The sequence below is a fragment of the Cricetulus griseus genome, chromosome 5, assembly GCF_003668045.3.
Source record: "Cricetulus griseus strain 17A/GY chromosome 5, alternate assembly CriGri-PICRH-1.0, whole genome shotgun sequence".
NCBI lineage: Eukaryota > Metazoa > Chordata > Mammalia > Rodentia > Cricetidae > Cricetulus > Cricetulus griseus.
Window position 1 is genome coordinate 123,038,884 of NC_048598.1, and position 71,676 is coordinate 123,110,559.

The 71,676-nt window shown below is 47.8% G+C and overlaps 1 protein-coding gene across 1 annotated transcript; it reads right to left on the reverse strand.

The window, feature by feature from the left end:
* Nucleotides 1-1,422: 1,422 nt before the first annotated feature.
* Nucleotides 1,423-37,832, reverse strand: Galnt16 (polypeptide N-acetylgalactosaminyltransferase 16). Its single transcript, XM_035445869.1, has 15 exons — nucleotides 37,791-37,832; nucleotides 28,464-28,621; nucleotides 25,527-25,625; nucleotides 24,846-24,913; nucleotides 23,798-23,863; nucleotides 21,621-21,742; nucleotides 18,942-19,029; nucleotides 16,738-16,822; nucleotides 16,389-16,492; nucleotides 10,319-10,445; nucleotides 8,290-8,382; nucleotides 7,660-7,743; nucleotides 2,541-2,682; nucleotides 1,822-1,947; nucleotides 1,423-1,464 (listed from the first exon to the last, which is right to left on the reverse strand). Exons 1-15 carry the CDS (start codon nucleotides 37,830-37,832, stop codon nucleotides 1,423-1,425), a joined length of 1,446 nt encoding a protein of 481 aa, XP_035301760.1.
* Nucleotides 37,833-71,676: the final 33,844 nt, after the last annotated feature.

Genomic DNA, 71,676 nt, shown 5'->3' on the forward strand with positions numbered 1-71,676 from the left:
GCAGAATTCTTCCTGCACATGGAGAACTACTAGGCAGCCTTCCTCACCGATTCTCCCAGCCACTTCATCTGGGGCCTGTGCAGACACAGCACAGGTTCAGGCACCCACCCTCCTGCCCCTATTTGCAGATTCCTCTGGCAGTGCAGCAAGCCCATTATTGCAACCTGGGGGATGGCTGAACTGGAACCTGCTGACTCCACTGTGCCTCGTCTAAAAGCTCAGGAGCCTCAAGGACGTGTGAAGCCAGCCCAACTGGCCTTGGTTGGAATCAAGGCCAATTTGGGCCCTGGAAGGAAAGCCCAGAATCCAGAATGTGCTGACAGTGGGAGAGCTGTTCATTTGTCCTCCGTGGCGGTAAGAGGCAAGACACCCAGAGCGCTGGAGGGGTGGTGGTGGTGGTGGTGGTGGTGGTGGTGGTGGTGGTGGTGAGGGGGTGGCTAGCAAAGCTTGTAGGAACACAATGAATGTAGCTTGTGGACATACAGGTCCTGAGGATCAAACACAGGCTGTCGGGATTGGCAGCAAGCACCTCTACAACCCACAAAGAGCTTTCATAGAGAAGTTTTTGAGTGGGGGCTACCAGGGCAGGCACCAAGAAACTCTGACCTTAATATAGAGAAGGCGTTCATGGGTTCAGGGTGGGGTGGAGGCTCCAGCTGAAGGGCAGACTACACCAGCCCCACGGCAGGAGAGGGCAGAGCTTGAGCTGCATCTTGTAGGCTGAAAGCCAGCTGAAGAGGCCAGACAGTCCAGGAAGCAGGCTATAGCGTCGTGCTTCCCTGCCTCTCCCACCCTACCTCTCATACACACAAAGGCTGGAACCTGGACTGCTTTTTCAGAGCAGAATAGCAAACTTCCACTCATCCCTAAAGAGAGAATTGACCCAGGCATACAGAAGAGGCGTGGGAGGAGAGCCTGAAGGCTCGGTCTGAGAGCCAGCCCCCCACTCCCACCCCAGTGCCCCACCTTTGTACAACCTTCAGCAAGCTGTGTTACCTGCAGGGTGGACAAGGGAAGGGCTGTAGTGGCCCGGGTCTTTGAGCCCATGCTTTAGGGAGCAGGGAGCCCTTTTAACCTGGAAGATTGCAGCAGCGAAGGGAGGGACTGACTCGAGAAATTTAGTGTTTAGTGCTCTGTCACTAGCTGCTATTTGCCTCAGGCAAGTGACAACATTTTTCTGAGCATCACTTTTTGCTTCCACAAGTAAGCCTGAGCTGCTTTCCTAGGACACACCTGAGGCTACTTACGTGAGCTTGCAATCTGGATCTCAGATGCCCGATGAGGCAGCAGTCAAGAAATTCTTACTAATTTCTGGCTTACATCTGTGATCTTAGGAGTCACACTGACCTGGGTTTAAATCCTAGCTAGTTGCACGCTTTCCCAGGGTTGGGAACTGATGGCCTGTGTCTAGGGAGCTTTGGCTCACTCACTGTACAACACAGTTAGTGGAGAGTTATCAGGCGGCTAGAGGAGGGTATGCAATGACTGTCAATGTGAAACACCCAGCACAGTCTGGGAGTCAGAGCGAGCTTATTTGAGCTTTGGAGTTGTTGTCAAAGGCTGGGCAAGCAGCATTAACAAGACAAACTGCTCCTGCCCTCAGACTGGCAGGACTAATGTTAAACACTTAGCTTCAGTGTCCGCTCATGAGTGAAATGATATGCTGGACCTAGATGATGCCAGAGGCTCCTGGGACCCTCATTCTAGAGGGCTTATTTGAGAGTACATGCCTCAAGTTGGGACTCCTCAGCCAGTGCCTGCCATCCCCACTCGGTGTCCCATAGGGCAGTTGGCCATCTGTGCCTAGCGGTGGTGACTTACCTGCTTGCCTTCTTTAGGGTTGCAAACTTGCAGTATTACTGGGGACCCAGGGGAGGACATTAAGGTGGAGGTGGCAGCCAGGCATTTCCCTTGCTGCTGGATGAGGTGGTCACTGAACAGCCATGCCTACAAGACAGGAAAAGGATAGCTCTGAATGGACAGATTTAGGTAGACAAGTGATTAGGCAAAGAAACTGGGGACTTTTTCAGACTTATAATGAATAGCTGTAAAAGCTAAAGGAGAGTATTCATCTTACAGTTTCAATTTTTTTTTTTTTGCTTCATGTTTGAAAATGTTCATAATGAAATAAGATGAGGAACCTCAGCTGGAACCAGACAGAGTGCAGTCAAAGAGGCTCTAAGGGATGCTGGAGAGAAGAAAGAATGTAAGGACATAGGACCTGGCTAGGTCCATGATGGGGTCCCCACAACCTGATGGGGACCCTCAAGCATTCGCTACATGCACAGCATCCTGGAGACCCACAGCCCATCACACACATCCAGGCTGCTGTACTCCAGCATAGAACTGGGAAGCATTTCTTCCTTTAGAAGAAGAAGTGAGGGGCCCAGGGCTGGAAAGGGATGGGCATGCACCAGAGCAAAGTGTGAGGAGCCCTGGGAAGGAGGAGGTTTATGGAGGTCACACACAGAATAACAACGAACAGAGAGAAGTCCTAACCCCAGTCCTGCCAATGTTCTTGGCTCCTGTCCTGTTCTTACCTGGGCTGGGGGAGGGCTCTTAGCAGACCCCCGGCAGATCCCCATTCCCAGAAGGAGGTCACCAGCTGTGTTCTGGCCCTGGGATTCTAAGCAGTTGACTCCTTGCTTAATGACACCAGGGAGCACTTCCTTCGCTGGGACACTGAGGAGAAAGGCAGTGTCAGGCTGCTTCTCTGCCCACGCTAGCTTAGCCACCCCTTCCTCCAGAAGGCAGCACACAGTCACTGAGGTCTCTGTGACTAGCAGGCCTGGCTGCAGGGGAAGGGGTGGGTGTCAGAGGGATGAGGGATGGGAAGTTTGAAGGGGGTTGGGAGGGGGGAAATAGGATTGTAAGAAGGAGGAGGAACAGCCTTGACTCTAGTAGGTTCTTATGGGAATGCCAGGGACTCCCTTAGAGGCCAGGCCTGAGACACAGGGGACCCTGAGAGAACACTCAGGCCTGACTCACAGGACTCCTCAGCCCAGAAGCTGATACCTGGGAATCTAAAGGTGACAACAACACCCAATCCCAAAATAACAGGGAAAGAATGATTTTGGAGTGGCTAACTGAAAATGTCCAAACATGCAAATGTGTTCAGTCTCAGTATAACTAAAGAATGCGTGTTAGAGAGCAATCACTATGTGTTCCTCATATATTTGTGTGTGAGTATGTGTATGTATGTTTTAAACAATGCCCAGTGTTGTTGTCACCCATGAGGCTGGATCTTGTCCTACTCTTATATTGAGAGTATAAATTAGCTAAAACCTTGAGAGAGCAGTGTGGGATTAAGCGTCAAAATCCTTAAAATGTGCATGTCTTTGACCTAAGTTTAAGAAATTTATCCTGGTGGTGGGGGCTGGAGAGATGGCTCAGTGGTTAAGAGCACTGGCTACTCTTTCAAAGGACATGGGTTCAATTCCCAGCACCTACATGGAAGCTCACAACGGTCTGTAACTCCAGTTCCATGGGATCTGGCATCCTTACATAGACATACATTCAGGCAAACCACCAATGCACATAAAATAAAAATAAATTATTAAAAATAAGAACCTCTTCTTAAAAACAGAAAGAAAGAAAGGAAGGAAGAAAGAAAGGAAGAAAGAAAAGAAATTTATCTCATGGAAATAAACTTGGTGTGTTCAAAGATCTTCGTATGAGAATGACCGATAGTGAAATCATCGGATGTTCTGGTTATCCAACAGCTGGGATGGGCTAGAAACATCCATAGGATAGAAACTCTGCACCATTACAAATGACTGTGGAAAAACCTGGAAATGCTCACCCTGCTGCTGAGGCAGGCTTCAAGCTATCACATTGAGATATATATGCATTGGTGTGAAGGTGTCAGATCCCCTGGAACTGGAGTTACAGACAGTTGTGAGCTGCCATGTGGTTGATTCAAATTGAACCCAGGTCCTCTGGAAGAGCAGACAGTGCTCTTAACCACTGAGTCATCTCTCCAGCCCCAAGCTACCCCATTAGTAAAACATCTCATTGCCAGGAGAATGCTTAAATACATGTACACATGTGGACACACACTGATAACCCCTGGGTATCAAACCTAGGGAGGCTGCCATCTCCAGCTGGCATCCATCACAAAGCATCAGGAAAGCAGGAGGGCTCAGAAACTGACCCCAGGACTCATGCTCCCTGCTCCCTACTACCTCTGTCCAGAGAGAGCCTGGACCCTGGGAGGGGACATATCTGCCACTCCTTGATATGGAAACCCTTGAAGGATCTCAGCCAAAGCAGGTCTTCCCCAGGCTGTTCAAGAACCCATGGGACCCCAGAACTTATTGTTCTCAGGGAGCCTTGGAAAGCTCCCTTCGCTCCGCCTTACACCCTGGACTCCCCCTCAGAACCAGAGTTTCTGTACAGGTCCAGAGCAGAGGTTGCAACTGCAGGTCCTGGGCTGAATGTGACCATCAGACACATTTCATCTGATCCACACAGAGGGGTTACTGCTGCTTTTAATCAGGCAGCAATTAAAAAAATCAGGGGACTGGCAGGATTGCTCAGTAGGTAAAGGCACTTGCTGCTAAGCCTGACTACCTGAGTTCAGTCCTAGGGACCTGCATGGTAGAAGGAAAGAACTGACTCCTGCAACTTGTCCATATGCGCATCCAAGTCCCCACCCAAATTAATTAAAATATTTTTAAAGGCTTAAGGTGGCTCTAGTGCAGGGAGTGGGCAGAGACAGGCAGTTCTCAGGATGCCAGCCAGCCAGTCTAGTCAACTGGTGAACCCCAAGGTCAGTGAGAGAGCCTGTCTCAAAAGATAAGGTGGAGCACAACAGTGGAAGACATCCAGCTGTGGCATGTCACTCCCACCCATGTCTGCATGCACTTCTGCAAACACACACACACACACACAAACATGCGTGTGTGCGTGCGCACAGAGAGTCAGAGAGAGAATTAAATTAAAACCTTCAGGGTCATAGAGCAAAAACTGAATCCAGAATCTCTTGAAACAAATGGGAAGACCAGGCCCCCTGTGCTGGCACACCCCAGCAACACTCATCCCGTCTGGAGGGGCAACCTCACTCCCTGCTGTTCACCCCATCGTTTGACTTGCTTTCGCTGCCTATCTGATTGCTGGAAGGAGCCAAGCTTGCAACTCCTACCAGGAAAAGTTTCACCCTTCCTGCAGAGTTTCCCTCTCTGCACAGACACAAGCGGCCTTCCACGGCCTTTGAAGATTGAGAGTTGTGCTCCAGGGGAATGCATCAAGGGGTGCAGGGTTGTCCTGATCCCCTGTGCTCTTCTGCCCACTCCCCATTGCTTAGGGACATGTGCCAGCTGACCAGCTGTCAGAAGTGGCAGGCACTGGCCCTGTGAGGCTGCCCAGTGAAGCTTGGGCAGGAAGTTGTGTTGGGCAGCAGTGTCAAGAGCAGACGCAGTTCCTGATGTACACCGGCGGTTCTAGTTGGCCAAGATGGCAGTCGTCCTCATCTTCCTCAGCTGCCCGGCATAGCAAGCCAACCTGTCCTATCTACAGGTGGTCTCCTGTGCCTCCCTCAGTGACGCGCCTCTAAGCAGGGCTGCCATTAGATCTTACAATGCCTTCTTAGAAATAGCAGTAGCAGCCACTGCTCAAACTGCCTTACTCCGCCTCCTAGGAAGTTGTTACAGCATACTATTTTGGTTGGAATGCTTCCTGCCATCTGCTTGAAGTTATTGTAATGAGTCTACCGTGGCCACTATGTGACTAGCACCCGTATAAAGGTGTGATTCAGTCTGTACTGCTGTTTGGGACAGTTCTAATAAAGGTGGTGAATTAGCAGCTACCGAGGCCAGCTGAAGCTAGGCCTGAACACAGAGCAGAGCTGTGGCAGGATTGCAGGCAGGCCTGGCAAAGGATCTAAGGATCCTTGGTGTGGAGGGACAATGACATCAATCTGACCCACCCCTGGCCCCTCAACCTTAGACCTGGAGCTGAGCCAGCTAGATAGGAAGGAACCATGGAATCAATGGGGGGAGGCGTATTTTGTCCTGATTTAACATTACACACTATTTTAATACCCTGCCCTGCCTTGGGATAGACCCAGGTTTGGGGTTGAGAACTTCTTCCTCTGGGGTGGAGGGCTGAGGTGTGGAGAGGAAGGACCGATTTCCATCTCCCCAGTGTCCCTCCCCACAGGCTCCCTCCCCTCATGCTGACCTAGTGTCCAAAATGCCATCCAAACGTAGGAACTTGACAGTGTGTAAAACACTGCTGCTTGCTTCCTCTGTGTCTCAGAAGGGCCACATGGATAAGCACGTGCTCCTCATTCTCAGGATGTTCACTTGCACTCTTGGGAATCAATGTTCCACACTCCTCAGCTAGGGGCCAGAGGGCTGGCTGCTTGCTGACTTGCTTCCAAAGATATATAGCTGGTATAGCTTGGACTGTTGTTCAAAATTTCTTAGAAATTTCCAAGAGTCAGCCTGGGCTTACTGGGCAGGCTGTATTTGGAATGTTGAGTTGTACTATCTGGGTTCAGGATCTAGCTATTTTCCAGGACTTGGCTGTGACCTAACACTGGGAACTTTCCAGGCAGTAGACATGCCCTCGGAGAACAGAGGTCCCCCTCTTTGTAGAACTTGTAGGCAGGGAGGGGTGGAGTGTCCCAGGGAGCCATGACAATATCATGAGAGAAAGAAGCAACAGGGGAATGAACAGGCTCCCCAGGAGACTGTTCTAGAGGAAGGGGCCAACTCCAGACACTCCCAAGTATTGCTCACTAGAATTTATTCTCTCAAAAATGTTTCTTTTAAAAGACGTTTACCCAGTGTCTATTTTGTGATAGACACTATTCTAGGGGCTGGAGGAGAGCTACAGACAAACCAGTGATGGCTTCTGCCTTGGGCAGCTTCTAGGCAAGTGCAGGAGGTGACATCAAATTAACGAGCTAGGGGTGTATGGGAGATGCTGATATAGGCCCCAGAGGAATGCCAGAGAAGGGTGCTGCTATCAGTTTAGTGTTCAGACAAAGTGTCCCCAAGGAGGGGACAAACAGTCAAAGTCTGAAGAGGGCAAGGAAATGAACTGTGTAACCAAGACGCCAAAAAGGATTTAGAATCGGGAAGAAGGCCCACCTTGTCACAGTCATGGCCCTTTCCTACCTCAGCTCCCTTCAGAGCACACACAGCCACAAGCCCATTTGCATTTCACTCCCTCTTTGCTAGAGCAAACATTTCCCTGTGCTTGTCTCTGTGATTATATACTAATGGATGCATAATATTTGTTTAAATGGCTGTATCAGTGAGCCAGTGAGCCAGCCTAAGAGTTAGCTGCATCTCATTTTCCCCCAGCAGACTGGCTGGCAGGGTCTGCGGTCAACAGCTCTGTGCCCTGATGACTTTATCTCCTTGGGATGAGCTTCCAGCAGAGGGAGAACAGGGTCAGAGGTGAGGAAAGCTGGAGGCCTCAGCTGCATAATGCAGTGTTGTTCTCCTAGGGAGACAGCATCCATTTCTAGTCCGGGAGCCGGTCTGGTAAAAATGCAGCCCTCCCACGCCTGACTGATAACTCATGGTAAAGCCTCCTCTGTTCCCTCAGAGCCTTTGAGGGAAGACGGATGCTTGGCAGCTGAAGGATGCAGCCTCAGGGCATCACAGGTCACTGGTCCCCAGCCCTGGAAAGGGGCCTGAAACTCACGTGAGCTCGGGGTAGACATTCTCCAGGTACCAGCGGAAGGACTTGCAGTCCATCTTCTTCCTCTGCTCGATCCGTGTTGCCACACTGAAGGGAGAGACAAAGCCGGGAGAGGGCTGAGATGTGGGGAGGAAGGCCTGAGGGAACACAGAGAGACTAGCCCCTATTTCTCACATATCTCAGGGAGTTAACACTAACATCTGACATGAACACTCAGTTCCCCTGTCTCCCCCTCCCCTGCTACCCTGTGTCCTCTTTTTAATCCCTGTCTGGATTGCAGGAGCCATACTTTGCCCTCAGCCTCTGGCTCCTATGGACTCCTGTTAGCATGTACAAACTGTACTCTATTTATTTATTTATTTATTTATTTATTTATTTATTTATTTATTTATTTTGTAGAGGGCAGAGGATTTCACCAACTTCTGCTTTAGGATACAGGGTCTAATGTGAACATCTTTCAGGATTTGGCAAGTCACAACTTTCTGAGGTGCAGCTGGGACAGGCTCTTCAATTTCCTCACCTTCCTCAGCTACACCAACCACAAAGGCCACCGAGGACCCAGGCAGCCATCTCTCCAAGTAACTAGGACTCCACTGAGTGGAGGGAGGCAATGGGGGATTTGGAAGAACCCACCTGCCAAAGGCCTTCCCGATGGCAGAGGGCCGGGCCTCATAGTAGTATTGCTTGTATTCATCCATCCATACCTCTGCAGTACGCTTTGTATTCCTAAAAGCAGGGAAAGCAAAACCAAGTTAGCAGAGAGGGGAAGAGCGGAGGTAAGTTCTTACAGCTTCTAAATGTGGCGGCGGGGGGGAGGGGGGGCTGAATCCATGATGTCCGCTAGGCAGGCACTCCACCCCTGCTGTAACCGCAGCCTCTTTTACTTTTATGGAGATATGGTTGCAGTTAGCTACCTGGGCTGGTCTTGAACTCAATCTGTACCCCTTGCAGGCTTTGAAGCAGCTGGGATTACAGACCTGACTATTCATCGATTAACAACATACACTTAAAAAGGAGATGAGCTCCATGCAGCAGAGAGCAACAAGAATCCTGGCAGTACAGGAAAAACAACAGTGGCTTGGGTGAAATGAATCACTACAGTCTTTCTGGAGGGTGATCTGTCAGGACCCATGACAGGCTCTCCACTCAAAGGGATCTGTCCTATTGAAAGACCTGTCATGTGAGCCAAGGGGACACACACAAGAATAGCTGCTTAACAAAAACATTGGCAGCAAAATAAATGCCCTTCAGTGGGAAAATATTTATATATAATGGAGGGTGAGGCAGCCTTGAAAACAATGCCATGGCTAGTGATGCTGAGGAAGAAGGATGGCTGTGGTACTGTGCCAGAGAGTCGGGCTGCTAGAGGAGTGCATGGCAGCAACCTACTAACACAACCTATGGAGGGTGGGGGGTCTCTACATACAAGCTACATAAAGATCTGACATGATCAAGCAGGTAGTTCTATTTAGAGGCTTTCATGCTAGGTATACCAGCAGCTGCTTTTGAAAAGATGAATGGGCAAATAGAGAGAGAATGAGTGGAGATGACTTTCACTTTCTTCTTCAATACTACAGAGAGTCATTATCACAGACATGATACGTAGATAGCATCTGCATATAGAAGTTGGTGTTGTTCCTGCAGTAAATTTACATGACTTTTGCTATAAAAATGGAATGTAAGGGGGCTAGACAGATGGCTTGTTGCTCTTACAGAGGACTTGGGTTCAGTTCTGAGCACTCACATGGTGGCTCATAACTATCTGTAACACTATTTCCAGGGGATCTGGTACCTTCTGGCCTCCTTAAGCACCAGGAATGAGCATGGTACCCACACATACATTGGGCAAAACACTAATATACAGCTAAAAATAAGTACATAAATATATATCTTTTAAAAAATGGGGTGGGATGCCAAGTGGTGGTGGCACACACCTTTAATTCCAGCACTCAGGAGGCAGAAGCAGGCGGATCTCTGTGAGTTCAAGGCCAGCCTGGTCTACAGAGTGAGTTCCAGGACAGCCTAAGTCTATACAGAGAAACCCTGTCTGAGAAACCAAAACCAAACTAAACAAACAAACAAAAAAAAATGGGGTGGGAGAAGTCAAAGAAAACATTAGATCATTCATTAATCAAAAGTGGAAAGCATTGCTTCAACCCACGCAAACCAGCATGAGGGGAAAACATGTTCTTAGGACCGGATGTGTACTCAGGACAGTCCCTCCCCCCACAAATCCTCCATCGGAACCATGGGTCATGGGATAGTCTTCCAGGACACGGTTCTCTCTCCTGCGAGACCAAGTGTACTCTGTGGCTGGGAACATGGTCAGGTAGCAGGTCAAGTCTATGTGGGAGCATTAGAAACCATGGCCAACAACCATGCTCAGTGAGGACAGCAATATATTGGTCATTTGACCGTTTGTCCAAGACTTGTGGACAAAGGGAATCAAGACAAGACAGACATAAGAGAGAGCAATGCTCCAATTTCATCCTTTACCCTCAGAAACACCCAAAATGTCAGACCTAGGGCAGCAAATGGAGAAACTGAGGCCTGAGATATAGGTTGGCAGTCCAAAGGCACGAAAATGGTGAGTAACTGGCTGGGGTTGTCTAGAGTGAGGGAATCCCATGCTTCCTCCAGGGTGTTTCCCATTGGGACCTACCTGATATAGGTGAGGGCATTGCCCTCAGGGAAGTTGTAGGGGTGCCGCTTCCTGAAGACATGGCCCACCCTGCTGCAGGGTACAATCTCCAAGCTGCCACCGCACATCCATACCCTGAAGGAGAGCTCTGCAGGAGATGACAGTGTCAGAAGAAGGGGAAGGACCCCACAGGTGATGGCGGGAAGGTGGGAAGGGGATGGGCTTCTTTCTCTTTGGTGTCTCCCTGGAGGCGTATGCTGGGATGTGAGCTCTTGTGCAAGATAAAATGGGGTGCTTGCACTCCTTGGACAAGCTCACATCATGCGCGCATACATGCATGTGCATACACATGACACACACACTCTAAATAAAATAAAATAATTTTAAAAAGAGAGAGAAGGTGAAGCCAGGCGTGGTGGTGCACACTTTTAATCCCAGCACTTGGAAGGCAGAGGCAGGCGGATCTCTTTGAGTTCGAGGCCAGCCTGGTCTACAGAGTGAGTTTCAGGACAGACAGGGCTGCACAGAGAAACCCTGTCTGGAAAAAAACCAAAAGAGGATGAAAGCTAAGATCCAGTGTGAAGCTCTACAGCTTCAGAATGGCTGCTCTACCACCACAGAAGTTCACTGAGAGGTACACGAGCTGGGTCTGGCTAATGATGTGTGATGTTTATGTGCAAGTCCTTTACAATAAAGTTTTAATGACGGGTTACCTTGTGGTCCCTGGACTGGCCTGGAGCTCTCACTGGCACAGTAGCTTGGGCCCCTCCCAAGGACTAATATCAGCCATGGTAATGGATTTCCTTAGTTCTTCCCATAAACTGCCAGGCACCCATCCCCTTTCCCAGCCAGAGATCTGCAGCTGGCCTTGGTGGTTGAGGTTTAGAATTGGGGACAGATGGCTAACTTCGTTATGTTAGTGAGGACACCTCATCTCACTCAGCCCATATTGCCCATACTTGCTATAAATTATTATTATTATCTACAATGGCAATGACAGTACCAGTAACCATCATCCATTTACTGAGCACCTACTATATACCATGATGTAAACGTATGATTCTCACAGTAACCCAGAAGTTAGACTATTACCTATCTTTCCTGCATCCTCCCCTTCCTCTCCTTTCTCTCCCTCCCTCCATGCTTCCTTTCTTCCTTTGTTTGTTTGTTTGTTTGTTTTGAGATAAGATCTTGCTGTATATCCTGGACTGATCTGGAACTCTCCATGTAGCCTGTGGTCCAGGCTGGCTTTACACTCTCAGCAATCCTCCTGCTTCAGCACAAATGGTTAGATTACCACATTTTCTTATTTTATTTGAGATGGGGGGGATCTATGTTGCTCAAGCTGATCTTGAACTCCTGAACTCAAGTAGTCCTTCTGCCTCACCCTCACCAGTGCTGAGAGAGAAGTAAACACCATTGATCCCAGCTCTGTTTTTTTGTTTTTTTTTAAACCTCTCCAAGGTCACTAGACTAATAAATGGCAACATTGCAATATAAAGTTCACACTCTGTCAAGCAAGCCACACATTATTTTCGTTCTCTCTCTGACTTTATGTGTGTGTGGCATGCATATGGGCACAGTGGTATAGGTGCCTGTGTGTGTGCATGTGTGTGCACGTGTGCATGGGGGAGGCAGAGGCTGATGTCAGCAATCTTCCTGCATTGCTCTCTAACTTATGCACTGAGGCACGGGTTCTCCCTGATACAGCTACTGGAGGCTAGCCAGCCTGCTCCAGGGATCCCACCTCTATCTCTAACTTATACACTAAGGCAGGGGTTCTCCCTGATACAGCTACTGGGGCTAGCCAGCCTGCTCCAGGGACCCCACCTCTACCTTTCAAGAACTGAAATTACATGTGGGCCACTCCACCCACTTGGCATTTATGTGGGCTTTCGGGATTTGAACTCTGGTCCTCACAGATGCATGGTAAGCACTTTGAGCACTCCCTAGCCCAAGCCACACTCGAGTGAAGTTCTTTAATTCATTTGGCAAATGTTAACTGAAGCATCTTTTATGTGTTGTGCACTATGCTAGATTTTCTTACATGTATGCATGTATACACTCACATGTTTATGTGTGGGGGGGGGCGTGTGTGCGCGACCGCATGTGTATTGGGGGCAAAATTCATGAAAGTGGGAAACAAAAACTACAAGTAAACAAGAACATATGGTGAACATGTAGCATATGGGAGTGTGATAAGTGCAAGGGAGAAAACTGCAGCCAGGTCAGGGGACAGCGGGGTGGGGGTGGACACACTACACTTTTAATTAGGGTTACTCAAGAATTTCCCTTTTCTTATTTTATTTTGTATGTGTGTGGGTGTTGTGTTGGCATGAATGTCTGTGTACCAGATGCATGCCTGATGCTTGAAGGGGCCCAAAGATAGCGTTAGAACCCCTGGGACTGGAGTTACAGACAGGTGTGAGCTGCCATGTGGGGGCTGGGAATTGAACCTGGGTCCTCTGAAAGAATGATCAATGCTCTTTTGTTTTGTTTTCTTTTTTGTTTTTTGTGTGGCTTTGGAGCCTGTCCTGGAACTCACTCTAAGACCATACTGGCCTCCAACTCACAGAGATCCACCTGCCTCTGCCTCCCAAGGGCTGGGATTAAAGGTGTGTCTCCCGCCCCTCTCCCAGCAATAGTCATTGTTCTTTTTAATTTTTTACATTCCAATCCCAGTTGCCCCTCCCTCCTCTCCTCCCACTCCCGCCCGCCCCCCGTTCCTCTCCCCACCCCACCTCCCATCCACTCCTCAGAGAGGATAAGGCCTCCCCTAGGAAGTCCACTAAGTCTGTCCCATCATTTCATTGAGGCAGGACCAAGGCAGCTCTCCACTCCCACACCCCTGTGTCTAGGCTGGGCAAGGTATCTCTCCATATAGAATGGGCTCCACTATGTCAGTTTGTGCATTAGAGTTAGATATTGTCCCAGCCATACCAATATCATCTATGTTAAGGGACTCTAGTTCGGTCTTATGCAGGTTCCCCATCAGAACTGAGTCAGTGATCTCTCACTAGCCCCGGTCAGCTGATTCTATGAGTTTCCCCATCATGGTCTTGACTCCTTTGTTTATATTATCGATCCTCCCTCACTTCAATTGTACTCTAGGAGCTTGGCCCATTGGTCAGTTGTGGATTTCTGCTTCTGCTTCCATTTGGAGGCATACTCACACCACAAGGACATTTGCTCAACTATGTTCATAGCAACATTATTTCAATAGCCAGATCTTGGAAACAACCTAGATGCCCCTCAACTGAAGAATGGATAAGGTAAATGTGGTAAGCCGGGCAGTGGTGGCGCACGCCTTTAGTCCCAGCACTCGGGAGCAGAGGCAGGCAGATCTCTGTGAGTTCGAGGCCAGCCTGGTCTGCAAAGCTACACAGAGAAACCCTGTCTCGAAGAACAAACAAAACAAAACAAAACAAAAAAAAGTGGTACATTTACACAATGGAGTACTACTCAGTGGTAAGAAACAATGACATCCTAAAATTTGCAGGCAAATGGACAGAACTAGGGAAAAAAAACATCCTAAGTGAGGTAACCCAGAACCAGAAAGACAAATATAGTATGCACTCACTCATAAGTGGATACCAGACATAAAGCAAAAGATACCCAGCCTGCAATGCACAACCCCAGAGAAGCTAGAACCCTCTTCCAGTCAGTCTATTAATGACCGAGCTTTCTTTCCAGGCCCTGATTTGAGAAATTTCCAACTGAAAGGGGGCACTAGAGTGGAGATCTGAAACAGGCCAAGATCTGAAGGAGGTTTTGCAATTCTCGGGGGAAGAATTTTCCAGCAGGGCATAAACCCAGAGGAACAGGCCTGCCTGTGAGTTCCGGGCGGGCGACAAAGGCCTGTTGAGTGAGGCAGGGCCTGAGAAGAGGGAGATGGGGTGGAGTTCATGCATGGGTTTTCAGGAAGAACCCAGGAGCCAGCAGGAGGCCTCTGGGTGTCCTGTAAAGGACATGGGAGTCCATACAGCTTGAGCAGAGGAAGAAACCCTAAGGTGACTTCCAAGGTTTCTGGCTCTGCTGGCCTCTCTCAGAGGACACAGGGACATGGCTCAGTTTGGGTGGCTCCTGTCTTTCCACAAAGAAATAAAATAAAAAGTCAAAGCCATCAGAGATAGGAGTCTCAGGGCTCAAAACTGGCCTAGCAGCTGACCCTCTGAGGGCCACAGTCAGCCTAGACACTTCTTTGATTTTTTTCTGACTAACGGAACCCTGGCCAGAACCTCTCCTAGCTCTGCTTTTCAAGTTTCCCAGCCCAGGAGCCCTCACCTTAGGCAGAGTTTGAAGTGAGCTATTTGATCATTCAAGGGTTTCTCTGTCAGTTCCCAGCCAGAAAAATAACAGAGAAAGAAATGTCTGCATGCAGCAAGGCTGGGCCTTTTCCAGCCTGCTGGGCTTGCCATGGCTTCACAGCACACCCGCTTTGCCAAAGCTGCCTTCAAGCAGGGACCAGGATACAAAGCAGGTCACTAGGACTCCAAACACATGAGGATGCAAGGGTCACTGTGCCCCAGCTCACAGAATTTACTCCTGTGAGTGATGCCTGTCCACTTTGAGAGTCATCTGAGAGGAGAAAAGCCTGTGCCTGTTTCCACTTGGTTAGTTAGCCCCTCTGTTCACCTGTTCTTCTGGTAAGGTGGGGGTGTGTGGGGGTGTGGGAGAGGACAAGGCCCACCTCCCAATATCACACACAGGCCTTGAGAGTACCTCCTAACCCTCAGGGGCTCTTCTGCAAACACCAGTCACATGTGTCACTTTCTGACTGAACTTAGGAAGGCAGCACCATTACCCATGTCCTAGTGTCACTGGGCTGGGAGAGCACCAGCCCCACCCACCATCCAGAACTCTGGTCAGGTGGAAAAGAAGATTATAAGAGGAGCTTCCATCACAGGACCAGGGAACTACCCTTGCTCCCGAGAACCCTGGGATAGCTCTCTGCCCTGCCTGGTTTCTTTGTTTAGGAGGCTCTAGTGCCCAAATGCTTCCTGCCCCAGGCACCAGGTTCAGCCAGCAGGAGGCAGCAGGAGATAGAGATTGGTGAGGGGTGATACCCCTACCACCACCACCAACAACAACCTCTCTACCCCCTCCATGAGCTCCATCACCCCATGAGTAATTGCCAGGGATGCTTCCTTCCCCATTTTTCAGGCCAGGACTGTGCTGGCCAGGCTTTGTGTCTGGCCCACACCGCATGAGTCCTTAGTGAACACACATGCAGCGCCCCCCCCCACACACATTTGCCCCCTGCTGGGGCCTGGCCTGATATACCCAGTCCCATGCCTATTTTACCAGCACCCCGGGAAGGAGGGTTTTTTCCCCTAAGTGAATAAACTCAGGTTCCCAAAGTTGACTGCTTCTTCCAGTGACCCAGACCACCTATGCTGGAGCCTGGGCTCCAGCCACACATGGTGACCTCTCTATGGTGCTCTGGGACAGCAGGGCAAACTACTCCCTCTCTTGTTCTGTTCCATCTCCCTCTTGCTATTCCAGGCAGCCCAGCAGTTCCCGTCCTCGGGACTCTGATATCTCACACAAAGTAATCACGGCCACAGCTTCAATCACACTACTTGGAGCAAGCTCTGGAGGAAAAAAGGTACTGGGTACCAAAGAGGTTTAATTTGCCCAGAATCAAACAGATAGAAGAAGCCAAGCCAGGGCCTGCATGCAGGCATTTCCTGATTACACGTGACTGTCATGCCCAGGCCTCTGACTCCCTGCTTACATGTGACCATCGTGCCCTGCTGTACACCTCCCTATCCCTTCTGATAGAGAAACAGTCACATAGTTAAGCCATATTTGGTTGTGTGTTCCTACACACACATGTCTAGCCATTTGGCTACATGCTGGCTGGACCCCTAAACTCTTATGTCTATCTGAGTGGATCTGGACAAATAGCTCTCTGTGCCTGTTTTTTAATCAGTAAAAATGAAGACAATTACTTCAGAGGGCCCTTATGGTGATTAAATAACTCAACAAGTGCCACATCCTTAAGACCAGGCCCTCATGTGCGGTCTGTGCTCCGTCTGAACTATTAGCATTGCTCTTGTGTTTTTACTGCTATTATTTATTGACTCACCAAAGTTCTCTCCTCCCCAGATGTCCATCTGGGCATCATACTTTCCCAAATGATTGAACCAGGACTTGTCAATCACGAAGATCCCTCCAGCTATAACAGGTGTCCTGCAGGGACAGAGAGTGAAGGTGCAACCATGAAATTTGGAAACCAAGAGCCTCTGTCCTGGCCCCAACTCCCTACCTGCAGAGTTGCTGGGGCAGGAGGCCTGGCTAGCTCTCAGGGTCCTCACAACTGCTCCCATGATCTCAGCCTAGGAACCCTTGGGAGCCCTGGTGATGACACACCCTCTCAAGAGCCTCCCAGGCCCTTGATCCAGGAAGGAGGGAGCTCCCCGGAGGTCAAGCCTGACCTGATGGGCTTGGTGGGATCTGTCCGGGTCATCTTCTGCTCCAGTGGGATCTGTTCCCATTTGAAATGCAGACTCCAGTCGAATCCTACAGGCAAAGCAGCATGAGGGTGGGCTCAGGGAGGAGCCCACCGAGGGCTTTGAACCTTTTCTTCCACCCTTCAGTCTCTTCTGATCACAGCAGGGTGGTAGAAGCCACTGTTCTGTCATTCACATAGAGACCTGTGCCTACCTCATATGTGTCAATCTACTGACAAGACAGATACTACAAAGTGTATGATGTGCCCATAGAGATCTGCAGTGCTAAAAACAAAAAAACAAGATGAGGTGTCCATATTATATTAAGGTTGGTTGGCAAGGCTCACCCACAGGGATCTGAACGAAGGATGCAATCCATACAGACATCTGAGGAAAGAGAATTCCAAACAGGAGTGAACTAGAATGGCATCAATGGGCTTACATATCTGAATGCCTGGTCCCAGGCTGGAACTGTTTGGTAAGGATCAGGAGGTGTGGACTTGCTGGAGGAAGTGTATCATTGGAGGCAGGCTTTGAGGTTTTAAAAGTCCATGCCAGGCCCAGTTGGTCACCCCTGCCTCCTGCTTATGGAGCAGCTGTAAGCTCTCAGCTACTGCTCTGGCACCATGCCTACCCGCCCTGCTGCCATGCTTCTCACAATGATGGTTAAGGACTTGTCCTCTGGAGCCATGAGTCCCTAATTAAATGCTTTCTTTTATATGGTGCTTTGGTCACAGTGTTTTCTCATAGTAATAGGAAAGTGACTGAGACAAAGTACAAAGGGCCTGAAGTGACTTCTCAGAGGGGAAGTCTCCAAGGTCTAACTCCTGGTTGGGTCACCTTAGTGGGTAACCAGGCACTAAAGAAGAACTATGCCCCATGCCCACTGGTTCCCAGTAACAGGCTATCTAGAGCAGTGGCATCCATCAGAACTTTCTGTAATGACAGACATGATTTATATCTATACGCCTCAGTGGGGTCACCAAGACCTTGTGTGGTTGCCAAAGCCTCATGGGGGTTAAGCACTTGATATATGGCCAGGACACTTAAGGAATTTAATTGTAAATCTTATTTCATTTCAATTAATTTAAAGACCCACACATGGCTAGTGTCATCTGGATTGGGCAGTCTAATGACAGGGTCCATAATTGTCCCAAAGAATAGTAAAGCAAGTCACCAACTCAAGACACATACACCAAATAAAATTGTCCAGAGGGGGTTAGAGCAGTGGTTCTCAACCTTCCTGACGCTGTGACTCTTTAATAGGCTTCCTCATGTTGTGGTGACCCCCAGTCATAGCATTATTTTCATTGCTACTTCATAACTGTAACTTTGCCACTATTACAAATCATGATATAAATATCTGATATGCAACCCCAGAGGGGTTGCAACCCACAGGCTGAGAACCAACCCCTGTGCTAGAGCGATGGCTCAGCATTTAGGGGCAGTTGAGATTCTTCAAGAGGAGTCAGGCTCCACTTCCAGCATGCATGCGGTGTTTCACAACCACTTATAACTCCAGTTTCCAGGGATCCAATGCCCTCCTCTGGCCTCTGTGGACATTGTATGAACATGGTACACATACATACACATAAAGTATAAATTAATTAATTAAAAAAAACGGTCCAGGAGTTACATGAAAAAAAAAAAAACCATGAGGCTAATTTTAATAAAATAGTCTTAAGACAGTCCGTTGAAAACATTTCAACATGCAATCGACGGAAAACACCAATGAGATAGTTTACATTTGTCCACACTTCAATCCTAACCGCTGCTGAGGGTTTTTATATACTTAAAAGCCGAAGCAAATCTGGCCGGCTGCTTCAAGGCTCACTGACGAATGTGGTGAGTGGCTGCTGTGACCGCCTGTGGGATGCGTGTTAAGAATTCAGGCAAGGCCACAGGCTCCTGCTCTTCCTGTCCAGACAGCATCTGCTCTCCAGAAGACTCCCCTGGGCCTCTGGCCCCGCCTCTCTGTGCTAGCAGCATTGGAGGGATGTGCCCATGATGAGAGGAGGGGATGATGCCTGACTGGCTGGCCCCGCCTCTGCCTGTGAAGCACTCGCAATCACAGGCTCTCCTTGTCCCTCCTCATTTTTCTCTTTTGGGAGAAGGAGTGGCAGTGTGAACCTGGGCTTTCACCTGCCTCTTTCCAAGCCTAGATGCCCTCTCTGAGGAGCGGGACCCACCTCCTCGAAGATCTGCAGATGCCGCTAGGTAGGCGAAATTGTCCAGGCTGATGACATCGATGATAGGGCTCACCACACGGGTGTGGTCCTAGAAGAGGAGGATGAGGAGGTGTGAGACGAGGGACTTCTGCACAGCTGTCTGCTCTGAAGAGGGACCTCTGGAACATCGGGTGCCCCAGGATCCCCAGGCTACTGGAAGACCCCAGGGGCTGGACTAGATCACCACACACACCCAGCTCCAGGCACAGTGCCACTTTTCCAGCCTCTTCTCTTGCATCGTTTTGGGCCCTTCTGGGATGTCTCCGGCTCCGAGATGCCCTCCCTGCCTGCCTGCAGGATGTCTTCCTCTTACCATCCTGGTCTAGATGGGACGCAACTCAGCTGCTGCACATGCTGGCTCTTGTGCTGCAGTTTGGGCTGTTCTGTTCACTGTTACTCAACTCTCTAGCTTCTGGAGTTGGGTCTCCCCAAACAGGCATAGGGCCGGGGACTTTATGGTTTCACTTTAAAGTCAGTCACCTCCCAGAACACAAATCCAATTTCAAAACCTCCGTGTATAATACAAAACTCTCTGATTTCTTGAGTGGGGGTAAATCATGTTGTATGCCCCAGGGAAAACCTAATCCCACTTGGTAGGGCCTTTCAACACTCCACTGAGGAGCACAGATTAGAGTTCCCCCGCTTTCAACTCTAATTCCCTCTTATCCAAACCAGATGTGATAATACACAGTCATTTACTCCAGCACTCAGAAGGCTGTGGCGGAAGAATGGTGTGTTCAAAGCCAGCCTAGGCTACCCAGGGAGACAACAATATCAAAACCACTTTAAAAAAATTCTCTTCCAGAGGCTGGAGAGGTGGTTCAGCGGTTAAGAGCACTGACTGCTCTTCCAGAGGACCTGGGTTCAATTCCCAGCACCCACATGGCAGCTCACAGCTGTCTAACTTCAGTTCTATAGGATCAGACACCCTCACACAGACATATTGGTAGGCAAAACACCAACCAATTCTCATAAAAAATAAATAAACTTAAAATTTTCTCTTTATATATATTTTATCTACCTACCTACCTATTTCTGAGCACATGGCAGCATGCCACAGCATGCATGTGGAGACCAAAAACTTGCTGGAGTCCGTTCTCTCAGGAATCGAACCCAGGTCCTCAGGCTTGAGGGCAAGCCCCTTCACTCACTGGCTCCCAAGCCCCTATGTACATAACCGTAAGTCCCTCAATTTGCACGTGGCTCGGGTAGTCAAAGCCAGGATGGTGGCTGACCAGGGAGGTGTCTCCCTGTTCACAGACTTTTTTATTGAGATAGAATTAATACACTACAAAATTGATATTTCATATTTAGAAGTATAATTCAGAGGACTTCTATGTTCACATAGTAGACTATTACCATCTAATTCTAGAACACCTTATCATACATACACACACCCAAATAAACTAACCTACTTCCTATTTCTATGAATTTTCTAACTCTTGGACCTGTCCTACAGATGGGATCATATAATATATGGCCTTCTTAACTACCTTTCTTTTATCTCCCAGGTTTTCAAAGAATACACACATTGTAGCACATATCATTACTTTATTTATTTTCCTGGCTGGATAATATTCTACTATATGGATAAACCAGAGCCTTTTGGCTATTTTAGCAATGAACATGTGTATAGTCTTTGTGTGGCCATAATTCTTTTGTCTCTCTCTCTCTCTCTCTCTCTCTCTCTCTCTCTCTCTCTCAAATTACTCTAATTTGAACAGAGTAACTTCTGGGGCCACATGGGTTCTACTTAAGTTGTACTTAAACTTTTAGGAACTTGCCATCCAGGCTGTCCTCTAAACTTCCTGCATTATTTTACACTGCCACCAGCACTGTGTGAGGGTCCCTCCCTATGTGTGCACCTTGTTCCTGTCTTCTTGACTATGGCCATTCGTTCTTGTAGGTATGACATACTATCACAGTGGGGCTTAGGGTTGCACTTCCTGAATGATGAATTCATGAGTTACTTTTTTAATGGGTGTGAGGTATAAATCTTCTTTAAACAAATGCTCATTCGAATCCTTTGTTTGTGTTAAAAATCGAGCTGTTTTTCTTCTCGTTCTTTGTCTCCCTTTCTCCTCGTTTCCTTCTCCCTCTTCTTCACTTCTTCATCTTCCAGGTTGGTCTGGACTCATGATCCTCCTGCCTCAGCTTCCCAAGTGTTGGGGTTATAGGCACACCCACCACACCCAGCTGGGGCTATCAGCCTCCTATGATTGGGTTATGACCTCCTCGTTCTTTTCAGCCATTCCATCTTGACAAAAAGCAGACACATGGCAGGAGCCTCCAGCCCCTCTTCCTTCTTGAACTCCAGTCCAACTGGCTTCCAACTGGCTTTCCAGCCTGACCACAAACTCCCCCAGGCCAGGACCCTGTCTTTCTAGGGAGATGAGGGGCACCTATCACATTGTGAGCTTCTTGGCTCACCAAATTTCCATGCAATGTGATTCTCACACTCTTGGGGGCACAAACAGGAAAATTATCACCATTTTCGGGTGGGACAGATGGGTGGGTAGGCTCTATCAGGAAAAGCAGACTCGGAGGCCTCCCTCCTACAATGCCAGACTAGCTCCTCAGATAGTGAGGGCTGGGAGAATGGGGGGGGGGAGGTCCAACTCCCACAGACAGGCGGCTCACCTCCATCACCCGCTGAAGCATGGGCTGCAGCCACTCAATGTTCACCTCACAGTGACTGTCTAGAAAAGTGAGAACCGTGGCTCCTGCCACATCTGCCCCACGAACCCGGGAGCGGATCAGTCCTGCAAAAGGAAAGGAAAGGGCTAAGCCAACCAAAGTCCCAGGGTCCTTACTGCTTCGGGGGCTGAGGTTCTGAGCTTTTGCAGCTGGCCTCTTCGCTGTACCTCCTTTGCTTTCCTCCCTCGTCTCCCCCACCTTCACGGTCACCCAGGGTCACTCATTCCTCAAGTGCCCTCGACGATCTAGATACAGATGGGCAGTCAAGCTGAGTGAGCAGGGCTGTAGTTTGGTACTGACAGACCAGATGACAAAACCTATCCCCTTGAGGACCTTTGTGGTTCCCTCCAGCTGCACAACCAGATGTGACAGGAAGAGAATCTTCACTGATCAGGGCTCCAGTTTGTATGCAAGCCCTTCACTCACTTTGAGAATGTTAAACTCTCTGAGCCTCTCTCTCTCTTTCCCTCTCAGATTCCTCCCTTCCTTACCCCTTCTTTCTCTCTTTTCTTTCTTCGGTCCTGGGGATCAAACACAGGCTCTTGTACATGCTAGACAAACACTCTTCCACTGAGCTATACACCCACCCCTAAGCCTCAACTTCTTAGTTTCGAGATTAAAAACCACCATAATGCAGCCTGTCATATCAAACAGCAGAACAAGGAGAGTGCCTGGCACCAGGAAACCCGGTGCATTAGGTTTTATCTCTCCTATCTCCATCCCCTGAGGGTTTCACTAACTGCTTACTAACTGGCTTTGCTATTGGCCCTTCTGCTGAGGGCTTGTGGGGAGGGGAGTAGGAGGGCGGGAGTCTGTCAGGATAGTAGAAGCCCAGCTAGTCCTGCTCTGGTCAGAGCGACCACCCATGTCCTGGGAGCTATGGAAAGTGAAGGGCCTCATGCTGAAACTTCTAGATATGGGTCACTTTCTGGATGACTTCCCTGGCCAAACCTTTGCTCATCACTCTGCCTCTAACTAACTGTCCAGCAGTTCAAAGGGCCTATGTCCCACCTTTCTACTTAAAGGTATGGGGGAAACATTAGCCCATAAATTTTCATTCACTGTTGGCAAAACCCCAGGACAACAAATTCCCCAGCCTGATAATCCCTATTTTACAGTGGCTGGAGAGACATTTCTCTTGGGCCTCTTCTATGAAAGTTTGAAGATTTCACTAACCAATATGGCTCCTCGGCTTAAATGGCCTTTCTTCTATAATATCTAGCATGTATTTCTCTTACTCTAAAACCTTCTGTGGCTCCCTGCTATCTGCCTTCTCAAGTCTAAGAGTGTTCTTCTGGCTTTTCAAGGTCTGCTTTCTTCTTAACCCACTGTCTATGGCCCCTGCTGACTAGGCCTGGGTTCTCACAGGAAGGAAGAATGCACAGAGGGACTAAAAGACTGGCCCCTTGAGTATGTCTCCCAGGCTGGAGTCCTGGCTCCTCTATTCACTACCTTTGGCAAATTATGCTATCTCAGTTCTCTGGGGACAGAATGGGAGCAATGACTGTCATGACTAAGTTTGAGAATGTCAGCCAAGCCAAAGCCTGCCACGACCCTCCAGGGAAGAGGGGCTGCCGGCGCCAACTGTACCTGTCAGCTCCTGCCCTTGACTGCAGAGTGCTCAGCCTGCCTCCTATGTTCTCCATCACCTGTCTCATGAGTAGTCTGCCACTCCTCCCCACACTGAGCTCCACTCCTCCACAGAAGTCCTTCCTGCTCAACCTGCTCCCTCTCCTCCACATAGACACGATTGATACAAGCATAACCTGCCTGTGGCGAGGGTCACTGTGATCCCCTGGACACACAGTAAACATTCCTAGACAGGAACTGTGCCTGGGACTTCTCTCATGTCCCCCAGATGGCTGGATACTACACTGTGCTATCACGGATGCTCCAAAACACCCTTTGATTGGTCATGCCTTTCTCCTTCCCTTTGGTTCTCTCAGGGCCTACAAGTTCATCCTTATAGCAACCTTGTAAGGCCGAAGAGTGCTAGTACTGTCCCATTTCTCAGAAGAGACAACCAAGGCAGTCAGGCAGGATTTAGTATAACAGGAGTGGGCAGGTGAGAAGGTCACCATGACACAGACCCAGGGTAGGAAGCCGGGTCGAGCACTCACCTTCCCGCTTGTCATTGCGAAGGCACTTGACCTTGGGGATCCTAGTCAGAAGCAAACAGTCTTCAGCTGAGGGCAAAGGGAGTAAGGCAAGCTCATTTAGATGTGGGCATCAGATCATACTGGCTGTCATGGCTGAAGGATCGCCCTGTTCCCACTCCTCGGCCAGGTGAGGAACACCAGTGCCTATGAGCCACTTCTAGCCCAGTGGGCACCAGAGATCACCTGCCATATTTAAGGGATTCTTCTCCCTATGGAAGGTGTAACTATGAAGGATGCTGTGGATATTGTTTCAGGTGTGTGTGTGGGGGGGGATTGTCTGTCTGTGTATATATACACATGTGTCTGTGTCTGTCTATGTATGTGTATGTCTGCGTGTGTGTATGTTTGTGTGTGTGTGTGTCTGGTGCCTTTCTGTGTGTGTCTGTGTGTCTCTGTGTGTGTCTGTGTGTGTATCTGTCTGTCTGTGTGTATTTCCATGTGTATGTGTGTGTCTGTGTCTATGTGTGTCTCTGTATGTGTGTCTGTGTGTAGGCATGGAGGCCAGAGGTCAACCTCAGATTTCTTCTTCTTCTTGACCTCTTGACCTTATTTTCTGAGACAGGCTCTCTCACTGAACTTGGAGCTCACAGTTTTGTAGACTGCCCAGCTAGTGAGGCACCCGCCAATCCTCCCATCTCACTCCCTCAAGCACTGGGTAACAGATGCACACGGTGGTGCATGGCTTTTTACATGGGTGCTGCATATCTAAACTCAGGTTCTCATGATTGTGTAGCAAGCCCTTTATCTACTGAGGTATCTCCCCAGCCCCCTTGTTTCAGTTTTTTGGTTTTTGTTTTAATGTCCTATCATGAGTGTATCATTTAAACAATCCACTCTTTCCCTTTGTTGGGTGCCAGGATGGGGAGGCGTCCTAGAAAAGACCAAAGATTCCCTTCTTGACAGAGTTCAGTGTGTGAGGACCAGGATGGCCACAGAGTCCATCTCAGCCTTTTGGGGAACAGGTAGGGTGGGGTGTGAAGGGGCACACCAAAGAAAGATGAATACTTACGATCTGAACTGAAGTCATCCACTAAAATGATCTCCTGGATCAAGTTGGCAGGAGTTCGGTTCAGAACACTGGAGCGACAGTGGGAACAGAACAGGGGAGTCAGCCTCTCTTACACACCCCTAAAAACGCCCCTCCCACCATGGAGGTTGCTGCTGGCCCCCTGTGGTTGGGAGGTGCTCCTGTCTTTCTCTGGGAAAGGATATCCAAGCCTCAACTCTCCAAGAAATGCCATTGGGCTCTCCTTTCCGAGTCCCATTTTCATCTAAGTGTATTGTGGAGCTGAATGCAGGTCAAACTTGCCCACTCGCTCAAGCTTAGACTGAGGTCAGAAGGGGCATGTCTGTCTGATTCTGTAACAGGCACTGGATGTGTTGATGCCCACCTTTCTAAGGCCACATGTCCATTGCTGCCTCCCTCTACCCAAGAGACTGCTGCATGCCTACCCTTGTTTGACTTTGGGTTTGCCTGCTGTTGACTTCTGAGGTCTCCCACAACACTCCCAAGGCCTAGCGTCTCAGAAGGATGAGACTTACCCTCCCCATGCTCACTGGTTTCCCTGAAGTCTGCACACCATCCCTAGCAACAAGGTACTGTATAGTCAGAAACTCCACGGGCCACCTGAGACCTCATGGGACAGAGCCATGGAGATGACTCAGAAGCCCATGGGGGTAAGGGACTTACCTCTTTACTGTACGCAGGAGTGTGGAGCGAGCCTCATTGTGGAAGGTGATGATGACACTGGTGGCTGGCAGGTCCAAGGAATAGGACAAGGATGGGCAACTGAGAAGAGGGCAGGGAGTCAGAGGCGAGCCGTGGTGGCATACTTTGGCAGCTCAGTGCTTTTCTACATCCACTTTGCTGTGTGCTGGGACAGCTCCATAAGGTGGAGAAGGATACAGCCCACCTCCCACACAACATGATGCTCCATCCCATCCAGGTCCAGCACCCACATGCTGCCTGGCCCAGGGGTCCAGGGAGGAAGCAGCAGATTGAGGGATCATCCCAAGTCTGGGGTTCCTTTGCCAAAGACCTGAAGTACCAGAGCATACATGCCCTGGTATTGCCTTTGGGAAGGGATCAGGTCTATGTATAGGCCCTAGGATACAGCCAGGAGACAGACCTCAATGCTGCTGATGGGGCAGGCTAGTGGGACAAGGCAGGGAGGGTGGGCAGAAAACCACCTTCCTTTTGCCTTCTCACACCCTGATGCTTTTTCCTTCCTGCCTTCCAGCTCCGGTAGGATCTGGCCAGAAATTCCTCCCATTCTGCTTGCAGGGTGGGAGTAGAGGGACTTCCCTCCTCTCTCCATAGCACAAACAACTCTGCAAGAGCCATTAGGCAGGGGTGAGCCTGCAGGATAGTGGCTTCCCAGAGGACACCAAGGACAGTTCCTGCCACTCTGCTCCCTCCTCAGGAGCCCTGGGCTCCCCCACCTACAGTACCCTATCTTTGGTCCCCTGTCTCCTATTCCTCAGTGAGGAGAATTTAAAATCTTCATTCCTGTCAGCTATGGCTTCTGTGAATGTATTCATTCCAGGTTCCAGACCGCTGGAAGGCAGCCGCCTCCACTGGTTTTCCTAAGTGATGTTCTTTATTACAATCGTTCCAGACAACCCCAGCAATGACTATTTTTTCATTACAGCGTTCACTCCGCTGACAGTTGCTCACAGTCTGAATTCCCAGGCTCACATCCTGCCCTGCAGAGAGGCCGGGTCAGACAGGCAGGGAGTCTCACTGGTGTGAGACCTCAGGGAACAATCCTGAGGAGCTTTAAAATATCTCTCTTCGAGGCTGTAGGGGAGGGGGCTCTCTCTGCCCCTAGAAGCCAGGCTGTGCCCGAGTGCCTGCTCCGAAAGGGGCAGGGATCTGGGAACTGGCCTGAGCTTGATTAGCTGAAAAGCAGCCTCTTCCTGGTGCCTAGCCTTGGAACACAGACCTGGGTCACAGTTCTGCCCTTGTCCCCAGCTATCTTATGTCTAAAGGAGAGAAACTAGATAGCAACATCTTTCTTTCCTTGAAGGAGACAACCCCCTATACTTCTGAGGGCTGACTTGAACTTCCCACACACTCACATTCTTTTTGGAATTCAGATGGTGGATAGAGCTACCCAATTCCCAGGAGCCAGGAGTTGTCCAAGAGGCTGTCCCATGTCTATGTTTGCAGAGGCTTTCTCATGGTCCTAACAAGTCAGTCTTCTGTAGTTTCCCACCCTTTGTTTCCCTTGACAATAGCATCCTAGACAGCGGCCAGGACCAGGAACTGGCCTGCAGCACAGAGCCCAGCAGAAGCCGTGGCCTGGGAAGGCAGGGCTTGCACCAGCACACTGCCTCCACCAGGCCAGCGCCTCCTTAGCTCCCTCTCCACCAGTGTGCATGTCCACATTCATCCTCCACCTCAGCCCTCTGAGGGGCCTAGCAGCAGCTCAGGGCACCTCATCAACCCACCACTGCCCTGGATGTGAATTCTGCCTTTCAGCTTCTCGGTGAACAGTGACCGAGGAGGTCAAGGTGGGGGTGAAGTGGGAAGGTGGGCAGAGATGGTCCAGACCAAGCCCTCAGTTTACATGGATTCCCCAAAGACCCGAGGACTAGGTTAGCCATGTCCAGGGTTGTCCACCACAGGCCTTGAAGAGCAGCAAGCACACAAACCTATCATTGGGGGAAGTTGCCCCCAGGCTGTCTGACAAAGGAGTTTCAAACAGGAAAGAAGTCAAATTGCTCAGCACTTGAGAGCTGAGGCAGGGAGAGAGGTGTGAGTTCAGGGCTAGCCTGGGGTATATACAGTGAGTTCCAGGCTAGCCTGTGCTACAGTGTAAAACACTGTCTTACACCCCATCATTCCCCCTACCCCCGGCTCCCCACACACACTAAGGAAAGGACACAGGAGCATTACATGCTAACTGATGGGTAAATGAGGCCAGGCATGAGAGACAGGGTTTCTGCAGAAGGTGATGGCAGGGAATGGGCAGAGATGGCAACACATACTCTAGATAGGATGACACCGGATTGAACCCAGGACGAAGGTGGCTGCCTTGCGGGGGTCTAATCACACTGAGCTGGGGACTGGGGGGAAGCCTCATTGACCCCGGTCTAGGACCTTGTCCACCTCCCTCCCCAAGAAGAATAAGTAACAAGACCATGCTGTATTTGCAGGAGCTGCTGGGGGTGAGGGGAGGCAGGAAAGATGGGGCAGCCACAGCCTTTCACCCTTCAAAGGGGGCAGAGCTTGAGACCCCGCTTCAGCTGTGCAGCCCACCTCCTTGGACTCTCTTGAAGTTCCCTGGCAGGCTATTCTTTCTGGGATGCCTGACTGAGGGATCAAGGGGCCCTTCTGGAGGGGTTTTCTTGACCTTCCCATTGAAACACAGAGGGCGGGAGAGCGCTGAGGATGAGGTTTATTGAATGTCTAAGTCACTAGACAGAGAGTGAGAATGTCTTCCTTATTTGTAACATACAAGTGATTTGCATATGTGTATGCTCATACACAAGAGACACATGAATAAAATAAATGTTTAAAGAAACAACAAGAAAATAAATACACACAACAAATAAAACCCAAGACAAACAACACTGGTCTTTTCTCAGCTCTCCCTTCCTGTCCACACAATGGATGCCATACCTGTAATGGCGGGTGTCCCGGATGGGTCGGTCTGGGCTCAGTTTGTCACTCTCCAGCTGGTTGAAGGCATGCTGTCTGTACGGGTCCTCTCCAGGCTTCAGCTGCTTGGCTGACAGGTATGCCTTCTCATCAAAGCCTTTGGAGGGTGTTCCTGTCACCTGAGACAAAGGTCAGCATCAGAGAGGACCCAGGCAGGGGGGTTCCACTGGTAGTGAATGGGGAAAGATAACGGTGAGTATATGCCGGGAGTGTTCATTTCCACCCTGCCCCCTCTTAGAGAACTAGTACATTATAAATCTGGATTCAAACTAGCTGTTATTTTATTTTGGAGGGGGTGCACTTGGTACTGTGCATGTGTACACACTCGTGGAGACCAGAAGATGATGCTGGGTGGTTTTTGAGACACGTAATCTGCAACTCACCAATTTGGCTACACTGGTTGCTCAGTGAGCTTCAGCCTGTCTCTGCCACCCCTATGATGGGGTTACAGGCATGCACTACTACACCAGCTTCTTTTTTCTTTTCTTTTCTCTCTCTTTTTCTTTTTCTTTTTAAACTTAGGTTCTGGGGATCAAGCTTTGTGTGGCGGGCATGTTATCAGCTGAACTATTTCCTTAGCACCAAACCAGCCTAATTCTAAAGCCAATGCTCTCTGCTGGATGTGGAGAGGGTATTTCCCAGAGAAAAATCAGTTCCTTTAAGGAGACTAGGAACTAGAGAAGGCACTCTGACAATGGACTGTCTCCTAAGAATGCACTTGAGCCTGGCTGCGGGGGAGGGGGGGAGCACACACAGGCTGCCTGTGGATAAGAGCCAGGGCTTGGACAAGCTGCTGCAGAGGGTTTCCACTCACATCCAGCAAGCCATCACATACTAATGCCCCAAGCCAGCAGGACCAAATGTATTAACACAGTGCTGGAGCTTCTTTGGGACTTCTGCTTGCTGCTTCGGTGGCCCCATGTCTCATGATGCACTGGGCCACTGGTCTAAGTGATAGAGAGAGGGATAACTGATGAACCAGCCTCATGCTCCTTAGCCATACCCTACCCTGAGTCCCAGAGTCCCTAGATACAGGGAAGACACATCAGAGATGAACGGATGGATACATGCTTAGTGACATCTCATTATTTGAACCAAACTGCAGGCCACATGTTTCCAGGAGGGTTAAGTAAGACACACTATCAACTGTGACTGCATCCCAACTCCAAATCTACCCAACCAACAACAGCCCTGGGCTGATGGAGGGAGCATAAAAGAAGGCAAGAACTGTCCACTAACAGATCCAAAGAATGAGGATTCTATCGCATGCCTCTTTCTATTTTGTAAACATAATTCTTTATTAATCCTTTGGGAATTTTATATCTGTATCCCAAGTCCCTCCATATCCCGGTCCCTCCATATCCACCCCTCACCCCTGCAGCAAGCCCCCCCAATTAATTAAAAACAAACAAAACCACCTCACTCTTCCATCTTTTTGTTGTTGTTGTTGTTGTTGTTTTTCAAGACAGGGTTTCTCTGTGTAGCTTTGGAGCCTATCCTGGCACTTGCTATGGAAACCAGGCTGGCCTCTAATTCACAGAGATCTGCCTGTCTCTGCCTCCCGAGTGCTGGGATTAAAGGCGTGCGCCACCAACGCCCAGCACTCTTCCATCTTTTTTAACACCTCCTCATTCATCCTGGTGACATCAGGAGCTGCGGTGTGTCACACAGTATACCCTTTTGGTCCAGTCAGCACCATCTACAAAATGTTCATTGCAATTAGTCATTGGTCTGGTAACAAGGCCTCTGGCTAGGCATCATCATTGGACCCTCACCAAAACTCCTCTCAGACATCTGACTGTTGCCCTGAGTCATGGAGAGCCTGCAGTTATTATAACACAGGACCAGTTCCTTCGTGTTCTCCATAGATGCATCCCAGTTCCAACTGTGGCTAGGTCATGATGGGATAGATGTTAGGGTAGGCCACCCGAGGCCTAGGATGTGGTTCTGGGTGGTAGCTGAGCTGGTCAGTCTGGGACACTGGGACTGAGCCCTCAGTTGAGGGGCAGAGCCAGCGTTCCTAGGCCTGTGCCATTGGGGCCAGCTCTTCCATGCCTGTGGTGAGGGGTGGGGCCATCTCTCCCAACTTGCCTCAATTTAAAAGGGTGTTCTCAGGACAGCAGTGGGACCTGCAGAAAGGGGGACTGTTCTGAGAGTGACACTGGGGTGCTTCACCAACAGATAAAGTATCTATGCCCCCAACCTCCCTTGAAAGAGTGCTAAAAGATCTGGAAGCCCCTAGCTCCCAAGTGCTGACACTCTGCTGCTACTGCCGTGCTCTCCAATGGCCTCTTGTGTCGCCTGGGGAGCCTAGGGTTCTGGGCAGATCCAGAGAGGGAAATCTTGTTTCCTCCAGGCCTTGTCCAGAGCTGGGTTCAGCTGCTTAGGGTGTATGCTCAGAGGTGACACAGCTGCGGCCATCACATGCTAATATTCTGAGTCAGCGCTGTGCCAGGGGATGAACAGAAGTGGCAGTGCCCCCTTGGGCTCAAAATCCATTTCAGTCAAGAAAAGAGGTAAAGAGGAGGGAGAGAGGGAGAAAGGGACAGGAGTGTTCCAGCTTGAGCCCCGAGTTGTTAGAAAAATCCAACCCACTCACCCCCAGCTCTGAGTGAGAATGGAAAGGCAGTGGGTTTTCTCTGTCCTACCTGGGACAATGATGATGCTAATACTGGCCCCTCCCTTCCCCCAGCTCTGTGTTAGGGGAATGGAAAGAAGCCGCTAGCTCATGGCCAAGGAGCTAAAATTAAATAAAAACCGCAGAGAGAAGAGCTTTTCAAAATCCCAAAGGGAATGTATATCACCTCATTATCCTGAAAGTTGGCTGGGGGAAACAAACACACTTATTTATTCACAACTTTTGGCTACTCTGTGGGCTTAGGAAACCTCTGCACCTGACCCTGAGTTCATCCACTGCTCATTCAACACTGACTGGGAACCACACACCTGCCCGCACCCCTCCTAAGGATGCAAGGCCTCAGGACCTCCTGGGCTTATGTTTATGAATGTTTGAACCTACCCATTCACTCACTCATTCCCCAGAACGCCGCCATGTGCCCAGAAGTGGGAAGGACACTTCTGAGATTGATCCTTGTCAGCTGTCTTCCCATGTCTCACCCAAAGCCTCCTTCAGGCCCCAGAGAATATTCTGGAAGAATGTCCAGGTAGGCTAAAGCCCTTTAGAGAGGACTCTTCCCAAACCCTTAAAACCAAGTTAGTCTCAGTGTGTTCTTGAGACAAGTCTCTTTACACAACCCAGAGGTACTGTGTGGCCCAGTCAGTCCAGTTCCGTATGAACCAGGGTCTGGGGAGAGACCCTCTTCCTGAGGGACAGTCTGCAAAGAAGGAAGCCACAGAACACAGAGCCACTCTCTCCCTGAGGTCTCTGCTCTCCTTTCACACTGGCCCAGCAGTCCCTCGGGATGCAGCTGAAGAAACATCAGTTGTCACTGAACCAACCAAGTAAAGGGAGACTGAGGAAGTTGGGATGCGCCTATGGTAAAGTCATGCTTTTTGTAGGGCTTTGCTTTCTTTTTCCACAGACCACCCCTAGCTGCCAACTAGAGACTGCCCCAGCCCTTCAACCTCTGATGTCTAGCTCCTACCTAGTTCAGTGGCCCAGACCATAATTCATTTCCTTGTGGTTCTCTGACTCCTGCTTTTACCTTTGATCTTGAGACATCTGAGCCTTTTCATGTTCTATGCCTCTAAAATTGCGTCTCCGTGAGTCCCCACTCTGTCCATACTCCACACACTTCTCTGTGTTCCCTGTAGAGTGACAGGCACTTCCATCTCTGTCTGCCAGGCTACAGATTCAGGGTCACCTCGGTACCACTCCCATGCTCTGTAGTCTAATTTGGACCTCTGCCTTGCATTTCTGAGTTGGTGCCCTACTACTGTGCCACTAGCACTGATACAGCAAGTACTGTGAGAGGCTGGGAATCTAGAAAGAGAAAGAGCTGCGAGGATGGCCCAGTTGGTGAAGAGCTTGCTTTGCAAGCACAAGGACCCGAATTCGATCCATAGCCCTTATGTAAAGAGCTGGGGGTGGCTGTGTGCCCTTGTAACCCTAGTGCTAAGGAAGTGGAGACAGGAGGATGCTTAGGGCTCACGGAACGGATAGTCTAGTCCAATTGGAGAGCTCCAGGCCAAGGAGAGACACTGTCTCAAAGGGAACTGCTCTCCAGCACCCACACATATACGTACATACATTTGCACATGCGACTTGCCCACGAGTACCCAAATATACATGAATAATAATAATTTTAAAAAGCTTTTGGCCAGTAAGTTAGCTGAGAGGGAAAAGAACTTGTCACCAAGTCTGACAATCTGGGTTCGATCCCTGGAACAGGGAGAGACGGAAGTAAAGAACAAACACCACAAAGTTGTTCTCTAACGTCTACGTGTGTGCTGTGGTATGCATGCACATACCCCATAGTAATTAATACAAAAAAAAATGAACAAAAGGAAAGAAACACAGAGCAGGGAGCCCCCAGAAGAGGCACCCAGTAGCCATCTGGTTCTTTTCTTGTTCACCTCATGACAGGCATGGCTAAGGAGGGTCATGAAGAAGAAACCCCCCACTCCAAGGCGAGGACTTATAGCAGAGCAGCTGGTGACATGGTCACAGAACCTCACCCCATCGCAAGCCAGCTGGGCAGTGGCCACAGATGCTGTTTCCTGCTTCCTCCCTCCTACAGGAGAATGCAGTGACTATCCATATTTCTGTCCATCTGGCTTCTTAAGCACAGCAGGGGTGAGAGGTAAACGCATCTTTTGGTCCTTGGCTGCAAGGCCATTGGGAGCTATCACCGGACGAGCCTGAAACTGCAGGTCCTGGGCATGGAGACTTTTCCAGAGCAGTTGAGGGTACTGTGCCGTGTGGGAATTCCTAGGTCAGGCTGGGCACCTGCCATGTGACACTGACATTTGTGGTCTACTAAGGTGAGGTATTAATGGATGGGGAGGGGCTCATGGGACCCTGCCCGTAGCTGAGGAGCTATGGACAGATGGCAGCTACTGAGGGAGAGAGGGTTGTTCTTCTTTGAGGGTGTGACCATGTGTTACCCATGTTCCAGCGGACAGCCCCACATACATGTGTAGTACTAACTGGACTCTAAATTATTTTTTAAGAGAACATAAAGTTGGGAGAGCCAGGGGAGGTGAATAGGGGGGTAATATCAAAATACATTGAACACATGTATGAAGTCCTCAAAAATAAATAAACAATACTATTTTAAGTGTTGCTCACTGTCAGGGGGTGGTATTACACGCTCTTAGTCCCAGCACTCAGGAGGCAGAGATAGGCCAGTCTCTGAGATGGGGGCAAGCCTGGTCTACAGAACAAGTTTCAGGACAGCCAGGGCTACACAGAGAAACCCTGTCTTTAGGGGAGGGGCAGGGGAATGTGCTGCTCATCTGTGAGTTCTCTTACATCTGGCACACAGTAGGCACTCAGCAGGTGCTCACTGAATAAAGGAATGGATGAATAACTGAATGAAAAATAAATATTTAAATACTGCTCCCCTCAAACTAATATAATCTTCCAAGTACCCACATGGCTGCTCACAACCCTCTGTAACTTCAGTTCCAGGGGATCTGATGCCCTCTTCTAACCTCCATGGGTACCAGACATCTATGACATACATGCAGGTAAAACACTCATATACATAAAATAAAAATTTCCTTTAAATTAGTATAATCAAACAGGGAAGAAACAATAGCAAACAAATGGGATTCTTTGACTTTACATAGCACAAAGAGGCAGGTGTCCTGTCTCTGGTGTCCTGCCTCTCCTGTCCTGTCTCTGGTGTCCTCTCTCTGGTGCCCTGTCACTGGTGTCCTGCCTCTCCTGTCCTGTCTCTGGTGTCCTGTCTCTGGTGTGTGTCCTGTCTCTGGTGTCCTGCCTCTCCTGTCCTGTCTCTGGTGTCCTGTCTCTGGTGTGTGTCCTGTCTCTGGTGTCCTGCCTCTCCTGTCCTGTCTCTGGTGTCCTGTCTCTGGTGTCCTGTCTCCCACTAGCTCTGCTTCAGCAGCACAGGTGCCCTCCTTTCCTTCCAGAAGGCTCTTCTCCCAGTCTGCAAGGTTTGCTCCTTGGCCTCCTACAGGATGCCACACCTGCCTTCCTCCATGAACAGCCTCCATCTGCCCTATGTAAAACGGCAAGCCCACCCACCCTACCTTCCTTTTCCCACCACACTCGCCACCACCTGGGATTTTGTATGTATTTTATATCTCAGTCTTCTTGGCCACTTCCTGATATAAGAGTACAAGCTTCATCAAAGTAGGAATGGCCTGTTTTGTTTAATGCTGGGAGCTAAAGTCCATAGTGGTACCTGAGTGATCGCAGGCACTTTAAAACAATGGTTAAAGAACAAATGAGTGAGTCTGAAAATGACCCCATCTCTCCAGGCCCTCACCCAACATTTCCACAAAAACCACACTTTGGACAAGCAGGTAATCGGGTAGCTCTCACTGCTTTATGGTTTTCTTCCCCATTTTCCTGGCCAGGCTGTCACTCATTGCCCTTGTCCCAACATCCCAAGTATTCACACAGGAATGAGCACAGGACTTTGGGTTAGGCCAATGTTATTACTTCTCTCTTAGGGACACTAGTACATTAACTGGTTCAAGATTGACCATTTGATTCAATCTAGACCAAACAGGACCTCCTTTGAGACTTTCCTACATGATGTGCTCTTTAGCATAGCCATTCTCTCTTCTTCCTGCCCCCTCCCTCCAGTTAGTTTGAATTGGCTGTCCTGTTATGGTAACCAAAAGTTCACTGATAGCAGCCCGTCAGTCCTTTCGATGAGCAGAAAAACAATCTCTGAAAGGAAAAACAAAACAAAACAAAACAAAGCCAAAAAAGACCCCAAAGCCAGCAAATGAGCCACTGATGTTGATGACACAGCTTGCAACCATCCATACTGGGACATCAGGCCGGTCTCAGTGTTTGATCTCAGTGGCTGCAGTCCAGGGCTAGGTAGCACATTCCCAGCATTCCCTAGCAGGCAGGGCAGTGTTCAGATTTCAAGATGGAGCTTCCATAAGGAACACACTAGAAGCCCTTTTGTGTTGCCGTGGTGAGGAGTGAAGGCAGAGTGATGGGCTGATGAGTTTCTCATTGCCCTCCAGCCCCTGGCAGGGCGTTCCTGGCTGAAGTGTAAGCAACCACCTCTTTCTTCAGTATTTGTCCTTTTATGGGATGCCAAACCCGGAAGGTCCTCAAGGAACAAGGTCAATTACATGAAACTAAGTTGAGTTGAGTTGAAATAGTAGCTGTGTGTGTGTGTGTGTGTGTGTGTGTGTGTGTGTGTGTGTGTGTGTGTGTGTGTGTGTGTGAGTGTGTGTGTGTGTGTGTGTGTGTGTGTGTGTGTGTGTGAAGAGAGAGAGAGAGAGAGAGAGAGAGAGGAGAGAGAGAGAGAGAGGAGGAGGAGGAGGAGGAGGAGGACGGACTCTCCCATCCTTGGAGAGCTTTCACCTCCATCCATCATTTTGATTAAACTTTGAGTCTTGCCTCACTTGCCTCAGTCTTTTTCCATCATGATTTGCTCATTGCTTCCTGCTGCTAAATTTAGGAAACAAACAGCAAAGGGGAGGTTTAAAATAAGAAGGAACTATTTTCCATGTCGTTTTCATCAAGAACGGTTCAGCCCTCAACTCCCGAGCCTGGCAAACTTTCCCTTCAAACATACACAGACCTCTACATCTGAAATGTGAACAACTTCAACCCCCTTTAAACAATCGCTGCCCAATTTCCTTTCACTACCAGTAAAACAGGCACCTGCTGGGTTTCCCTTTCATTAAATTTCAATGAAACTACATATTAAAAGGCTGTGGCCCTGTTTTACGGATGGCTCCTGACTTCTTCTTTTTCCTCTTGAGTCTGCTATAAACCAAAAACACCTGGCAAACAAAACGTGATCCCTGCTGTCTCTTCATCCCATCTAATGCTCTGACCCAAGAAGAAAGACTGTCGTTCATTCCCAGGATTGATAAGCACTTCATTCAACTCAAGGTCTGGGACAGGGTCCCCCAGGGCTTCCCTGACATCTGCCACTGCTCTCATTCAACCAGATGAGATGCTGCTGGGGCACATAACCAGGATCGGCCCAGATTGGTCCCATCTTCTATTTTGCGTTTCCTTAGAAGCTATAATTACAGTGGCAGCCAAGCTGATCTTCTAGAATCTGATGGTCCTGGCATGGCATGCCAGTTCCTGCTGCTCTCTGACCTTGGAGATTAACTTTCCTCATCTGAGAGTACTTCATCTGGAAAATAGGAATTCTGGGGATTAAAGGAAATGAATATATGATACACTTAGCACAGGGCCTGGCATGTGTGTTGTAATGATAATTACTGCTGTTATTAATTGCCTTGCCTGCCATTTTCACCAGTGGTTCTGAGCCCCAGCTTCACCACAGAAGCACCCAGGAAGATTTAAGAAGCCCGATGTCCAGGCCGTACTGAAGACCACTTTAGCCAAGTCTTTGGAGCTGGGACACAAGCATGAAGACTGATGGCACCCACATTGCTCTAGTGTGCTCCACAGAACCTTGGCTTTCTATAGCTAGCTAATGATGAGGGACTGTCACAAGCTAGTGAATCCCAGGGTCTTCTCACTGCCTAGGATGTAGGGGCCATCTCCTTATGGCCATCCTCACCACTTCCCAGCAAAGCCTCACTTTGGGTTTCTAGATCTTGGCCTCTGTATTGATCTAGAACTTCACCACCTGCAGAGACAAGGGCAACTAAACTTGAGCCTAGTTACTATGGAGACATACACAACACCTCACCTTCCTTGAGAGGGGAGATTCAAGACCACTTACCTACCTAGTGCCTCTGCCAACCATGATGTTTCTTAGCTTGCATTTCCTAGTACTCTTCCAGGGAGCTGCTGACCATGTAGCTTTATGGGATTTGTGCTCTCACTTAAGAATTCTAGTGCATTCCAATCATTCTAGCAATCTCATTAAAAAAAGCCAAGGGAGGCCTACCGTATGTTCCTTTGGGCACCTGAGCCAAACAGGGTTCTGTGCAAGCCTGGAATATGGTGTCAGGCACCACTCTAGACAGTTCCTGATCATCTCCAACAGGCTCCCAGGGCTTCATGTTCCATCCTGTGGGTAGTTCTGAGGCTACCTGGGAACAGAGAGATTCTAAGGGGGGTGGGTTCCTGTTGAGATTTGTGGTGTGATGGTTTAGTTTGTGGTATGACCTGCTGATCATTTTGCTTGGGTTGTCTAAAGCATTCCTGCAACTGCAAAGGGCATCAAACCCTTGCCTTACCCTGTCAGCCACAGCTGCTGCAGCCCAGGGGATAGGGGCCATGGGACCTCTTCTACAGTAAGGGAGACACGTCGGGGGCCTTCTGGGAACCTGGAGTTTAGGTAGTTACTTCTGTTTCCAAATACTCTTGTAAAATATGTTCTCTTCTCATCCATACTTTATAGAGGAAGCAAACAAGGCCCCAAGAGGTACAGCAGCATGGACAGGTCATGGGGCTGGAGTGATGACCATCTGTCCACAGAGCCTACTAGCATAAAGCCTTTCTGTGCCTGTGGACCATTCCTGGACTTAGAGGAACCTAGAAACCCCCTTCCAATGTTGAGGCTCTCAGCTCTGAGGCAGGCCCCTGGCTGCCTTCCTCCTTGGCTTCTGATCAGGGCGTCAGACTGTGGCTCACACAGGGACATGCCCAGTGCTGTCATTCTTGGCCTGCACATGGGCTTGGAAGCATTTCTTTGCTTATGGTTCAAAAGAACATGAGAAAAAAAGAAAAGGGGGAAATGCAAGAGTTTGTGTTATTTAAACCAAAATAGCACATAGCTGGACTTTTCTGGACCATTCTGGACCTTCCTGACTCTTTCCAACCAGGGACACCCTCAGAATCCTGATAATTCTCCTCTACAGACTAACTTAAGAAGTGACACAGCCTCTCTTCAGTTTTAGTCACAAGAGCAAAGTGTCAAGGTCTACACGGTGTTCTTGCCCTCCAGGTGCTTTACAGTCTGAAGCCATTGAACCTGGACCTGTGAGACATTAACTAAAAAAAGAAAAGCAATAATGGTCCAGAGAACACATACAGTGTGAGCCTTGCAATAGTGGTGGCAGTCTCCTGCCCTACAGACCGAAGACCAATCCAGCTGAGACAGGATTGAACTCAACCAGCTAGAACTTAGCAGCAGTCCCTATCGGCAGCCGATTGTCTCATAACACTTCTCAGAACAAAGATAAGTACGGGCTGGGGAGATGGCTCAGTGAACATAGTACATGCTGTGCAAGCATGAGGACCCGAGTTCAGATCCCCAGCACCAGTGCTTACCTGTAATCCAAGCACCTGGGAGTCAGAGACAGGGAACCCAGGACAGACTGATTAGCTAGACTAGCCAGAATCTACAAGCTCAGCTTTAGGCAAGAGACCTCACCTCAATAAACGAAATGGAAAGTGATCGAGGTAGACAGCTCACATCAACTTCAGGTCTCTACATGCATATACATGTGTCCATACACAGGAGAACACACACACACATATGAACATGTAGCACGTGTGCATATAAATGCAAAGAGAAAGAAAGGAGAAAAGATGAAACAGAGAGAGACATCAGACTAGTGGCTGATTGGTACCTTAACTGGCATTGTGGACCAAGCAAGACAAACTTCTGTGGTTCGTGACTAATAATTTGTAGGGGGCCGTTTCCTACATGCTCCATTACAATAATGGTGCCTAAAGACACCAAGATGTAAACTACTTCACAGGCGCTGGGTAATCTCCATTCCTTTGATCTCTGCCTATCCTGTGGCTCATTTGGCCTGAGGAGCTGAAGCCATTCATAGGGTAACACGTCCCAGGCGGCTGGCCAGCCTTTATTAGGGATGGGTTTTCTTGGTTCAGTGTCTCCGCTCTGGTAAGCTTATGCATTAAAGCTTGTCTGCAGAAGGATCCGAGTGTCCTGTGTGTATTTCTTGCCGGCCGAGAAAATACAGCGCGCGCGCGCGCGCGGGACAATAATTGAGCTGTGTATGTATGTATGTATGTGTATGTATGTATGTATGTATGTGATACATATATATATACACCATATATATGTGTGTATATATATATACATATATACATATATACATATATACATATATACATATATACATATATACATATATACATATATACATACATATGTATATATATATATATATATATGATGGAACATAGTGACAGACTTTTTGAATCAGATATAGCATTAAAAAAAGGAGAAGGACTGAGCAGTGGGGTCACATGCCTTTAATCCCAGCACCTGGGAGGCAGAGGCAGGTGGATCTCTGAGTTTGAGGGCAGCCTGGTCTACAGAGTGAGTTCCATGCCAGCCAGGGCTACACAGAGAAACCCTGTCTGGGGAAAAAGAAAAAGAAAAAAAGAATTAAAAAAAAGAAAAGAAAAGGAGAAAGGAAGGAGACCTTGGGACATAGCCTGCCTCTGGTGGGTCTGCCATGGTTTGAATGTTGAACCTGCGTTCCCATCGTGCTGGTATTAAGAAGTGCAGTCTACGAGGAGCTGATTCAGCCCTCATGAATGGACTATGGCTCCGGTAATAGAGACTTTGGAGAGAATTCACCCTTTTTGTCCTTCCACCTTCCACCCTGTGAGGACAGAGCATCACTGGTGAGAAGCACATGGTGACAATGTGCTATCTTGAGAGCAGGAGAGGGTAGCCCTGACGAGACGCTAAACCTAGATCTTTACCACCTTCAAAACACTGACAAGTGAACTTCTGTTGTTTCTACGCCACCCGGGCCATGGTGTTCTTTTATAGCACCACAGGTGGACTACAGGTCTGCTGCTAGCTAGACTTGTCCCCCCAGGAGGACCAGGGACTGGCACATCACAACCCCCCTGTCTGGCCTGCAGCCCAGCATTTTATCTAAGAACAAATGAGAAGTGAAATCTGAAAACAGGAATGAAATAAATATTTGTTCTTTACAGTCAGAAGAACCTTTTAATCTCTTTTGGGACACACCACAGTGTGATTTTATTCAGCAAAAATAAAATAAAATAAAATTTTAACATCCTGGTCACAGTATGTCATAGATACACACACAAGGTACAGGTGGATATGCAGTGCTCACTACAGCTATACACACAGCACTTTTCACGTGGTGTCCTTTACTAGTATCTACCCTGTATTTACTCTCTGACCCAAAGGGCAGACACAGTTTACTCTTGAAAGACTCTGGGATGAAAAGCTATAAATCTTCCTGCTATAATAAACAAATCCAATGCAATCCTGAGCAAGCGGCAGCTGTGTTGAGAGAAGGGGTTTCGGGTGGAAGAATTAGTTATGAGAGAAGAATCGGGGAAATTAAAAAAAACGAAGATTAAGATGAGCAAATACACTCGGAGAGTTGACAGGTGCTAGAGCTGCACCTTCACACCCCACTTGAGCAATGGCTAATCAGTTGTCAGGGTTGGAAAACTGACTTGACAATGCAGAAATCGATAAAGTTGAGCTCACTTCTTAAAAGACTGCCAGGAGGCTTACCAATTTATAATTGAAAAAGAAATACAAAAACTTTACATTCTTTTCCCTCCTCTCCAGCCTTGGCCATAAAGACCAAATAAGAGAGAGAGAGAGAGAGAGAGAGAGAGAGAGAGAGAGAGAGAGAGACGACACTACATGAAAGACAACTTTTTAGTAAAACAAAAATATCTCAAAGTCAAATACAAATCACACTGTGAAAAAAATATTAGCCAAATGCTCAAATGGAAAAGAGCTAAGTTCCTTTTTAAAAGATTTATTCTTAATTATGTGGGGAGGCTGGGGGGTAGTATGGGAACAAGGGCCAACCTGGAGCTGGGGTCACAGGAGGCTGAAAGGGGCTGGATGTGGGGAGTGGGAACCCATCTGAGGTCCCTGCAAGAGCAGTTCCTGCTCTTAACTTCTGAGCCAGCTCTCCAGTCCAGGACTAATTTCTTTAATATATAAAGAGCTCTTACGGATCAATGAGAAAGGACCAAAAATCTGAAAGATGGGAGATGGAGGCAAGAAGATCCGAGTTCAAAGTCATTCTCAGCTACTTAGCAAGTTTGAGACCAGCCTAGGCTACATGAGACCCTGTCTTAAAAGTAAAATAAAACACATAATTCAAAAGAAACAGATGTAAAGGATACGGAAGACTTAGGAAAATGAATTTAAATAGCCAATTATATGTAAAAAATAAAGATGCTCAAACTCATTGATTATTAAAGAAGTGCAAAGTAACACCAGATATAATTTCTTGCTAATTCATCTGAGGACGTTCAAGGATAATTATCCACGCTTCGGATCTTGACAGCCTGGAGAAACAGGAGTGCTCCTACGCTGGTAGATTATTCATTGGTATGACTATGATTAAAAAGCTGTTTGGCAACCTTAGCGTTTTAAATTTTTGACTTAACAGAAATTCCATTTTTAGGTAAAAACACACCTGCCTTCCCATGAGACAGACCCAGGTTGCACCTGTGCTCAAAGCACCCCCACACACACTAAATTCACATTTGCTTTGCTGTAGGGGGTCAATTATCTGATCACCTACCATCTCCAGGCTTTAAGTCTGCAATTAAACTGAGGAGTATGTCAAGTGTACTAGTCAAATGGACTAGTTCAGTAACCATAGAGTTGTTTGTAACAGAAAATGCTAAGAATGCTACATGAGCGATTGGAGGCATGGGGTGGGAGTGGGAGGAGTCTATAGCATGATTCATTTCATAGAAACAGTTCAGAAGCTCATGTACTTGCAAAGGCACAGGTCTGCCTGGAAAGTGCGGGGCACACTGCATACAAAGTGAAGAGCTGCACCCGTCTCCTTATGAGATGGTTTTGTGTAAATACATAAGCATTTCTCCTTCTTCTTCTTCTTCTTCTTCTTCTTCTTCTTCTTCTTCTTCTTCTTCTTCTTCTTCTTCCTCTTCTTCTTCCTCTTCTTCTTCCTCTTCCTCCTCCTCTTCTTCCTCCTCCTCCTCTTCTTCCTCTTCTTCTTCCTCTTCTTCTTCCTCTTCCTCCTCCTCTTCTTCCTCCTCCTCCTCTTCTTCCTCTTCTTCTTCCTCCTCTTCTTCCTCTTCCTCCTCCTCCTCCTCTTCTTTTGATTTTTTGAGACAGGGTTTCCCTGTGTAGTCCTGGCTGTCCTAAAACTAGCTCTGTAGACCAGGCTGGCCTTGAACTCAAGCAATCTGCCTGCTTCTGCCTTCTAAATGCTGGGATCAACGGTATATTCTACCACTGTCTGGCCCCTTCTCCTTTTCTTTTTTATTTATTTGCTGTTGTTTTTGTTGGTTTTTCAAGACAGGGTTTCTCTATAGCCCTAGATGTTCTGGAACTCTCTCTGTAGACCAGGCTGGCCTCCTCATGCCTCTGCCTCCCTAGTGTTGGGATTAAAGGTGGCACTACCACTGCCCAGCCCTTCTCCTTTTCTTAATGCTACATATGATTCAAAAATGTATTCTTAAAATCTGAACTAGTCGGGGGCTAAAGAGATGGCTCAGAGGTTAAGGGCACTGACTGTGTAAGGGCACTGACGGCTCTTCCCAAAGGTCCTGAGTTCAATTCCCAGCAACGACATGGTAGCTCAGAGACATCTACAATGAGATCTGGTGCCCTCTTCTGGTGTGTGCAGGCATACATGGAGGCAGAATGTTGTATACGTAATAAATAAAAGTCTTTAAAAAAAATCTGAACTAGTCAGTATGAGTCTTGGGATGAATAAACTAATGAGATGTGAACCTCACCTCCTCAGCTTCTACACCTGTGGACAAGGGTGCTCGTCAATGTAGCTGCTCCAGGTGAGGCAGAGGAGGGAGGGGGGAAGAGGGAGGAGACGACCAACTCATGGTGACTGAACCTCAGTAGAGGTGGAAGTGGTGTTGCAGGTGAAATCTGGTGGAATCGATGGTCAGCTTACCTGAAAATGGGACAAAGTAGGTGCCAAGTGTCTGCACACCATGTTCACTGTGCCCTATCTATCCACACTATCGAAGCTGTAGAATCAACCCGTGTCCACCCCTGGGTGGAGAAAATGTGGCTCATGTATACGATAGGATGTTATTAAGTCTTCATGAAGGAGGAAATTCTGCCACTTGCAACAACCTGAACAGATGTGTGGGACAATCTACTGGGGGCGGGTAGATGCTCAAAGGGTACAAAGCTTCATGAGAAAGAAAGAAATCTGATTTGTTTTTGAGCTGCCCTATAGTAAGGTAGATAAAGCTAAGGGACTATGAATCTCCAGTATTCCCATCATGTCAAATATCAGGGCTGATAGGTGGATTAATAGCTTGATTTGGCCATGATATTAAAAAAATCATAGTGAGGGCCAGGTGGTGGTGGCGCACACCTTTAATCCCAGCACTTGGGAGGCAGAGGCAGGTGGATCTCTGTGAGTTTGAGACCAGCCTGGTGTACAGAGTGAGTTCCAGGACAGCCAGAGCTACGCAGAGAAACCCTGTCTAGAAAAACAAAAGCAATCATAGTGAGAAAGGTAAGTGTGGGGAATAGTTAAGCCTCCTTAACTCTGCTTGACTTGAAATATGCAATACCTCACTCCAAACAACAAAACTAGCAATGTGTTAGCAACCTAGGACCTGCACCAGGCTGTTCATATGCTTACTTTAAATAATGAAAATAAGTTATTCCCCTTATCAAACCTTGATAACACCCTGTTTCTATTCAAACAACATTATGGAGCTATGAGCAATGGGCCCATCTGGCCTGGTCCGGTTTGGGGTTCCTATGCAATAAGGCAAATGGTCCTCTGAATGAGTCCCCTATTTACCATCTCATGCCTGTGACTAGCTGGATGTTCACACAATTAAAATAGGATGCACCATGGAAGGGACAGGCACAGTGAGCAAATGCTTCTATAATCCAAGTCTGCTAATCACAACAGAGCTGCCCAGGCTAGCCCCCTTAACAGCCAAACTCCTACTCTGCTCTCAAATCTCACAAAAGGAAACCCCAAACAATAACTTGGTTCTTAGATATCTTCTTCCATGTGATCCGCTGGCACTCCTGAGGGCATATGTTCTGACCTATACTATTGTTTAGCTTGACTAAAGTTGCCCTGCTACTTGTGCAGTCTGTGTGAGCCTTTCAATTCCTTGAATCAGAGGCCAAGAAACACCCAGCCCAGACTCCTACCTCTGGTAGCAATAGCATCTCTCTATGACCTGTAAATATGTCCAGCTGAAGTTTGTTAATAAATAGTAACAATATCATCATCATCATCATCATCATCATCATCATCATCATCATCATCAGAGCAAGGAGAATCAAGAAGGAATCCCAGTCAATTGTCATGGGCCTTGCCTGTACTGAAGACCCTGGTCACCTGGCCTGATGAGATTGGTACTTAGACAAATGGGTGATTAGTGCCACTTTTTGGCCATACTAAATGCTTGTTTTTAAAATCACCCTTTGAAATACTTCTGCTGTTGAATGCTTAACTTGGTAAACCAGCCGGAGGTTGTGCACAAGCTAAGAACTGAAAAGGGCTGTCCGTCAAGACCCTCCGGCTGGCCCACAAACCATTCTGTAGGTTGGTGACCAGTTTCCACAGCTGCAGGAGGTGGTAATGATACGCCGGAGGGTGTGTGAAGCCCTTAAATGGGATCTCAGCCTGGAGTCCACAGGAGGGCATTGAGCACACAGATCTAGAAGGTTCTGCCACCTGGATCAGTGATACTGCCACTCATCTCCCCATTGCTTCATGCTTTTCATGCGCAAACGAACACCAGGCCAGGCTTGTGGGGAAGGTCACTGAAGAGTCCAGAGTTTCTCTGCGTGTGACCTATTTTTGTGTTTGACACTGCACAGGTGCCCAGGCGTGTTACACATGGAATGCATGTGTACATTGTGCTCCAATGGCCTGGGAAGAATCTCCAGCAGCTCAGATGAAGTGTCGCCAACACGGTCTCTCAAAGGGTTTTGAGCTTCTGAACATAAGGAAATAAGAAAATGAATGTTGTCTGGGAACAGGAGCAGCCTCTAAGTGGCCCCTGCCTGGTGCATGATCTTGGCAGATGGGATTGTTGGCTTAAGAGTCCAAGAGGGGCAGAAACATATCTTATGGTAGCCTAACGGTCCCCTGTGGAGAATGACACTGTGGGTTAATGGTGAGAAGTGCTTTTCTTCTTCCTATTATCTTCAGTTGTTACTTGTTTTAAAGCCATTTCAGTTAACTTCAGTTGTTACTTGTTTTAAAGCCACTCAAAGCAGATACTAAATTGGCACCCTTTGGGAAACTCCGGCAGGGCATTTCTAGTGCTAAGTCCTTTGGCACAGTGCCTTTCCCATTTTATTCTGTCACTGCCTTCTCCAGAGTGAACAAGACCATATCCCAGATACCCAGATTTAACTTGAACCTTGGAAAGGGAGTGATTTGCATAAGCACATCCTCTCTTTTTAAATTTTATTCATTTTTATTTTATGAGGATTGGTGTTTTGTCTGAATGTAAGTTTGTGTGAGGGTGTTGAAACTGGAGTTACAGACACATTTGAGCTGCCATGTGGGTGCCGGGAACTGAACCACGGTCCTCTGGAAGAACATCCAGTGCTCTCAACCACTGAGCCATCTCTCCAGCCCCTAAACACTTCCTCTTAGCTGGATGGTTTCTTGGTTGTATTTGTTTTCAGTGCCAGAGATTTAAGCTCAGTGTTTCCTACAAGTGAGCAGAGTAAGGCAAGGACTCTGAGGCAAGCTCCAGGCTCCTAAGGTTCCCATACATCATTGTTTTACAACACCATCTTGCTTTGTTATTGGCAGCTGGCCTTGAACTTGAGATCCTTCAGTTTTCACCTCTTGAGTGCTAGGATTACAGATGTAATAAACTATCATGCCTGGCTTGAGGTTCCTTTTTTTTTTTTAATCACAATTCAAATCACTAAAAAAATTAGGTGTGAAAAAGTCTTATTTATAGAAATGACAACTAGAAAACAACCTAAACAACAACAGCAGGGAAAAGTAAGTTAGCTGTGTTCTGCCAACTAAACAGACTACCTGGCAGCCGTTCCCAGTATCTACTGCAGTGAATGGTACTTAGCAGAGAAAGACAACTGAAATCAGATCTGGAGTGAGATCAGCCCTCCGTGTTCATTCCAGCCTGGTGCACAGCAGCCGGGAGTGGAGGGTGGGGTGTGGAAATGAGCACCACAGACGGATGGATGAAAACAGGAAACAAGTGCACAACAGAGTCCCATCCAGGACAGACCTTCAGGACATCACTCAGTGCAATAAGCCAATCACAGACACAACACTCAAAATACTACATGATTCCACTTACATAAGACATCTCGAATAAAGTCAATTTGATAGCATTGAAATTTCAAAGGCATGGTTCCAGGACTATGAGTAGGGAGAAATGGAGAATTAACACTCAGACACAAAGTTTCAGTGAAGGAGATGAGCTGCTTGCCAACTCTGAGCCTGTAGTCAAAGATGAGGCACTGAGCACTTCAAGTTCTCTTTAGAGGGTAGGTGCCACATTAATCTTTACTAATCTATTTTTTTAATATTGTGTGTGTGTGCACAGGCGTGCACTTGAGTACAACAGATCTCCCTAGAGCCAGAGTTGCAGACAAATGTGAGCTGCTTAACATGGGAACAGGGAACCTAATTCAGGTCCTCTGCAAAAACAGTACCCACTCTTGAGGTCTGAGCCATCATTCAGGTTCCGCTCACACATTTGATTTTTTGTTTTTACTACAGTAAAATTTGTTTAGGAGAAAACACAAGACTGGGGTGATAGCTCAGTAAGAAGGCTTATTGCTCAATCACAAAAACCTGACTTCAAATTTCCAGCACCCATGTAAAAACCAACCAACCAGGTGCGGCCGGCCATGCATGTGCTGGCAACCCCAGTACAACATGGGTAAAGAGACACAGGAGTTTATTAGCTGCAGTCACTAGCTTCAGTGAGAGACCCTGTCTCAAAGGAATAAGGTTGAGAGTGACAGAGCAGGACACCTGATGTCCTCCTCGGCCTGGGTGTGCACACTTGCCTATCACAGTCGAGCACACACATGCATGCACTTACAAATGCACAGGGGCAGGAGGCAGGCAGGCTGTGGTGGTTCGAATGCATTGGCTCCCACAATCTCAAGCATTTGGATACTTGATCCCTATAGTTGGTGGTGGTATTTGGAGAGGCCGTGCTGGAAGAAGTATGTCATGGCAGGTAGACTCTGAGGTTTCAAAAGATCCATGACATTTCTGCTGTGCCGTCTCTGTTTCCTGCTTGAGGTTTGAAATGTAAGCTCTTAGTTTTTCCTGCCAGGATGTCTGCCACCTGCTGCCACCATTTCCTGCCACGGCGGACTTTTATCCCTCTGGAATTGTAAGTCCAAATAAGCCCTTCCTTCTATAAGCCTCCTTTTTCATGGTGCTTTAGCACAGCAATAAAGAAGCAATGAACATACACACACAAATAAAAATAAATTGGAAAGTGGAAAACACGATAACTGAAATGAAAAGGTTTATATCTTCTTATTCATTGGCATGGGATGTACTGGAAGTTCCTTCCATTTTCTGGATCCCTGTCTCTTCATTTATAAAGTTAAATCATCATAGGGTCTAAAAACAAAAAAAAAGTCATGGGGCACCCTTTAAATGGAATGCACTGTAGTTATCACAAACAGCATGGAGGGCTGGGGGTGTAACTCAGGGGCAGAGTATGTGCTTAGCATGCTCAAGGCCCTGGGTGCAATCCCTGGCACTGTAAATTTCATCAATAAATAATGTAGAAATGAAAATTTTACATGGCAGGATGTTCACCATGCACAGGGAGAGAAAACAAGCTACAAATTAAAATGTGTGCTATGATTCTGTTTGCTTATCTGGATGTTCTCATTTGTCCTAATGAATAATTATTACCTCTGTCAAGGGAAAACATTATGAATGATATTATCTCACTACACAGGAAACTACCTCCACAGTAGGGGGTAGAGTAGGGCATGGGCTGCACAGCTCCTATGGTTGTAGTGATATAAAAATTATGGACCTTGACAAGAAAAGCATAATGAAAGATAAAAACTGTGACTGGTTAGGATGGAAAGATTATGGGTGATTTTTATGTCCTTTTATGTTATCTGTGTAATTTTTATTTTTTAAGTCAGGGAAGAAAAACCCTTTGGGGCTGGAAAAATGGCTCAGTGGTTAAAAGCACTGGCTGCTCTTGCAGAGGACCTGTGTTAAGTTCCTAGAACCAACATGGGTGACACTCACAACCACCCATAACTGCAGTTTCAGAGGACCTAATACCCTCTTTGGACTTCCAAGGGCACCAGGCACACACATGGCACACACAAACACATGTAGGGAAAACACTCACAAAGCATCAAAAAAGGAAATGTATTATATTTGAAAACAAAACAAACCCTTTCACATCTGTTCCCCTACAGCTTCTGCCATCTTACAGCCTGGACTGTAATGGTCCAGGCTGCTTACTACAAAGTATGCTTGCCTGGTTCATAGCTCACTGCTGTGTGACTCACAGACAAGACAGCTTCTTCAGTGGGGGCTGGTCCTGGGCCACATCTCTCTTATCTCTATCTCTTACTCTCTGACCTCTGACCCCAAGTATCCAGGAGCTATTGGTCTGTCCAGCCCCTCCCTTTGGATTCTCCGGAATATCTAGTCCCCACTCATTTGGCTTTCTTTGACCCGGCAGATCAAACTTCTCAGCCTTGAGGTTTCATGTCTCAGGGCCTTATTGGAACAGAATGGCAAGTTACTGCCATCTACTAGTAATGGATTCTTGTGTATTTACCCCCTCCCTCTCCCCATGAATCTCTCAGGGCTCTCAGAAACAGCTCTGACAGCACACTCTTTGATGGAAGCCAGCTTTGAAAGGTATCCAAGGGCTTTTAGATGTTCACGACTTCTGATCCAGCAACTTTGATTCTAGGATGTTATAAAACAACGCAGGCATGATGTATGTAGATACAAAGATAAGCCATCTGCCTTTCAAAATTGGACTTATTTATTTAATGTGCATGGGAATACATCTGTATGTATGTTTGCGCATCATTCGCAAGTCTGCTGCCGTTGGAGGTCAGAAAAGGGCGTCTGATTCCCTGGAACTGAACTAACATCTGTAAGGAGTCATGTGGATGCTGGGATCTGAATCTGGTGCTTTTACCTACTAAGCAGTCTCCCCAGCCTCACATTTATGCTTTCAAAAGCAAGCAATATTTCAAGCACACAGAAAATTATTCTGAATGAGAAATATTGAATTACCATCATTCTTTTTGTTAAATCTTAACATTTTGCCATGTTTACCCAAGATTGCTTTTTACACTTTAAAGAATTAAAATGTTACATATATATGAAAAAGTCATATTAAAAATTAGTATTTGGAGCCTGGGAAAAGGCTTAGTGGTAAACCACCAAAAAAAGATAGTTGCCGCCTAAGCTCAACAACTTGAGTTTGATCCCCCCCAGAACCACGTGGCGGAAGGAGGAAACCTGCCCTCCTAAGCTGTCCTCTGACCTTCACATGTTAGCCATGGTGTGCGTGTCTCTATGTGTGTGCACTGGGAGGCACTTAGGGAAGGAGAGAGAGAGAGAACAAAAGACATTAAAGGCCAGCTCTTGAGGATGCATAAGGCCCTGGATTTGATGCCCAACAATAGGGGGCCATTATCTGAGAATCTGGATTATGAGTCTTTTTTGTTTTTGGATACTTCCACAATGAACTAATACTTAAACGATCTCTGTATTTGTAACTCTTAAATCTGGGAATGACACATTTTCTGGGGACCTAATGACATCTATGCTCAGAGAGTGTATTTAAACAAAATACACTTCTTGTTAAGAAGCCCTCCCTAAAGCTCGGATTTTTAGAATACACTTCCTTTAGTTGGCCTTATTTATAAGGCTACTTATCTCACTTCTGCGTGGTCCCTAACCATCTGTGGGTAGGGAGAGATTCCTATACCTATTCAGAGTGTATTTTTTTTGCATTTATTTATTTATGTGAGTGGGGGAAGGATATATGTGGAGGTCAGAGGACAACTCTAAAAGTCAGTTCTCTGGGTGTGGTGGCACACACCTTTAGTCCTAGTACTTGGGAGAGAGAGGCAGGAGATCTCTGTGAGTTCAAGGCCAGGCTGGTCTACAAATCAAATTCCCGGACAGCCAAGGCTGTTACACAGAGAAACCCTGTCTTGAAAACCACTAAGCCGGACGTTGGTGGTGCACGCCTTTAATCCCAGCACTCAGGAGGCAGAGGCAGGCGGATCTCTGTGAATTTGAGGCCAGCCTGGTCTCCAGAGCGAGTTCCAGGATAGGCTCCAAAGCTACACAGAGAAACCCTGTCTCAAAAAAAGAAAGAAAGAAAGAAAGAAAGAAAGAAAGAAAGAAAGAAAGAAAGAAAGAAAACCACTAAAAAAGAAATAGAAAGGAAAAAAAGGAAAAGTCAGTTCTTTCCTTTTAAAACCACGTGGGTCCCTGGGATAGAACTTAGATCATCCAACTTGGCATCAAGTGCCTTTACCTGAGACACTTCACTGACCCCCCTGAAGCCCTATTAAAACCGACAAACTCTCCCGCAGGATAAAAAGCACCCACATAGTCCTTAAACCCACAGGTAAGTGTAGTCCTCACTCTTCATTAAGGAAACTTCCTTAGCAACAGATGGAGACCATTACTGAAAACCACAACCAATCAAAATGCAGAGTTGCTGAGCTCAGTCCCAAGGGATGCATCTCCAATACGATTCCTGTGCGTAGGGACCAGGGGATCATTGTGGAAGAAGGGGTGGACAGACTGTAAGAGCCAGAGGTTCCGGAAGTTTGCTATGAGGCTGTGTCTCCTAGGAATGTCAGAAGCTACATACATGAAGTCACCAACATGACTGCCTAAGCATGAGCTGAGCAAGGACAACACCAACAGACGGGACAAAGTGGATGGCGGGAAAGACCATGAGGCCTCAACCCTACACGATGGACTACAGACAACAACTAAGGGATTCTGAGAATGGGGAAAATAGTCTTCCCAGGGAAGAGCACACCAATTAGTTATCCAAACCAAATTGTCGACCCTGAAAACATACACATACAAGTAACATTATATGTACTGAATAGGCTGTACTTACATATTCACATACACATATAACAACAATTAGTGGAAAAAAAGAGGCCATGAGTTTGAAATAGAGCAAGGAAGGGTATATAGGAGGACTTAGACAGAGGAAAGAAAAGGGGGAATGATGTAATTACATTATAATCTAAAAAAAAAGAAATTTTTTAAAGAAATAGAAAATTTAAAAAAAAAAGAAAAGAAAAGAAAGCAACCATATATTCCCACATCGCTGAAGAAGTTCACCAGAGACAAAGTTTGGAATTTTTGGAGACACGTCCAAGCTCTGGCTCTCATTGGAGCCCTGACCCAGCTAGTGCCCTTAGGGTCAAACTGGGTAAATATGAACTTTAAGAGAAGGGACAAAGCCAGAGTTAGAATCCAAGTCAACTCCCATGGCCCTGGCTTACAGCAGGCACTTTGAAAGTAATATGGAGACGTTGTGGGAAGACAGAAACAGTACACAATACCTTGCCCTCCAAAAGCACTGTTTGGGCAGACTCCACAGACAGGCGCCAGACTAGAATGGAACTCCTCTGGAGTTGATACTTCTTGTTCCCCTGGACCTGGGCCTTCGGGTGGCTTAAGAGACAGAGAGAGCAATGGAGGAAGGCCCAGGAGTACCGTTTCAAGTTCAAGCTGGCTGGCAGCCCACTATGAAGATCTCTCAATCAGCTGTATTGGGCACCAGCCTTGTTTATGGCCAATGGCCCTGAGTCCCTTGCCAGCTGATAAGCCAAAAGAGATTTTGGGGACTTGGGGAGAAGATCCAGTGGGGGCGGGGAGCATCGTGGCAGTAGTAGCCAGATGTTTAGTATGTACCCCCAACTGATATTGTATGGGATCCTAGGCTAACTCTGGCCAATCCTCAAGGTGGCATGCAGAACCCTCAGTGTGGTCAGTCCTGATTAGACAAATACAGACAAGCTTTCCTGAAGGGTGAGGATGGCACATGGGCTCCCTGGAGCGATGCAGCACCCACAGCCACGGCTTCACCCCACCCTGACTCTGGTCAACAGTTCTACTTCTGGGTCTGCATGTGTGTATGTGTGTGCCAGTACAGATGTGGCCTTGTGTGTGCAGCAGTGTGAGTGTATGGCACATGTGTGCCTAAGTGTTCATATGGTCACAGGCTCTGGTGCAGACATTGGCCTATTAGTGTATCAGGGCATATGTGCGTGTGCACAGGTGTGCTTTCGGAGATGGCCCAGATTACACATACGTACACACATGTGCACATATTTTAGCTATAAAAGCTCTTGCTGGGCCTGGTGGTACAGTCCTGCAACTCCTAGCTACACAGGAGGATCACAAGCTCAACATCTGCCTAAACTACAAAGTGAGTCCAAGGCCAGCCTGGGCCTGAGGCCCTCTCGGGATGTAAAGAAGGAGCTGAGAATATAGCTCAGTGGTAGAATACCTGTCTAACAAGCACAAGGGCCTGAGTTCAAGTCCCAACATTGCAAAAACACCAATACTCATTAAATGGTTCTGTGTCCAGGAAGACACATGGGTTTCACCTACTAGCTAGTGATTTTTTTGCTTAAAGTTTTTTTTATACATTTATTTATTTGTGCATGCGCGCGTGCGTGCGTGCGTGCGTGCGTGCGTGTGTGCGTGTGTGTGTGCTGTATAGGTCAGGGGACAACATGAAGGAGTCAGTTTTCTTCATCTATCTCGTCAGTCCCCATGATCTGACTCAGGTAGTCAGGCTGGGCAGCAAGAGCTTTCACCTGCTGAACCATTTCATCTGCCCAAGATCAGTTCACCTTCTAATGGATTGCTTCCATTAAATGCCTGACAATAGAAGGGGTAGCAGGCAACAGTGTAGGAACCCTCTCTCCCTAATGTCTACACAGTCGTTCAGTGTGGATGCTCGGAAGTTAGAGATGACATCTGCCTTTCTGGAACCCGAGGCTTCATTTTGCCTCTGGGATCACGTAAATTATTGCACCATCTCAGGGCAGTTCTAACATGTATGGGTGCCTGGAGGAGATAGGTCTGTCTCCTCCAGACACCACGTGCAACCCACCCAGAGCCTGACAGCACCACAGTGAAAGGGGGCTTAGCAGTCGGTCTAGGGGAAGGTAAGTCACAGAGGGTGGGTAGCCGCTTGAGCCATGTAGTGGAAAGGAAGGAGTTATGTGTTTGCCTGGCCTGGTCTTGTCCTTGTGTCTGTTTGGGGAAGGATTTGGGGTTATGTTTATCAATTGAGGTCCGAAGCCTCGAGGACAAGAGGTCATCCATCAAGGGACCAGTAGAGAGACAAGCGAACAAGCATGACATAGCATCCCATTCTCTAAAGGTGTGCACCTTGCTCTTCTGTTAAACAGAAGTAGGTATGACCCTGTTGTGGGCCTTTCAAGACAGGATTCCTGCAGCTTTGTAAGGGAAAGACAGGGGCATGTGTGGAGGCCAGAGATTGATGTCAGCATGCCTTCCTCGGTTGCTTCTCGACTTTATTCTTTTGAGACAAGATTTCCCACTGAACCTGGAGGTCTCCATCAAGGCTGGGCTGGCTGGACAACAAGCTCCACCCCTACCTTAGAATTTGTCTGCTCTCAGAGACACGCCATTACCATACCCAGTTAGCTATGGTGCTAGGGATCTGAACTCGGGTCCTCATGCTTGCACAACAAACACTATTCACAGAGCGTCTCCCCTGCCCAGATAGAGACTTTGTCATTTTCTTTTTGTGGTTGTTTCATTTGCTTGCTTTTGAGGCAGGGGTTTATGTAGCTCAGATTAGCACAGAACTCGAATATTGCTGAACGTGGCTGTGAACCCCTGATTCTCCTGTCTCCACCTCCCTAAGAACTAAGATTACAACGTGCATCATCATGCCCAACTCTCAGGGTATTTTAATTTTATTTTTTAAATTAAATTTTAGGAGTAGAGGGGTGGCTCAGTGGATAAAGGCGCTTGGTGACAAGCCTAATGACTTGAGTTTCATCCCCAAGGCCCAAATGGTGGCAGGAGAGACCCAACCATGGATTGTACTTTGACCTCTGCATGGATGCACATGGATGCACATGTACACACATAATCAAGTAAATGCAAAAAATGTTAAATAAAATAAACATTTATTGTTATTATATACACATGCATGTGTGGAGATCAGAGGACAACTTTTGGGAGTTGGTTGTCACTTTCCAGTATGGGTCCTGGGAGTCTAAATAGGTCTTCAGGCTGGCACAGCTGAGCCATCTCATCAGCCCCATCAGAATCTTTCTGGAGGTTGTGTGCAGCAGAGGTAAGGCTGGGGTTTGGGCCAGGGCAACAGTGGACCTGAGTCTCAGTTCCTCACATTGAGCAAGATGTAGAACATCACCTACCCTTGACCTCTGCACTAGAAAAATGCAGACAACAGGCAGTCCCTCCCCCACTGAGGGGATCAAGAAGACTTCATGACATAATGGCCACCAAGCACACTCGGTCCCATCATGCCACACAAAGCCTTCCCTGAAACCTGCTCAGAGCTCTGCTTTCCCTACACACCCTGGACTCTCTCCTCCTGCCAGGGGGCTCATCCAAGACCTTGCCCACGAAATGTGTTGCTGGGAAACCTGTCTATCCTATGTCAATTCCTGGGTAAAATAAAATCAGAACAAGCAAGACCAATTAAGCCCCAGCCCTGGGACACTTCCAAGGGCAAGGATCAGGGCAGAAGAAAGTTACCAAGGAGGAGAGATCACCCAGGTCAGTGTGGACCCCAGAAGCTAAGAGTGACAGGAGAAGAGAGAGTAGCCAGAAGTGTCAAAAGTGACCACAGAAATTGAGGCTGAGGACTGGGAGTTACCTGAGGGGTCTAGTTCCATGTGGAGGTTGCTGGTTTTCTACATAGGAGCTGTTTGGAGGAACGGTGAGGACAAAATACTAACTGGAGGGCTGGAGGTGTTGCTTGGTTGGTACAGTGCTTGCATAACATGCATGAAGCCTAAGGTTTGATCACCAGCCCCATAAAACCTTGTGTGGTAAAGCACACCAGTGTGGTAGAGGAAGGAAGACCATGACTTCAAGGTCATCCTTGGCTATACAGGGAGTTTAAAGCCAGCCTGGGATACATGGCATCCTGCCTCAAAACCTACAAGCAAACACAAACAAGCACACAAAAACAAATTCTGACTAGAATGGACTCCAGAAAGAATGAAAGAGTCTTGCAGCCAGCCTTCTCTTCTTTCTCCCCTCAATTTCTCACGATTCTCATTTACCCCCACACACACCTCTTCTTTTTCTTCTGTTTTTGTTGCTGCTGCTGTTGCTGTTTTGCTTGCTTGCTTTATTTTTTTGAGACAGGATCTCACTATGAGACCCAAGCTGGCCTCTAACTTGCTAGAGAAACAACCAGACTGGTATCAAATTCAGAGATCTGCCTAACTCTGCCTCCCAAGGGCTCTGATTAAGGGTGTGCCCCACCATATCTGGTCTGGGTTTTCTTTTTCTTTTTCTTTTTTTCTTTTTTTTTTTTTGTCTGTCTGTTTTTGAAACAGAGTCTTGCTATGTAGTCCTAGCTGGCATTGAACTTACACTCTTCTTGCCACTACCTCCCTGGTGCTAGAGTTACCAGTGTGTGCCGCTATAATTTGCTACACAGAACTCTCTTCCCAAGAATGTTGTTGTTCTATCCAAAGCACCTTGTCAGAAGAACAGGGCTCTGCTCCTTCAGGGCTCTGTCCCTCCCACAGCTCACTAGCTGCTAAGACCCCGGGAGGACAGCTGCCCTGCACTTTCAACTCCATTTCACTGACATCTTTTGTGCTTTGCCCAAATTTTTCCATTTGCTCTCAATGGGAAGGCGCTCACATAGACACAAGCTAGTTCATCCTAGTGAACAGCAGAAGGGCAAGGGCTCAGCCATGTCCCTCCAAGTCTCAGACTCTCTGGCTCTTTGAGAACCTAGGATCTGGTGTGCTGGACAAAGTCCTAGCCCTAGGTGTCACAGATACCTTCCTCCCACACACATGCTGGCTCTGTCATCATCCCCGGGCTACTGCAGTGCCTCACCAAGCAAGATGCCAAATAAAGCCTCTACCGAATCTTCACACTGGATCCCAGGATTTGGTTTATTAAATTGTCTTCTGCCACAAGGACCACTGACTTACAATAGCTGTTGCCACAGCAACCAAGCAGCCAGCCTGCTGTTCTAGCTAACAGCCATGAACCTCCTGCTGGCAATTTGGCTTGGGGACAGCAGGGGAAGACATCCTGAGTGTACAAGAGGCTGGAACAAGGAGGGGAACTTAGAAGTGAGGGAGAGGGAAGGGGAAGGAATTCGCCAGGCACTAGCTCAGCACTTGTGGAATTGTTCCACAGTTCAGGGTGGAGGAGGCTGCAAGTGACTGGTACCAGAATAGTCCCTACATCTTCTAGTGATGCAGGCCACCCCTCTCAGATGCCTCTTTTGTGAGGAGGAGGGGCCCTGGGGCAGCAAAGAGCCACACAGCAAAGAGAGAAGAGTCCTGCCAGCACAGGACACCCACCAAGCCAGGGGCAGTGTGCCTCCAGGTGGGTCTTGAGTCATGACCCCTGTGCCCACTGACTGTTTCCCAGAGAAAGGCTGCCTGAGGGATTATCTCCCATCTAAAGTACAGCTTATGACTAGGGGTTGTGAAGTCCCAAGGTACGAATTCAAGACCTGTCTCCTCCACTTGCAAACTGTTTAACATTAGGCAAGTTGACTGGGTGGTGGTGGCACATGCCTTTAATCCCAGACTCAGAAGGCAGAGGTAGGCAGGTCTCTGCGAGTCCCAGGACAGCCAGGGTTACACAAAGAAACCCTGTCTCTAAAACAACAACAACAAAAACCAAAAAACCAAACCAAACAAACAAAAAACATAAGGCAAGTTGCTCAACCTCTCTGAGCCTTGATTTTTTTTTTTTTTTTGCCCCATGCTAAAAAATAGGGTGAACACAGTACCAATCTCATCCAATGATTTCAAGGATTGATGCTAAGTATGAAAAGGATGCAAGACCAATACCAAGTACACAGCGAGCAAGTGCTCAGTAAGCAGGAAGATTAATGCTATCACTACTTTGACCACAGACTATGACTACGTCAATTAGCAAAGCCAGAGACTGGGGCCATAAACAAGACTTAAGACACTGAGAATAACTAGTGGACCTCAGTAATGGGACATACAGTATAGTATCATTCTTTCATTCTTTTTTTAACTTTCTTTTTTTCTTTCTCTCCATTTTTATTTAAATTAGAAACAAGATTATTTTACATGTCAATCCCAGTCCCCTCTGCCTCCCCTCCTCCCCTGCCCCCCCCAACTAACACCCTACTATCTCATACCCTTTCTGCTCCCCAGGAAGGGTGAGGCCTTCCTTAGGGGGGTCTTCAGAGTCTGTCATGTCCTTTGGGATAGAGCCTAGGCCCACCCCCTTGTGTCTAGGCTCAGGGAGTATCCCTCTATGTGGAATGGGCTCCCAAAGTCTATTCCTATGCTAGGGATAAGTACTGATCTACTACAAAAGGCCCCACAGATTTCCGAGGTCTCCTCACTGACACCCACGTTCATGGGGTCTGGATCAGTCCCAGCTATCAGTCTGGGAACCAAGAGTTACCCCTTGTTCAGGTCAGCTGTTTCTGTGGGTTTCACCAGCCTGGTCTTGACCCCTTTGTTCATCACTCCTCCTTCTCTGCAACTGGATTCCTGTTCAGTTCAGTGTTTAGCTGTGGTTGTCTGCTTCTACTTCCACCAGCTGCTGGATGAAGGCTATAGGATGGCATATAAGTCAGACATCAATCTCATTATCAGGGGAGGGCATTTAAGGTAGCCTCTCCTCTGTTGCTTAGATTGTTAGTTGGTGACATCGTTGTAGATCTACAGACATTTTCCCTAGCGCCTGATTTCTCTTTAAACCTAAAATGGCTCCCTGTATTATGGTATCTCTTATCTTGCTCTCCTCTATTCTTCCCCCTAGACAACCTTCCTGCTCCCTTATGTCCTCCTCATCCCTCCTCTTCTCCCCTTCTCATTCTCTAGCTCCCCTTCCCCCATGCTCTCAATTTGCTCAGGATGCTTCCAGGTTCTGGCTATTACAAATAATGCTGTTATGAACATAGTTGAAATAAAGTTACTAGTGGCTGAGGAGATGGCTCTGTTGGTGAAGCACCTGCTTTGTAAGCATTGAGGACCTGAGTTCAGATGGACAGCACGAATGTAAAATCCCTGTGTTGTCTTGTGTGGGTATGCTAGGGTGGTGGAGATGGGTGCACACCTGTAGCTCCTTAGCTGGTCAGCCAGCCTAGCTGAATCAAGAGCTACAGATTCCCAAAGCGTAAGGCAGGCAGTGACTGAAGAAGACATCTTTTGTCCACCTTGGGCCTTGGTTGGTCTCAAACGAGTGAGGTCCTGGGACCCTGCTTCAGCCTGAATCAACCACATATACACAAGCATGCATCACACTTGCTGTCCTTTACAGCTTTTTAAAACTATGCATCCCAGGCTGGCCTTGAACTCACTGGAGTCCTCCTGCCTCTGCTTCCCGAGGGGATTATAGGATGATTGATGTACCAGGCCAACTCAAGGGCGTACTTTGAACAGGTAAGCTGTACAGTATGTGGGTTAAATTTCAATGAAGCCATTCTTTTTTGTTATTTTTAAGCCTTAAAATGTGAATCGAAGTATGTAAAAACCACCTCTTCATTGGTCCGACCACACCAGACCTAGACTCCTGCAGTCCCTGCCCTCAGGAGGCTGAGGCAGGAGGATCACAAGACCTCATAAGTTTGAGACCAACCAAGGCAGAACAGTGAGACCCCCCCCATCTCAAACAAACAATATCAGCATGTAATAGTTTTATACAAACTAGCACCAAAAAGAGCAAAATAAAGGAAATGAGGTAGGAGCTGACAAATAGGACTATTATATAGAAGTCTGAGAGGCATACAGCTCATTGGACCGGGAGGCCACAGGGCCTCAATCTTTCAAACATACAGAGTAGAAATTGGTACAACTGCCAAAGAGGGTGAAACAATGAACGTGGCGGCATTATAGCGGCATATATTTACTTCGGGCTGCAGCAGCCCTGCCTTTGGAAACCAATGCCATGAACACTCTGTTGAGAGAAGTGATGGATGAGAAAGAAGGACAATACAGAATGAATTACTTAGGCGAATGAGAGGCTGGAGACAGCCAAATGTCCATCAGCAACTGTTTGGCAGGCTGAATAACTTACATATGGCCATATAACGATGAAATATGTAAACTATAAAGACAAACGACTAAAGAAAAATTCAGAGGGGGAGCCCAGAATGCAGTTCAGTGATAGAATACTTGCCTAGCATGTGCAAGGTCCCGAGTTCAATTCCTTAACCCGGGGTGTGGGGGTGGGGTGGAGACAGATGGAGAAAGAGTGTGTGTGTGTGTGTGTTGGTACTGTTTGGGCAACACTCCCATATGTGCCCCCAAAAGTCTAAATATTTTTAAAATCAGAGTATAAACTAACAAAAAGTAAAAAATTGTCTCAGATTGGTCTAACTGTGTACCCTGGGCTAACCTTTACCTTAGTTCTCCATCCTCCTCCTCAGCCTTCAGAGCTCTGGGATGGTAAGAGTTAACCATCATGCCTGGCCCCCCAGAACAACAGGGTAATATGCCTCCTTGTGTAAAAAGTGAGACAAGATGGTGTTTTAGGTTTTGAGGACCCCCCCCCACTGCCGTAATAAGAAGTCCTGATGAAAAGCTGATTAAGGGGGAAAGGGTTTACTCTGGGCCTCAGTTTCACAACTCAGAGAGCAGTCTGCCATGGAGGGGGAGGCATGGCATGGCAGCAGGAGCCTGATCATGGCTGGTCCCAGTCAAGAAGCAGAGAGCATGGATGAGTGCTCATCCAGTCCAGGGCCCTCTGGTCTCACGTCATGAACATAATCAAGATGATCGCCTACAGGACAGGCACACCCCAAGTGATTGGATTTGTCAAGCAGAAATAAACACTATCACAGGCAGTGAGTGTGTTCCTATTTTCTTACATGGGGGTAAAGAGATTCTGGAAGGCTCCATGGAACAGCAGGTGGGGATAGTACTTTCTGCAATGAAAACAGGTACCATTCTGTGATCCCTAGTTAGCACATTGTCTACTCAACATTACATGGAAATGCGCATACTTTAAAAGTGGAGTGAAGAGCCCAATGATATAAGCTGAGGTTTGCTATGAAATCAGAAGAAAAGTGCAAGTCTTCACGAAGCAGCAATAGTAGGATATTCACGGTGGACACTGGTGGCTGCTCACAGTTGAAATAGTTCATAACATATCACAACTTCAAAGATCCTCACAAGGATCAAAGAACAGAAACAATTCAAATGTCGATTAACCAGCTAATGAAAATCAATGTGTTGGGGGTGAGAGATGGCTCATCAAAGGGAATGTGCTTTCCCCACAAGCATGAGTTCAGATCTCCAGAAAGCCATGTGAAAACCCTGGTGGGCGCAGAGGACAGTGTGTAGTCAACAGGCAGGAGACAGAGAACTCCAGAGCAAGCCATCTGGCTGAGTAGCTGAAATGGTAGACCTTCATTCAGCAAAAGGTCCTACCTCTACATGCAAGGTGAACAGTGATTAAGAAAGACACCTGGTATCACCTTCAGGCCTACACACACGCACTCACACCCACACATGTGCTATGCAAATACACAAAGGAATGAAAAACAGCAGGCGGTGTATCCACACAATCAAATTCACCCATAGAAAGGAATATCACAGCTCTGAAGATGATGCTGAGGCAGGAGCATAGAGAGTTTGAGGCCAGCTTGAGCTACATCTTGAGTATTGAGCCCCTGGTACTGTTTGTTTGAAAGTGGGCTGGAGAGATGGCTCAGCAGTTAAGAGCAACGGCTGATCTTTCAGAGGGCTCAGGTTCAATTCCCAGCACCCACATGATGGCTCATATACATAAAACAGCTCCAGGGGATCCAGAACCTTCTTCTGGCCTCAATGGGCACCAAGCACACACATGGTGCACAGACATACATGCAGGCAAAACACCTAGACTCATAAAATAAACAAATATTTTTTATAAATTTTATTTAAATTAGAAACAATCTTATTTTACATAGCAATCCCAGATCCCTCTCCCTTCCATCCTCCCATGGCCCCCACCAACTCCCCCATCCCATCCCCCATCCACTCCCCAGGGATGGTGAGGCCTTCCATGAGGGACCATCAAAATCTGCCAAGTCATTTGGGGCAGGGCCTAGGCCCTTCCCTGTGTATCTAGGCTAAGAGAGTATCCCTCCATGGGAAATGGGCTCCTGAAGTCCATTAGTGCACTAGGGATACATCCTGCCAGAAGCCCCATAGACTGCCCAGTGCAACTAGCTGACACCCACGTTCAGGGGGCCTGGTTTGGTCCCATGTTGGTTCCCCAGATGTCAGACTGGGGTCCATGAGTTCCCATTTTCTCAGGCCAGCTGTTTCTGTGGGTTTTCCCAGCGTGGTCTTGACCCCTTTTTCATTCCCCCCTCTCTGAAACTGGATTCCAGGAGTTTGGCTCAGTGTTTGGCTGTGGATCTCTGCTTTTGCTTCCATCAGCTACTGGATGAAGGCTCTAGGATGACATTTAAGGTAGTCATCATTCTCATTATAGAGGAAGGGCATTTAAGGTAGCCTCTCCACTATTGCTTAGATTCCTACTTGGGGGGTCATCCTTGTGGAGCTCTGTACAGTGGCCTAGTGCCAGATTTCTCTTTAAACCTATAGTGGCTCCCTCTATTGATGTGTCTCTTTTCTTGCTCTCCTCTACTCCTCTCCTAACTCAATCTTTCTGATCCCTCATGTTCTCCCCTCCTGTCTCCTCCCTCCCCCCATGCTCCCCATTTGTTCAGGGGCTCTTGTCCCTTTCTGCTTCACTGGGGGATCGTGTATGTTTTCTCACAGTCCTCCTTGTTTCCTAGCTTCTCTGGAGGTGTGGATTGTAAGCTGGTAATCCTTTGCTCTATGTCTAATATCCATATATGAGTGAGTACAAACCATGTTTGTCTTTCTGTGACTTGGTTACCTCACTTAGGATGGTTTTTTAAAGTGGAAATGGGATCAGGATTTCAAGGCCAGCCTCAGCTACAGGGTCAGTTTAAGGCCATCTTGGGCTTCATGATACCCTGTGTCAAACAACAAGAACCTGGGCAGTAGTGGCACATGGCTTTAATCTAAGTACTTGGAAAGCAGAGGCAGGCAGATCTCTGTGAGTTCGAGGCCAGCCTGATTTGCCGAGCTAGTTTTAGGACAGCCAGGGCTATTACACAGAGAAACCCTGTCTCAAAACAACAAGAAGAAAGGAACAAAGGAATAACATAAAACTACATCATTGAGGAACTTTCTAACCTTATGAGAACTGGAAGAAGCCAAATCAGAAAAGCCCACAGTGTAGGTGTCCATTAATAGGAATCCCTCCAGAAGCAGTCCTGAGATAGTGTATGAGTGACTGCCTAGGGCTGGCCTAGGCTGGGAAATTATAGTGAGTGGGTGGGTGGGGGGGTATGGGATCCTTCTGCTGCACATGCTTGATTACAGTGATGGCTAGGTATCTGTAAATTTAGTGAAAGTCACAAAATTGGGCCAAAGCATAGTGGTATACCCCTGTGATCCCAGTTGGGAAACAGGCAGGAGAATCACAAATTTGACTTTAGCATGAGATACATGTCTTAAAACCACAAAGGCAGCCGGTTGGTGGTGATGCACGCCTTTAGTCCCAGAACTCGAGGCAGAGGCAGGCGGATCTCTGTGAGTTTGAGACCAGCCTGGTCTACAAGAGCTAGTTCCAGGACAGTCTCCAAAGCCACAGAGAAACCCTGTCTTGAAAAACAAACAAACAAAAAAACGAAACAAACAAACAAACAAAACCCACAAAGGCTGGCCAGGTGGCTCATTGGATGAAGACACTTCCCGTGCAATCCTGATGTTCAATCCCCAGAACCCTTATGGTAAAAGAAAAGAGGTGACTTCCACAAGAGACCTGTACCCCAATAAATAAATAAATAAATAAATAAATAAATAAATATGGGGAATTTTAAAAAAGCAAGATCACTGGATGGTAGGTATGAGAGAGGCTGGGCATTTCATGATGTAAATTACACCTCAATGAAACGGTTGTTCTATTTTCTTGTATTATGGTATGTTTGAATGCGTATGAATTGAAGGGGGTGAGCATATAAAGGGTATACATGTGTGGGGATGCACATATGTTCCCGAGGTTGATGCCAGGTGTCTTCCTTGATCTTTCTCCACCTTATTCACAAAGGCAAAGTCTCTCAGCTGTAGTCCTTGTATTGGTGTGCCAAGTGCTTTAATCACAGAGGCAGTTTCCTAACCCTTGGTGGGGTTTTGTTTCATTTTTCTTGATGGTGTGTGTGTGTGTGTGTGTGTGTGTGTGTGTGAGAGAGAGAGAGAGAGAGAGAGAGAGAGAGAGAGAGAGAGAGAGAGAGATATGAGAGAGAGAGAGAGTATATGAGAGAGAGAGAGAGATTGATTCACTTGGATGCCCAGGATGGAGTTGAACTCATGATAACCCACCTGCTTCAGCTTTTGGTGTTTTGACATATAGACATGTGCTAAGCAGTTTGGGGGGGTCTGTGTTTATTTTGTTTTGTTTTCATTGTAAAGGAATCAGGGCTTCTAAGAGATGATAATGGTGAAGAACACAAACCATAGTCTTGGACTCAATGGGTTAAAATGCCATCTCTCCTCGTGTAGCTGGGCTAGCTATTCCTCCCAAAGGTCCCATCCTAGAGTGTCCTGATGATAATTAACGCTTATCCTAATGTAGGTACTGTTCCAGGTACTTTGCAAATGACAGCCCAGTTAAATCTCACAAGTCTCTGGTTACAGAGAGGTTAGAAGACTAGCGCCCTGGTCACACAAGTCACCCAGCTAGCCAGTGTTAGGGTGAGTGGTCACCAGTATCATGAGCTAAGTAATTCGCCCACAGTGCAGCATTTACCTCCCAGTGACATCTGCCATTACCTAGTACAGGTTATTGAGAACTAAATGAATTCTCACAAAGTGCTAATATTCTCAATGCTCCCCGTGTGCGGGACAGGGAGAAAGCCACTATTAATGGAGTCACATGACATCTGTTTGTCTGATTGTATTTGAAGTGTCCAGGGAGAAAAGGGACAAGCCTACTTTAGAAATAGCATGAAAGAAAAGTGCTCAATTCCACCAAGCAGCTGTAATGGATCCCTTTCTTCTGTGGGCCAGACGTTGAAGGATGGGATTGTACATCGAAGTCAACACAATTCCTAGTGGACCTGCTTCTCCAGCAGCAGGAAGGCAGGGGACTGGGGACCTAGAGTCCAAGCTCCTCTAGCTGTTTGACCACATCAATGAAAGCACACCTGCCTCCTGCTGAGACTGAGCTTGTAAAACTGTAAACAAACAAACCCAGGACAAACAAACAACTCACTGGCAGGTGTCCTGAGGATTACCTGTGGTGACAGACACAGATTCAGGACAGGATGATGGAGACAGTTAGGGCCCTGTAAATGGGCAGTATCATCTTCTAGCTCATTCTCCCATCTCTCACCAAGGAAGCAGCACTTCACAGAGGGAGATGACCTGACTTTCTGCAATGAGAAAGGATTGCCTAACAGGCCCTCCTGTCATGATCTGGAGGGAACATGGGGGACCTCCCATTGTTCTAGGGAGGCATCTGCCAGCCTCCCCTCAGTGTGGCCTGAAAGTATGGACCAGGAGTAGCTGCCCATCGCCTTTGGCCAAGAGGAAGATGAAGCATTCAGGAGTTTAGGATAAGAAAGGTCATTATGTATAGAACCCATCATTCTCCATCTTCCCAGAGAACAGGGAAGCCACAAGGGTAGGCCTAGGAGGAAGGCTCAGGGTTGAACAGAAACATCTGCCTTGGGAGCCTGCCTGGTGTCTTCAGGAGTGGGGATGAATCTAGAGGCAATTAGGGGTTCCCCTCAAGCAGATCTCTGGGATAGCACTCCACCCCCTGCCCTGCCTTGACTAGCCTTGGTCTCTTCTTACTGGAGGAACAGAACCTAGCAGGGCAGCACCCTAATACAGGGGACCTGCTTTTATCTTGACTCAGGATAAGTCCTATTGGGAAAAGAAGAGATACCAAGCATAATGTCTAAGAGCACTAACTCAGAAATAAGACAACTTGAGTGGTGTGTCCCAGCTCTGCTTCATACCAGCTGTGTGAGCCAGGGCCGGTTATTTAACCTCTCTGTTCTCCAGGACATACCCCACAAAGGTGTGGGAGAAGAAAATGAGGTCCTGTGTATGAAATGCTTAGCATGCCTGGGTACACAGTGAACCTTCTGTAACAGCTACTACTCAGATAGTGTTTTGTGAGACAGACAAAGCCATCTACAGGTGGCAGTTCCCATTTGCAGCTCTTGTCTTGAAGGCAAATCCAGAAGTGTGCCCAGCAGGGATAGCTGAGCCCCATCCATGTCAGCAGAGTCTATGAGGTCATGCCCACTACAGAAACATAGGATCCCTGCAATGGGAAGGACATGGTGGCTCCTTCAGCGTTTGCATCCCTGGATGGCTGGTAAAGCAACTTGACATGCACATTTCAACATTAAGATCTTGATTGACAAGCCTCCATGCATCACCACGCTACCCACTTTACAGATGAAGAAAGGGAGTGTGAGGGGGCTGGTGAAGAAGCTGTCCCACATGACCTTGAGCCTTCCTGGCAAGGATGAGGCTGGTCCTGCCCAGTACACTCATTCATTTCCCTCCTAAGCTTCATGCTTGGTGAAGGAGGAGGAGAGACTTGACTAGGAAGGAGAGGGCCTTGCAGCCTGGGATGTGTCTGACCAAGATCAGAACAGTTGGGACAGGCCCACGTCTCACTGGATGATGCCTACAGAACTGATTTTCTTGGGTCACCCAGCATAGATTTACAGAGAGGTCAGAGTTGAGACCCCACAGCAGGCTTTGGAGGTCAGCCTCCAGTGTTCCTATATTGGGCTAGGGTTGTGGATCTGATGGTAGAGTGTTTACCTACCATGCACCAAGCACTGAGTTCTCTCCCCAGTGCCAAAACAAAGAAAAGAAAAAAAAACATGCCTGGTGGTGCACAGCTATAGTCTGGAGGCAGGCAGGAGGATCAGGAGTTCCAGGTCATCCTTGGCTACTTAGAAAATTCAAGGCCAGCCTGAGCTACATGAGATCCTATCTCAATAAAAAAAAAAAGCTCCTACATAAAATTTGAAAAACTAGTAAAAAGATACCCACACAGAAGCATCTTTCAAAAAGCATCTCCCTTCTCCCTCATCCCTTAGCTCTCAGTTGAAGACTATTGGAGTCAAGGGCTTATATGTGAAGTGAAGAGGATCCCCATACCAGCAGGTCTAGAAGCCTCCTGCCTGAGAGGCTCTAATTCTTCCCTGGCCCAGGGCCACAATATCCCAGGCACCATGTGTGTGTTCAGGGAGCTTATGGGTCCCAGATGCTATGGGGGCTTTCTTGGGTGACATTAACTTCCTTTAACACAGTTGAATTGTCACCTGTCAAAGGACCAGAGTGGACAGATAGGTGTTTAACTCTCTCCAGTGAGGGCTGAAATTGCATTTTCAGTCTCCAACCCCAATGTCAAGGGCTGGTGATTTTCTGAGGCAGTTTCCATTCAGGCTGAGGTTTGGCTGTGAGCTCAGAGCTGCAGTATTAAGGAATTTTCTTGAACCAGATTGAATGGTTAAGTTGCCTTTTTTTTTAGATTTTTTTTTTTTTTAGATTTGTGTGTGTGTGTGTGTGTGTGTGTGTGTGTGTGTTTGGATGTTTTGCCTGGATGGATGTCTGTCTGTGCACCATGTGTGTGCAGTGCCTGTGGAGGCCAGAAGAGGGTATCAGATCCTCTGGAACTTGAGTTACAGATAGTTGTGAGTTATCATATAGACAGTGGGAGTTGAAGCTGGATCCCCCAGAAGAACACCCAGTGTTCATCACTACTGAACCATCTCTCCAGCCCCAAGAAGTTCCTTTTAAGGGCTACACTCTTAATGGAGTCTGTCAATCCCCAGCAGACACCCTGGGTCAGTGAGACTTTACAGTTTCTGCAATCTTTTTATTTGCCTCTCAACAACGCCCCATCAACAGAGCTGGTCCAGCAGAGGGCAGTGGGACTCAGGTATGATGGATCCCGAGGCCTTTCTCTCCCCTCTCCTTCATATTTGCTGCAGAGCCATCCAGGATGGTGAGAGTCAAAGGGTCCCTGTCCTGGGAGTACAGAATTCCGGGAAGATAACTGCCTCCCAGGAGCTCACCTGGAGAGGTGCAGATCAAAGTGCAAACTCTAGGAGTCTCCAAACAGCAGATGAAGGGATTCTCTCCTTTCATGTATGGATCTGGGGACCAAACTCAGGTAGACAGGCTTGGCAGCAGGAGCCTTTACCACCTCAACCATCTAGCTGGCCTTCAGACAGGATCTCATTCAGCCAGGGGTGGCCTCAAACTCACTATGCAGCTGAGGGTGACCTTGGACTTGTGGTCCTTCTGCCCGAATCTCGTGAGTGCTGGGATTACAGATGTGTGCCATCACATCTGGCTTCAAACTGTTACACATCAGATCCCTGATAGATAACAAATGTGTTCACAATCAGTCAGTTAAAAAAAGATAATTGGGAGCAACTGAGCCCAAGAGTAGGGGAGCCTCAGAGCCATCCCCTATGCTTGGAGCACTGGCTTTCTGACAGGCACCCCTGAGGACAGCTGCACCAGGAAAGCACTGTGGAAGCCAGAAGGTGCCTCTGGCCGCTTCTTCCTGCCAAAAGGCAACCACAGGACAGCATGCTCTGGTCTGAGCTGTGGTCCTTCATTCTCTAAATACCAACTTTCCCACAGTCAAACCTGCTGAGGTTTTAAAAAACTGATTCCAGAGAGACCAAGAATTATCCCTTCTATGGAGTTCTGGTTGGTTAAACTCTACTGGCATCTTCTGGTCCATGGGGATGTGAGGGCTGAGGGCTCTTGAATCTACTTATCTCAGAGTAATTGCAGATGTGAACTAGCAATGTCTGGGCCGTGCTCCTAGGCATGGTTAGGTGTTCACCCCATGCAAAAGGAATGAAGGGCCACACCACCAGTCAACCCTGGGGAACATGCTGTGCTGGGGTTCCTGGCAGGAAGGCCATGTTCCTCATGGAGGCACAGAATAGCCACAGATATGAGGGTGGGCAGTGTTCTACAAAAGCTCACCTACCACCAATTGCATCATCTCTGTAACGGGGACCAAGTCTGCTCCAAATGACTCTGGCTCATTTTAATGCAGAGCAAATGTCCAGTGGCTTTTAGAAGCAGCAGTGTGTGGCTCTGCTTCCCAGGGATCATTGGCTGCACTGGTCCATGAGGGTGGAGGGAGCAGAAGCAGGGAACAAGGTTAGGGTGCACAGGAAATTTTGCTGGGAAGGGGGGGAATCTCCATGTTGCCGAGCTTTTGGAAAAAAGCTTCCAGGCCATGACAGACTGCAACCTCTGACCAGTCAGCAAAGCCTTCCAACAGCAGTGTGTAGTAGGGAGAGCAGGAGCTTAAAGCCTGGATGCTGGATTCAGAACTCCTCTCCCAAGGGAGCCGTGTTTCTTCAAACAATGGCTACTCCTTCCAGAAGTTCCTCCCCTGTCCCTCTGATTACCAGGCAGCCATCTAGGCCATTGTCCCTCCTTCTGCTGCGTCCTGTTAGACAGCAGTAGGCAGGACTCTCCAGGAGCAGGGGTAGCCCCATAATCAGTGCACCCCTGACCAGGCAGTTCACTGATCCTAGAAAACATTTTATCTTCCTAGAGCCAGGCTTCTAGGAAGGCTTTGGAAGACTTCAGGGAGAATTCAGAGCCCCTAGTGCTGTGTGGGGGCTTTCTCTGAATGTCACTAAATGCCCAGATCTGACAACATGAAGAATGTCCTACAGGACTGGTCTCTGGTTAGCATTTCTCACTCAGAAGCAGCTTCGTCATTTTCAAGCTGTAGTTTCACCTCAGATGGGAACACAAGCTCAATGTGACCTAAGAGAAAGACATATGGTGGCAGGGAAGGCAAGCTCTGCATTGGCCTGCTGCCTGGCAGATTGCTATTTGCCCTTGGGCAAGTCACTTAACCTCTCTGATCCAGTTTTCCTGCCAGCAAAATGAGAGGTTGGAAATAATTCCTGTTCACGTATTTCTTATGTATTCTTAGTGTAATTAGATACAAGGAAAAAAAATCCTGGGCTCATGAAAAGGAGCCCAGCCTCCGTAAGCAGTTGTGATGGCTAGACTAGATTTCTAGCTACACCACTGGGGAGCACCCTGCCCTGCTTGGTCCTAGGCACTTGGTAAAAGAATGCTTACCCAGCAGTGGGAGGAGCGATGCTTTTTCCTGCACTGGAGCCCACGAGCCACCCATCTTAATACCCAGCCCAGAAGACACGATGAGGCTTGTGGCCTCTGCCCTTGAGGAGTCCACAGGGACTTTACCTCTAGGACTCCTGCAGCAGAAAGGTCAGCAATGCCAACGTGACTGAACAAAAGGGGCCCCATGAGAACAAAGGAGGCACAGGGACAATCACAGATCCCTTCTATGAGACCTACTGGGATAAAGCATTCCTTGACTCTTCTTGGATATTGACAGGAGTTGGGTACGGGCTAGCCAGATGTTTGGCATGCTGTGGAGCTCTGGGCACACGTATTCCACACTCTGGGCTAGAAAAATGGTGAAGCGTGGTTTTTGAGACAGCAAATGGGAGGAGGTTGCTATGTTCTCAACCTCTGACCAAGGGGAGGAGAGAATGGGGAGACTTCACAAGGTCCTGGGGAGAGGTGGCCCTCTCGTGTACCTTGTACAGGGAGGGAAAAGGACTTTGGTCCTGAGGTTGATTTCTGGGTTTAAGTCTTGATCTGCCTATACCAACTATGGGATCTTGGAGAAGTCATTTATTTAGCAGGTCATTCTTCAGTGACCAGTTCCTGAGAGGGAGGGCCAAGGGATCAAAAAACAAGAAATAGGAAATCTTAACATCACATGGGGAGATGGACTGATTGATTGATTGATTGATTGATTGGGACAGTGTCTCCCAGAGTCCAGGATGACCCTGAACTCACTACATAGCTAAGGAGAACTTGAACTTCTCATTGCTGTCACACACCACCATGAAACACCATGGTCTAAAGTTCATCTCACTGCTGGGTTGAGGTGGTTTCTTTGTTTTCTTACTGCACAGTATCCCATCCCCAGTGAAGGTCTGCTCCTTTTGAGTAGCGTATCTGGGACGCATTAAGGAACATGGAGACTTTCTCTGCCATTGTCAGCAGCTGGGTGTTTGCAGAGGCTGAGCCAACAGCAGGGGCTCTTGCCATCCTACATCCTACCCGGTCCTCCACCCTCCAGCCTGAGCACCTAAGACCACCTCTTCTTCACCCTAGTCCTTCCTTCGTGCTATGAATTACTTCCTGTACCCATCCTGACTTCAACAGACAGGGCACTTTCCCTTGTGAGTTGTGACATCACAGGGCAGCCATCATGACATGTAGGTGTCTCCACAGGCTTGAAGCGGGGGACTCTAGATGAATCCAGAGTCTGTTGGCAGATAACCTGCCATCTCTGACTCAGGGTCCTTATCTAAGAAATGGGGACAGTGACACACAGCTCAAAGGCTTGCTGAGAAGGTTGAAACTGATGTAGCAGGTGCACACTGAAGTCAAAAGTGCTCTGTCCCTTGTCCTTCCCCATCTATTCTCAAACCAGCAACTCCCAGCGACCCCCCAGCATTCTAGCACGGACATACAAACCAAGCGAGGGACATGCTAACAAACGATGATTGTCTGAAGCCTTTGAGTCTGGGCGAGATTTGTCAGGGAACATTAGATAATGAATATACGAGTTAACAAATTACAACTTATCACTATCAGCTTGTACAAGAGTGCACAGAGCCGGACGTTGGTGGCACACGCCTTTAATCCCAGCACTCGGGAAGCAGAGGCAGGCGGATCTCTGTGAGTTCGAGGCCAGCCTGGTCTCCAGAGCGATTGCCAGGATAGGCTCCAAAGCTACATAGAGAGAAACCCTGTCTCAAAAAACCAAAAAAAAAAAAAAAAAAAAAAAAAGAGTGCACAGAGCCACTCTG

Excerpts from the sequence above, each read along its gene's own strand:
- Galnt16 (XM_035445869.1), bottom strand. The coding sequence starts at position 37,832 with ATGGCCCCTATCCCCTGGGCTGCAGCAGCTGTGGCTGACAGG. Across the intron at positions 8,383-10,318 it reads AATGCCCTCACCTATATCAG|GAATACAAAGCGTACTGCAG; the intron begins GTAGGTCCCAAT and ends CCCTGCTTTTAG. Across the intron at positions 1,465-1,821 it reads ACCCTAAAGAAGGCAAGCAG|CCGCCTGATAACTCTCCACT; the intron begins GTAAGTCACCAC and ends ACCCTCCTCTAG.